A 72089-nucleotide genomic window follows, 5' to 3' on the forward strand; every position below is an offset into this window, starting at 1 on the left:
ATGTTGTGTGTCACAAAAACACAAAATTTTAATGTCAATTGCATTATAATGAACTCCAATAAGATCTTTAATCATTGCCGTTTTAAGTTTTTTGTCATCCACAGAGAGCTTATCGTTTTACTCTGATGCATTTTTGAGAGATTTTGGAAGCCGCTATGACACAAATTTCAACAAATTCATGAAAAAGACACTGACAGGTAGAAATTTCTGATAATTTTAATATCACAGCAATGGACTAGATTTAAAGAAACTTTATCAGCAATTTGGTCAAGTATATTTTTTGTAAACAATATGGAAATGTTTTCCTTTTTCTCCCTAGCTGATCTCTCCAGGATTCGGAAATTATTACTGAGTATTCTTATTTCCATGGCCTTGTAGTTATTTGCAAATGTTTAATAAGGGCAGACAAGAAGTCTTAGAGATCCATACTCTTTCTTGACTCCATGCCCTGGATCCTGGGAACACTGGTGTGGGGGTGGGCTCCTGAGGCCATGGGCTTCACAGCCCCCATGGCTTTTCTGGGCTGCTCTCATGGGTTGTAGTTGAATGTTAGAGACTTTTCCTTGCTGAGGTTTTATGCTTTAAGTCACTCTATCATTCTGGAGTCTCAAGGACAGTGGCCTTGCTCCCACAGCTCCACTAGGCAGCACTCAGTAGGGACACTCGGCAGGGGCTCCAACCCCATATATTCATTCCACATCATCTTAGAAGAGTCCCTGTAGGAGCTCTGCCCTGTGGGTTTTCTGCCCGGACACCTAGACTTTCAGAAACATCATCTAAGATCAAGGTAAAAGCCAAACCTCAACCGCTCTTGTATCTGGGCACCTGCAGGCTTAATCACTTGTGGAAGCCCATAAAGGTTTATGAATTTCCCTCTCTTGAGTGGCAGCCCGAGCAGTACCTAGAACCCTGTGAACCATGGCTGGAGCCGCAGCAGCAGGATGCAGGGAGCAGCATTCCAAGGTGGTATAGGGCTTCAGCAGCCTGGGCCTGTTCCTCCAAATTTTTTGTCCTTTTAGGTCTCCAGACCTGTAATGGAAGGAGTGGCCTCAAAGATTTCTGAAATGCCTTCAGGGTTTCTTCCCTTTGTTCTGACTATTACCACCTGGCTCCCTTTTTTACTATCTGGCCTATCCAGGTAGTGGTTGCTCCACAGTCCCCTTGGATTACTCTCCTATAAGTGCTCTTTCTTTCTCTACTACTTGAACATGCTGCAAATATTTACAATTTTTATGTGCTGCTTCTCTTTCAGTTATAAATTCCACCTTTAGTTCATTTATTTGATGCTGCATCGGATTGTAAGCTGTTAGAAACGGCCATTCCACTTCTTGAAAGCTTTTCTGCTTTGAAATTTTTCCATCTGATGCCTTAGGTCATCACTCTTAAGTTGGCGTTCCAAACTAAGTCATGGGAATAGTGTATCAAAATTCTTAGTTACAGTGCAAAGGGTGACCTTTGCTCCTGTTCCCAATAAGTTCCTAATTTCCATTGGAGACCTTGTAAGTCTGGCCTCTACTGTCTATATTTCTATCAGCATTTTGGTCACAAACATTTAGCCAATCTCTGAGAAGTTCCACACTTTCCTTCATTTTTTCATCCCCTTCTGAGGCTTCCAATTCTTCCAACCTTTGCCCACTAGCCAGCTCCAAAGCTGCTTCCACGTTTTCAAGCATTTTTATAGCAACACCCCACTCATCGGTACCAATTTTCTGTCTTAGTCCATTTTTGTTGCTATAATGGTATACTCAGGGCTGGGTAATTTATAAGGAAAAGCAGTTTATTTGGCTTGCAGGTCTGCAGCCTGTAAAGCATGGTGCCAGCATCTGCTTCAGGTGATGGCATCAGCCTGCTTCTGGCATGGCAGAAGGCAAAGCAAAGTTAGCAAGTGCAGAAATCACACGATGAGAGATTGAGAGATGAAGAATTGTGGATGGGGAGGCTTTATTGAACAATGAACTCTCATGGGAACTAATAAAGTGAGAACTCATTACTGAAAGGACAGCACCATGTCATTCATGAGGAATCCAGCCCCATGACCCAAATATCCCTTATGCAGCCTCACTTTCAACGTTGGCTGTCAAAATTCAATGTAAGATTTAGAGGGTGCAAGCAGACCAAATTATACAAAGCCCCTTGGCAAAAACTGGCCTTGATCTACTCACAGTGTTATTTACAGGTTAAGAGAAAGATCACTTTCTGAAAGACACAGAAAACTTAACAATAGCCGGGCTTGGTGGCTCAGCCTGTACTCCCGCGCCTTTGAGAGGCTGAGGTGAGTGGATTGCCTGAGCCCGCGGGGTTCGAGACCCGCCTGGGCAGCGAGACCTCTTTTCTACAATAAATAAAAAAATCAGCCGGGTGTGGTAGCGCATGCCTGTAATTCCAGCTACTTGAAAGGTTGAGGAGTAAAGATTGCCGGAGCCCAGCAGGTCTAGGCTGCAGTGGCCGGGAGCGGCCACCGCACTCCAGTCTGGGCGACAGAATGAGACTCCAACTCAAAAACAAAACAAAACAAAAAAAACTTAAAAATATTTTGAGGACCTCAAATAGAGGAGAATTTACGTGCAGATGAAGGCTCAGGGCAAGTCCGTGGCATGACTCCTTAGCCCAAAGAGATGTTTAGAAGTATAATTTTGAATTGCGTACTAAAGGTCCAAGCAAAGTAGACTTAAAAGAGATCATCAAGAACTATTCTTACTGTACTTATGCAAATAATCAGGTGAAGTTTAATGATAGCAGAATTATTTTATAAAAAACTTAGTCTTACTTGATTATATTTGGTAGAAATGGGTGTGATTGCAGGGAGAAAACGTTATGTTTTAATAGAAAGCTCTAAGCAACCATAATTAGATTCCAGCTCTGTTCACCGTCTTCAGCTTTTCTTATCTACCTATAAACTACCCTATTCCTGAAACTCTACAAGCTAGAGCTGGACCACTTGATGTAAACTTCGGGAGACACATTTCATGCATCCTGCTAAATGGGCTACTCAGGAAGTTCATCAAAGTAACATTAACAGAGATATTCTGACTAAAAACTAGAAGAATCATCGCCTTGGAACTCGCCATTTTATTTCATCACCTAAAAATGCTTTGAGCTTAAATCAAGAAACCTCCACAACTAATTGCCTTCTGGAATCAGAGACTGAGTTTATAGATTGTTCTAACCATTAAACTTGGTTTTTATTTTGTTTATTTTAATGGGGTTGGCTCATAGGTACCTTGACTATGGAACATATCCCAATCTCTGGGTATTAGTCATCATTGTAATCTTCCTGGTGTGCTGTATTTTCTTAAGAGTCTTACGTGCAAGTTCATAGCCATCACAGTATGCCAAATTTTTTCACTGTGATTAGAATTACAAAAACAAGATGAACAACAAATGAAATTCATCTTCAAGACACCAAACATTGTGATTTATGAGTTCCATGTTGAGAAAAAATCAAATCAGCAGTGATGGTGACAGAAAGTGGCAGACGTGCCAGAGTTTGGGTCAATATCCCATAATTGACAGACTGACTAAAAGGGAGGAAATATTTAAAATAATTAAAGTACATGAGGCTGAGGTGGCTCCAGCAAAGAGGGTTCCTACCTTAGCATACAGAAACACATCTCAGTGTAAATGGCAAAACAAAAGTTAAATTTAGTCAACCAGAAGCCACCAATATCTAGGGACTTTCCAAAGGAATGGTCTAAATAATGCCATTGCTCCCTTTAATGCATAAAGCATTTGCTTTGCCTTGCTTCCATATCCACCATATAAAAACCTTCTTTTGTCCCTTCAGGAAAGCCCCAAACCACATGCAATACAGAACTGTCCAATAAAGCATTATCTCTTTAAAAACATCTATCTCTCTTTTTTTTTTTTTTTTTGAGTTGGAGTCTCACTCTGTCACCCAGACTGGAGTGCAGTGGCATGCTCCCGGCCACCACAGCGTCAAACTGCAGGGTTCCGGCAATCCTTCCGCCTCAGCCTTCCAAGTAGCCGGAATTACAGGCATGCACTACCACGCCCGGCTGATTTTTTTAATTTATTGTAGAGATGAGGTCTCACTGCCCAGACGGGTCACGAACCCATGGGCTCAGGTTCAGGCAATCCACTCACCTCAGCCTCCCAAAGGCGCAGGATTACAGGCTGAGCCACCGAACCTGGCTTAAATTTATCTTTTTTCAGAGTCTAGGTCTCACTCTGTCACCTGTAGTGAAGTGAAGTGGCATGATCACAGCTTACCACAGTCTCAATTTCCTGGGTTAAGGCAATACTTTCTACCTCAGCCTCCCAAGTAACTGAGACTACCAGCATGTGCCACCATGACTAGCTAATTTTTTTTACTTTTATTTTTTTTTGTAGAGGAAAGGTCTTGCTATGTTGCCTAGGCTGGTCTCATACCTTTAGGTTCAAATGATCCTCTGGCATTGACCTCCAAAGTACTGGGAATATAGATGTGAGACACCATGCCTGGTATACTCTAAATGTTTAATGCTGCTACACTTATATTTTAACTATTTATATGTACATATACTTTATAACTATACATACACATGAAGAAATAATTGCATGCATGTGTATATATGCAGATCTAAAGATCTATAACATACATGCATATAATCTGTTAGCTATGATAATCCAATAGAAGAAAACAAAGAGGAATATAATTAATTGGAGTTCTGTTTCAAAAAAGACTCTAACAGCATTGTTGGTGAATGAATTGAGTGCTAGACGGATGGAAGAGATAAGTACCTAGAGGTTTGTAAAATTACAGATAAGTAGTTTTCAGGGTAAGGACCTCAGTGATATCAGTGAGGATATAAAAGGAAATTTAGTGTCAAAATAGAAAGGACAGGGTGGTGGACTAGTGAATTAATGACTCACATACAAAAAAAACTTGAAGTGTGAAATTTTTGAGGAAGAAAATATCCAAACTTCCTCATTTTCATGTTTTCCCTTCCATTCACTGTGTACTATGATGACAGATCATCTTAACGTTATTTGAACTTTTGTGATATACATTTAAAGCTCCTAGTTGCTCAACAGTGTGTTCCAATAACCTTATAATACTAATTTCTTTATATTAGTAGCTTTATTTTTTAATTCGGAAGAGTAAGACCAATTTCTTCCTATTATGTGCCTATCTTTCTTCTATAACCCTATACCAATTCAGTTATTTTATTTTATCTGTCAATATTGTGAATTAGTGAATCTTTCCAGAATGCCTAAAAACATACATGCCTAGCTGTAAAGGGACTTAAAAGTCATTATAGACAGTCTGAAGCAGCTTACCTCTTCTTATACATATAATCACAGCGGAATTAAGAGCATTCACATTGGACCTACCTCAATGTCTTAACTCCCTTCTCATTTTTTTCTCAATGCATTCCCATTTCTATTTATTTCTTTGCTCAATATGTGAGTTGAATCTCTACAAGAAGTGAAATTCACCCTTTCCCAATAAAATGGAATAAGAGATCTTTTGATGGTGAGCAGAAGTCTTGGGATTTGCCCCTGTTCACCCAAAAATAAGTCTGCCTCCACTGAGGAGTTAAATGTGATGGTAGTTTCAGGCAATATTCAAGTCCATATCAGATGAACTACACTATTTAAACATTTAATGGATTTATAAAGCCACATTGAATAAAATACAACACTATAAAACACTTTTATTTACTTTCTGCTATAATTATTCTACTGCAATATGAACTCTTGATTAAAATTTTTGAAGGCTATTGAATAACATATGAGAAATAATAGTTTATTAACTACCAACACCTTAAGTCATTAAAATTCTAGGACAGTTATAATTGTAAAAAAAAATACTCAATACTAATAAAAACACAGATATCTCTAACTTGTACAATGTTGCAACTATTTTTTTTACTAAACAGACAACAGAGATTAGTATGAGATCTAAACATTTCTTTTTAACACTTTTGTAAGTGAATCTATTACTTGCTTATTCCTCAGGCTATAGATAATGGGATTTAACAGAGGAATTATCCAATGTAAAAGAGAGAGTCCATCATGTCTTGATCATCTGCTTGGGGTGATCGAGGGCGTACATACATGAAGAGAAGGGGGCCAAAGTATAAAGAGACAGACAAGAGATGGGCGCCACAGGTGGAGAAGGCTTTCCTTATGCCTTTGACAGACTTCTTTTTTAGGATAGTGAAGAGAACAAAAGTATAAGAGACAAGAACAGTCATAATGGTGAATACCTGAATCGAACCTGAGAAAATAAAAATCATTAGAAAATTAACAGAAGAATCAGTACAGGAAATCTTTAACAATGGGACAATGTCACAGTAAAAGTGATGTATTATGTTAGAATCACCGAAGGTTAATCTGAGTAAAAAATTTTCATGAATTACAGCATGAAGAAAGCCAGCAACAAATGACAAGACTAATAGCTGAATGCATCGTGCATTGGTCATAATCACCGGATAAAGTAGAGGTTTGCATATGGCTATATAGCGATCATATGCCATTGATGCTAAGAGAAAACATTCTGTTGTTACACTGATTGCAAAGGAAAAAAATTGTATCTTACATTCAGAGAGAGATATCATAGTACTCTTGGCAAAAAAGTTGACCAGCATTTTTGGAGTCACTGTGGATGATATCCAAGCATCCACAAAGGCTAAACTTCCAAGGAATAAGTACATGGGGATGTGAAGGTAAGAATCATTCCAGATGAGAACAATCAGACCAAGGTTCCCCAAGATAGTGATGAGGTATATTACCAAAAACACCAGGAACAGGGGGATTTTCCACTCTGGTTGATACATAAATCCTGTGAGAGCAAATTCTGTGAGCAATGTTGCATTTTTCTCTTCCATGTCCTCACTACATGTCCTCTAAAATCAAATGCAATAAATGTCAAAGAACATTTGCAATGGAATCATGACTGAAATTGAGAAGAAGTGTTGAAATAAATTATACATATCAGTTTACTTTATTTATCAGTATTATAATTGATGAACACTATGTTTGAGGAATTAAAGTAATGAGATATTATTGTTCAAAATAATACAGGAATGAACAGATTTAGACAAAAGTGGAGGCACTGTATACATTTACTAAACTTATGTGGACATTATTAAATGCAGTAGAAAAATTCTTAGTGTAGGTCATGGGAAAAGGTTTTTGAAGGGTCTGGATTAACAATAAATCAATTGAATGCCATGTGAGAGATCTTACACTTTTTTTCATGAAATATGCATGAATCAATAATTTTAAGATGGAGAATGCCATCATAATACACTTTTAAAATTAAAGAGAGATTGGAGTTAGGGATACTGATTAGGAACCTGTTACTAAAGTTGAGAGGATCCCAAATCAGATTACACATTATAATCATCTGGAAGGGTTTTTTTTGTGAAAAATATAGATTGTGAGATTTTAGTATAGAAATAAATTAGGTAGTTCAGAAATGAGGTCTGGGAATCTGCGTTTGAAAATACCCTCTAGGTCATTGGTCCCCAATCTTTTTGACATCAGGGACCCATTCCATGGAAGATAGTTCTTCCACAGATGGGGTAGGAATGCGAGGGAAAGAGGAGATCCCCATGCATTCGATTCTCATAAGGAGGACGCAACCTAGATCCCTCACATGCACAGTTCACAGTAGGATTTGCCACTGGGTTGATCTGACAGCAAACCTCCGACCTATCACTCACATCCTGTTGTGTGGCCTGGTTGCTAACAGGTCATGAACCAGAGCAGCCCATGGCCTGAGGGTTGGGGCCTCTGCTCTAGGTGATTAAAGTACATGTGAAGTGTCCAGTTTGTGTCTGATATGATATCGGAAGAGATGATGAGACAAAGAGAAAGAATCAAAAGAATTCTAGTCTCTAGAATTCTGTCACATATCTGATGTGAGGGAAGTGGTCAGTGAAAGAAAGAGGAGTTCTTTGGCAACTGTGAAAATGGACATCAAAAATTGACAATGAGAACTCAGATGTGCTGACAAGTTTGTGAAGTGAGTCTCATCTAAATAACTAGGTGAGATCTAATCAGGAATATGAGCCTGCTACAGCTTCACAGAAATAATGACGGAATAACTGTGGTACCCAAAGGCATATTCATCGGAAAGTAGACCAAGAAAAGAAAAGAAGGTCAAGAAAAGAAATAGAGGAAGCCATACTAAATAGGAAACAAAATAGATATGTCACTTATAAGATGGTAAGGGATCTGACCCTCTTTTTTTCCACCCAAGTGGCAAGTCTTTGTGGCTGTCAGAGGTTACCGTTCTAGAAAACAAATGAACTAGAAACTCATTTTCCCATTCCTTTTGCATCTAGAGTGAAGGGACATGATCTAGGATGTCCAGTGAAACGCAGATACCCTACATTTAAAATTTGGAAAGAGCCAGAAAAAGGTACAGAAACAAAAATATATATGGGTTGCAAAGGCAGCCAAGGCAACAATACCAAGTTTCAACCTAATGCATTCTGCAATGACATCAATGGCATTTACAGGGTAAGCTGTCAAGTTGTCAGAAGTGGGTGAAAGGACACAGGAGTTAATATTAATATGTAAGTGACTGATTTTTAAAATTTTAATCAGAGAATGTGATTACTTAAAAGGAATGGGTATTTATATAATCAAAGTAATCAGAAATGATTCTAATATACAGATTATTATGACCTAAGTCTTTAAATTCAGTTGTAATTGTTTAATGCCTTAGTTCACCACAAATTTTCATACAAAGTCACTTTTAAAAGTTAAAAATAATGAAGTATCATTAAAGGAATAATTAAGTCTTACCACTATTTTACTTATCCATATTTTAGTCATGAAAATAAAATATGATGGTAACCCAGTTACAGTTATCAAATTTCAATTTGGCTAGTTTGATAGCTTGTATACTCAATCTAAAATTATAATAAATTAAATAGCATTTTAAACTTTTCTGTAATGCATAAGGAAGATTATAGAAGTTGTTTCTCTCTTACCCATATCTTTAAAAAAATTGTGTCAATCCTATGAAAGTGTTAGGCTTTCTAAAGCAGAAGAAATATACAATAGCACAAGAATGCCAGCAATAAAAGTAGCAATTCATGGCACACTCACTCATTTTGGAGGCTTTATTTCCTAACCTTGTGAGAATATTGTTTATATAAACTTTTGTTAAGCACAAGAGTCGTCTGATTTTAACTGTATGCTTTCGCAAAAGAGGAAGGCATGGAAAACAAGAATTCTCTTAAGAGTGTTGGAGGAATTTCTGTAGGACATATTGAAGCCATTCTACTGGGCATTGTGTATTTGGACGTGCATGAGAAATTCAGATTGTCCCAGAGGGCATTACAGACTTCTGGAATTATAAACATCATTTCATTGTAGACATTTCTACTTTTAACAAAGTAACATCTATGCCACTATTTCTCATCACAGGTGACACTTTTGGCATGTTTATGCTAACTTCAGTTTATAGATGAAATCTACTCTTAGCACTTTGATTAATATGGTCTTGTCTGAGGTAATAAAACATAATTAATAAGAGAAAAGTTCTAGATTCTCTTCAGAAGCCAACTCTAAGTACAGTCGTCTTCCTCATACAAACTGAGCCTGAAATTTTAGACATATACCTAGTTTCCCCCATTTTAAGCTGAAATCTGATGGGGATATTTACTAGGCAAAGGTCAGAGGGAGGAGCAAATCAAAATCAAAGAAAAAGACAGCAGCAGAAGGAAGCCTAGCTCTGTGCTTCTGAAATTCCAATCCCTAAGACTTTTCTAGAGATTATGTCAGAATGCAGATTCTGTTTTAGTAGCTGTTGGGTGAGTCTTTCAGACATCTTCATTTCCAACAAAGTGATGCCTGTGGACATTTGTCACTCACTGGGACTTCACTATTGAAGGACCTAGATTATCAGAGAGTCTTGATCTTTGGCGAAACAACAAATGGCAAATGTGTCTGGTATGCAAAGGGAGAAGCAGGGAAGAGCCAGATGTGTCCAGGTGGGCCAGCATAGTTATGTTCTCAAGGAACCTTAAAGAGTAATTCAGGGATTTGTTCCTTACCTCAACTTATAGAAAAACCATTGAAGCATTATTGAATGATTTTGAAAATAGTGGTTCCATGTTCAGAATTTTCTTTAGAGTATTAACAGAAAAACATGTTGATGAACATTAGTTCAGAAAATAAAATCTAATTTATCTAATTTGCTTAATAACAATATTTATATTTATTAAATAGTGGCATGTAACTTTCCTGGTAGTAAAAAGATTCTTTAAAGAAAAAAAAAAAACTTCCACTGTGATCATGGATGATAAGTTAGTTGAAAATCAAAGGGTGTATTTTTGGTAGGTTTATTAATCAATGATCTCATTTTCATAACATTTTTTAGAGAAAGACAAGAAAATAGGGAAAATATGCCATAGATAACACAGGAGTCACTGTGGAGTATGCAGTATGATATGCAGAGGTAGATAATAACTTGACACAAAATTAAATTAAATTGACTACCCACTCACATTTTGTGCAATTGTCTCCTATCTTGCTTATTGTCTACCTTTGAGCACAAAATGTCTGCACTACTGCATCCAGTATAGATAGTCTTTTCAATTTTAGCCATTTTTATAAGTGAGTTCTGGAACATCATTGTGGTTTTAATTTGAATTTCTCTGATGTCTAATAATGTCCAGCATCCTATCCCTTTTTGACATTTGTATGTCTTCTTTTGTGAAGGGTTGTTTAGTTTGTTGACTCATTTTTAATTGGATTATAAGTTTCTTTTATAATTGAACTTTAAGCATTTTTAAAAATATGCTGGAGATGAATCTTTTATCAGATATATGATTTGCAAACATTCTCTGAGGGATCCTGATTGCGTTTCCCTTCCGCAAGATATGACATGGATCTGTTAAACTTATAACTTTATGCTGATTGAATTTAGTGAGCAGGAAATAGCTACTACTCTAGACTTATTGGTAAGACATTTTTGTGCCAGAAGTTGAGAAATAAATCTAACAGAAATTTGGGGGACTTCTATCTCAGTGAAATTTCTAGGTGTCCAGTGATGTTAGACATGTTGAATAACCAATTGTAAGGCAAAGGATAAGCTGTTGCTTCTGGATTCTCCTAAAAACAAAAAAAGTGGCATAACACCTAGGTGGCCTCTTTGGATTATGGAGACAACATAATTTGGGGGAAGGGGATTTCTCTGGCTCATTTACCGAGTAACTCAATAAGCTACTAGGTTTTTTGTGGAACTCAAAACTCAAGAAGGCTCCACACTAGGTCTAGGCTGCTGTGCAAACTGCTCTGCATAGGATCCAGCAGAACTGCTGATGCTTGATTGGCAGTGGCAGATAGAAAGGTTTTGGGGCATTTGGCAGGTATATATAGTAGAGCTCAGAAAAAAAGATCTGTTGGGAAAGCCTCATTCTTCTTAGAGATTACTTAAGTAATTATGAATAGAATATTGGTAGAAATATGAATGTTAAAGACTCTCTTGACAATGTCTTAGATGGAAATGAGAAATGTCTTATTGGAAATTGGAGGAAAGGCCATTATATAAACTGGTAAAGAAGTGATAAAGAACTGGAGGAAAGGCCATTATTATAAACTGATAAAGAACTTGACTGAATTATTTCCATATCCTAGAACTTTGTGGAAGGCAGAACTTAAGAGCAATGAGCTAAACTACAAGGGCAGAAGAAATATCTAAATAGCAGTGTTGAGGGTGCTGCATGACTTCTCTTAACTGCTTATAATTTTAAAAAGCAAGAAAAGATTAATAATTCAATGACAGAAATTGTAGTTAAAAAAGGAAGCAGAACAAAAAAGGATTGGAAAATTCTAAACCTTGCCATGTAAAAAATTAAAAAGGATGTTTATGAGAGAAAGTCAATGGTATGGACAAGTGACCATTTAAGGAAATGAATAAGGATAAAAGGACTCCAGGTGCTTCATTAAGACAATAGGAGAATAATCCCAAACGCATTGTAGAGATCTTCAAGGCTTCTATGCCTATAACAGACCCAGAGTAGCAGGGCTTTCAGGGCAGAAATATTTCAAAGGACAGTGCAAAGTATGTCAGTCTTTGCTCCCTTCATTCTAACACAGTGCTCCTTGACCATCCAAGCTATGGCTTGGCAGGTCCAGATGCAGCTTGGACTATTGCCCCAGAGAGCAGAAGCAGTGAGCCTTGACAATGTCCACATGGTGCTAATTCTTCAGGCATGCAGAGTGCAAGAACTTTGAAAGCATGGTTTCCTCTACCCAGATCAAAAACAATGCCTTGGAGAAACTCAGGGTTCAAGCAGAGACCTGTTACAGGGGTAGAGCCACCACAGAGAGCCCCCAATAGGGCAATTCCAGCCAATTTGTGGGAGCAAGATGTTAAACCTGTACAGCACCTAGCATACAATGCCAACCTGGGAGAACTGCAAGCTCCTGTGAGAGCTGTGTTGTGGGCTGTACCCAGCAAAGCCATGGGGGTAGTCTCCCCTGGAACCTTGGCAACCCAACCTCTACCATGGTGTATTTGGAAAGTAGAACATGACAACATGATTGTATACCTTGGAAACCCAAGAAAATCTGTCAAAAACCTCCTAGCACTGATAAAAGACTTTGGCAAAGTCTCAGGGTATAAAATAAATGTGTAAAAGATAATGGCATTTCTTTACACCAATAATAAACAAACAGAAACCCAAATAAAATGCACAATCCCATTCACAATAGCCACAAAAAAAAAAAAAGAAATACCTTGGCATCTTCCTAACCAGAGACATAAAAAACCTTTGCCATGAAAACTACAAAACACTACTCAAAGATATCAAAGATGACACAAACAAGTGGGAAAAAATCCCATGCTCATGGATTGAAAGAATCAACATTGTTAAGATATTCATCTTACCTAAGGCAATCCACTCAATGTATTTTAGAAGCAGGTAACTTGTTTGATTTCACAGGTTTACAGTTGGGGAGCAATTTGCTTCAAAATAAAACATACCTTTGGTCTTACACATGTGATTTAGGTGATATTCAGATGAGATTCCAAACTTTTGACTTTTGAGTTAATACTAAAATGAGTCAAAATGTTTAGGGGTACTAAAATGAAATGAATGTATTCTGCATGTGAGACGGATATGAATTTGGGAGGGTCATGGATATAATGCTATGTCTTGTGTTCCCCCAAAATTCAGGTATTGAAATTTAACAACCAATATGACCATATTAATATATGGGACCTTTAAGAGGTGATTAGGCCATAAGGGTTCCTTCCCTTTTGGATGGGATTAAGGCCAATATAAAATAGGCTTCACACAGCATTCAGTTCACTTGTCTCGCTTGTCTTTCCACCATGTGAGGACACAGCATTCAACCCCTCCAAAGGATGCAGCAACAGGGCACCACCTTAAAAGCAAACAGTGTCCTCACCTTACAGTGAAATATCCATAAAATTTATAACAGCCTGTAATAGCTTGCTTAATATAAGTAACTCCATTTTGTTAAAAATCTTCCACCTTAGCTGCCAGCTCACCCAGATGCACCCCCACTGCCTGTGACCATTGCAACCTTCCTATACTCACAAGCCCACATCCTTGTCTACTCCCTTGTCCCACGGATGTTTGGAAGCTCCTTAACTACAAGTTCCTTGTTCTAATTGTACTTTTGTTTACCTGAAATCAAGTGTTGCACCAAGCAATTGTTTCCTTTTTGTTTTTAGTTCCCTGTTGCTATGTAGCCCACTTGCAGTTTTTGCCCTTATAAACCCCTGGCTTGCTGCATTTGGAGTAGAGAGCTTTTGGAGGAATGAGCCCCCTCTCAACTGCCGGCTATTAAAGACTCTAAATTAAACTCTCAGTGTCTGGAGACCCATTCTTGCACTCCAGCTATAACATTTGGAGGCCCCAGCAAGACTTTGCCACAAGCTCAGGAGGCAGCCTAGCTCCAACTATCCCCAGCTTGGTGGAGACATTATAGGGGATGTGCCCCCTGACACTTTCCTGGGCCCCATAACCTCTCATCTAGTTTGGAGGGAATTGGAATGACTGCTGACTTCCCACCACCTCAAAATTATCTGAGTCCATCTGCATCTCCTAGGAGGTAAGATTTTGTTCTCTCTGTTTCATTCAGTTTGTGGTCACTCTGTTAAGGGAGTTAGGGACTGACAAGGTCACTCCTTAAACACTGTTCATTAAGCCAAGACATTGACTGAACAGAGTCAACTTGGGTACCCTCTCTAGTTTCTGACAGTATATGCTATTGTTAAACCTCTGTCACCTTTGGCCCCTCTCCTTGCTTTGCATTCTTACTGTGCTCTTCACCACAGGGCTTGCTTCTGCTACACCCCAAGACTGGCATTAAGGCCATAAATCTCTACTAGCCATTGCTTACCTCCTCATAATTGGAGGCCACTGGTTTTGATAATGTGGGGTCATGGGTTTCTAAGCCCTCCAGTCCCCTGAACTGCATAATAAGAAATTTCTCTATTGGGTTCACTGAGGACAACGGTGTCCATCTTTCTAAAGGCAGACCCTGAACCCTCTGTGAAAATGACTGACCTGCATTTATTGTTAAATAATCCTCCACTGGGTCTCTGGAAGTTTGCATAATTCTGTCTGGAAGGTCATCACGGGGACTCCTGGTTGCCTTAACCAATTTCCTTATAGCCGACCAATAGTTGAATTTAGTCCAAAACTCCCCTCCATGGTTAAAGTTTTGTTCTAAGCCTATCCCTAAACTCTACCCTGTCTTGCTTATAATTTGTGAGATTACTTTCACTTTTCTAGCACTGTTTCTGGGGCAATAGCCTTTTTTATCATTGTTTGCTTAATAATTTCTGCCTGTGCTCTCACTCAGTGGTTTATTAAATTCAAATAGTATTCGATTGAAGTCCCACTGTTTCCTATTCATGCCCTTGGAAATAAATAGGTAAGGGACATCTCTATGGCCCACCTCAACAGGAAACAGTTACAGAAAATTAATCTCTGCCCCATTTCCCAGGATCATAAAAATGTTTCCAAGAGCAGGAATGGGGAATAAAAAGACAGACCAAGAGCAGGAATCCATTTTTTATTTTGTTTCTAAGCCCTAACACAATAATAAGAAAGTAGAGGCTGTGTCCTGGAGAAATGCATACTCTAGGTAAAGATTAACTTTGCTGACTTTGTCTTTTCAGAAACACAGACTCCTTAAGCATGACCAGTACCAGCCTATTGTAATTTGTCTTCTTAAAACTCAAATTTCTCATGCTGACCAGTAAAACCTGGTCATCTCTCATTCTCATTCTGACTCAGGCTCTCACCTCTTCCAACTCCCCTCTGTCCTCTCTGCCTCTGGTTTCTTGCCTCCAATCCCGAATGAATCCAGTCCCTCTCCTTCCCCTTCAGGAAGTGCTTCCTTGGTAGGGGACAGATTGGACTGAGTAGGCTTCCCTGGTTTATGCTCCTTTTTTCCACCTCTGATTTATACAATTGGAAATACCAAAATCCCATGTTTTCAGATAAACTGCAGGCTCTGACCCCCTTAATGGGGTCAGTCATGTGGACCTATCGCCCCACCTGGGATGATTACCAGCAGCTCCTCCTGATTCTTTTTACCTCTGAGGAGCAGGAATGTATCAGGGTCAAGGCTAGGAAATTTGTTCTGGCTTTGACTGCTGGTATGGAGAAGGAAAACCAAGAAATGCTGAATGAAATTTTTCCCTTCTCTTATTCAGATTGGGACCCTAACACTTTGGCAGGGCCCAGAGCCTTAGACACCTATCACTGGACTCTATTAGCTGGCTTAAAAGAAGCAACCCAGAAACCTATCAATCTTTCCAAGACTACCAAGATTGCTCAGGGTCCCGAGGAGTCACCAGGGACATTTCTTAAACATCTTCAGGAAGTGTTCTGTACCTATACCCCGTTTGACCCCTTGGCACCCGAAAATGCTCAGGCTATCAATTTGGATTTTGTAGCTCAGGCAGCTCCTGACACCTGGAAAAAGTTACAAAAGCTTGAGTGTTTCACAGGAGTGAACACTTCTCAGCTGCTTGAGGTAGCCCAAAAGGTTTTTAATAACTGAGATGCTGAGAAATAGAAACAGGAAGACAAGGAAATGGACAGAACAACAAACCAGCAGATAAAAGTATTAGTTGTTGCCATTCAGGTCTTCAAACCTGGCTCAAGGCCAGCATGTAAAACAAAGGGAGAAACTAAAAAGGGACAAAAGGAAACTGGATGCATTCAGCTAGCCAAGACTCAATGTGCATATTGTAAAGAGCTGGGTCACTGGGTAAAATATTGTCCTTGCTGCCCAAAGACAGAGGACCTTAAGTCAGTTCTGGTCCTGCCCTCTACTGATGAAGCCAAAAATGACTCAGACTGAGGAGGCAGGGCTCTTCTTCTTTAGGCTCCCAAGAGCCCATGGTAACCACTGCTGTCAGGGGCCATCCAGTCCAACTCTTAGTGGACACTGAGGCAGAACTGTTGGTCCTGAAGTCACCATTAGGACCTATGTCTGACAAACAAATTTCTGTTCAAGGGACAACAGGAGCAATAACAAACTGCAAGTTCACCTCCAACCAGATGGTTGATTTAGGTCAGAAATGGGTCACCCACTCATTTCTCATAGCCCCTGACTGCCCATACCCTCTCATGGGCCAAGATTTGCTCCAGATACTAAGAGCAACTATCATGTTCTTACCTGATGAAACTAAAATGTATATTCCTACTGATAATCTATCGAATGCTAGTCACTGTTCTGCTTTCTGAAAAATACCTCTCAGCTTCTCCTGATTCTCCCACTAAAAATGTCTCATCAGATTTGCTTCTATAGTTACAGCAGGAATTTCCTTCAGTCTGGGTGGAGACCAATCTGCTGGGATTGGCAAAGCATCACCCTCCAGTTGTGGTGAGTCTGTTGGCATCAGCCACTCCTTTTGTGTTTTTCAATATCCCATGAGTTTACAGGTCCGCAAAGGAATTGCTCCTCACATTAAAAGACTTTTAGCAGCTAGCATTCTGACATCTTGTCAATCTGCCTGGAACACTCCATTCTTACCAGTTAAAAAGCCAGGAACTTCTGATTATCGACCAGTCCAGGACTTGAGGGAAGTTAAGCTAAAAGGTTACAACAATCCATCCTGTTTCCAACAGTATACACTGCTCAGTCTACTTCCCCCTCATCACCAGGTGTACACTGTGCTAGATTTAAAATATGCCTTCTTTTCCACTCCCTGGTCCCCTGCTAGCTAACCTATCTTTGCCTTTGAATGGACAGATCCTGACTTGGGAGACACCAGTCAGTTAACTTGGACCTGATTGCCACAGGGTTTCAAGAATTCACCAACACTTTTCAAGCCTTACAACAGGATTTATCAGGGTTTCGTGCCATGCACCCTGGATGTACTCTGCTCCAGTACATGGATAATCTCTTGCTTGTGGCAGCAGATTTGGACACTTGCTTAAAAGGTATCAAAGATCTATTACAGTTTCTCCAGGACCTGGGCTACTGGGTATCAGCTAAAAAGCTACAGCTATGCTTAACTGAGGTCTCCTATCTGGGATACCAGCTCACAAAGGGTAAGCAAACCCTGACCCTAGCCAGAAAGGAAATCATCCTCTGAATTCCCACACCAATGATGAAGAAACAGGTATGGGAATTCCTGGGGGTGGCAGGGTGTTGCCGGTTATGGGTCCCCAGTTTTGCTGGAATTGCCAAACCTCTATACACTGCCATGGCAGGGGACCTGCCCTTGCAATGCACTGCTACTGAAAAACAACCATTTCAGCAGTTCAAGACGGCTCTCACTCAAGCCCTGGCTTTAGCCCTCCCAGATGTTACCAAGTCTTTTCACTTGTTCATTCATGAACAATGAGGAATTGCAAAAGGGGTCCTCACTCAAACCTTAGGACCCTGGAGGCAACTGGTGGCTTACTTGTCAAAAAGACTGGACCCAGTGACCTCTGGCTTCCCTCTTGTCTCTGGGCCATTGCAGCCATGGCCATACTAGTTAAGGAAGCAGATAAATTGACTTTTGGCCAAAACCTGGCTTTAACTGTTCCCCATGTTGTTGAAATTCTGCTTTGGGGAGCATCTGGCCATTGGGTGTCAAACTCACATATCATCCAGTATCAAAGCCTCCTACTTGACCTACCTAGACTAACTTTCTCTCCTACTCAGTGCCTCAATCCAGCCACCTTGCTGCCCAATGATAATCCAGAAATGCCAGTTCATGACTGTGAAGACATGTTGGACATCTCTCAGGTTAGCCGACCTGCTCTTCAGGACACTCCCCTAAGTCAGACTGATGCTGACCTAGTCATTGATGGTAGCAGTCTGGTGATAGGGGAAGTCCGCAAGACTGGTACAGCTGTAACCACAGTTCTGGATGTAATCTGGTCACAGTCTTTGCCCCAAGGTACTTCGGCTCAAAAAGCTGAGTTAATTGCTTTAACTCAGGCCCTGCACTGGGGAGCAGGAAAATGAGTAAACATCTCCACTGACAGCCAGTATGCCTTTGCTACACTTCATGTCCATGCCATGATCTACAAGGAATGAAGACTTCTTACTGCAGTGGACAAGACTATTTTTAAAAAGGAAAAAGTCTTAGCTCTTTAGAGGCTATATGGCTTCCCAAAGAGGTAGCTGTCATTCACTGCAGGGGACATCAAAAATCAAACACTCCAGAGGCAACCGGAAATCGCCTGGCAGATCAAGAAGCCCGAGAGGCAGCAGAACTTCCAGTTGAGCCCCTGACTAACCTACTAACTAAAACCTTTCCAGTTCCTTCTCTTCCAAGACAGCCTACCTACACCCAGGAAAAAGAACTAGAGCATCAGGCAGGACCCACAAGAATCCTACCGGATGGTAAGTCAAAGACTCTAAAATTATTTTGTCTGAAGCTCTCGGACATACTTTGGTAAGACAACTACATTCTACCACCCATTTGGAAATCACCAAAATGACTGAGCTGTTAAGCCATTTTTATCATATTAATGACTTAAAATGTGTAGCAACCAAAATAGCAGCAAGATGTCCTGCTTGCACCCAAATCAATGCAAAACAAGGACCAAGGAATCAGGGCCTGAGGATCAAGCACTGGAGAAAACTTGGAAGTAAACTTTACAGAAACAAAGCCCCTTTAAGTAGGGTACAACTATCTACTAGTGTTTGTAGAAACTTTTTTGGGTTGGACGGAAACTTTTGCCATGAAAAATAAAACCACACTTATGGTTACAAAGTTTTTTGTTTTTTGTTTTGAGTTGGAGTCTCACTCTGTCATCCAGACTGGAGTACAGTGGCTGCTCCCGGCCACCGCAGCCTCAACCTGCTGGGCTCCGGTGATCCTTCCGCCTCAGCCTTCCAAGTAGCCGGAATTACAGGCATGTGCTACCACGCCCGGCTGATTTTTTGATTTACTGTAGAGATGAGATCTCGCTGCCCAGGCGGGTCTCAAACCTGTGGGCTCAGGCAATCCACTCACCTCAGCCTCCCAAAGGCGCGGGATTACAGGCTGAGCCACCGAGCCCGGCTATAAAGTTTTTATTACATAAAATTATTCCTAGATCTGGGCTTGCTCTCTCCATTGGCTCTGATAACAGTCCTGCCGTTACCTCTGCCATAGCCCAACTGGTCAGCAAGGCACTGGGTATAACTCAAAAATTACATTGTGCCTGCCGGTCACAAAGTTCTGGACAGGTAGAATGCATGAATCAAACTTTTAAAACAACTTTAACCAAATTAATAATAAAGACTGGTAAAAATGGGTAAGTCTTTTACCTTTAGCCCTTCTTTGGACCAGATACACCCCATACAAGCCTGGGTTAACCCCATATAAAATCATGTTTGGGAGACCCTCTCCTTTGTTACCCTGGTTACGAAATCCCATTCTTGAAAAAATTACTAATCAATCTCTGTTAAAGTATCTCCAGTTCCTCCAACAGGTCCAGGTCACTGTGCATTCCAATGTCTGTACTGTCCTGCCAACCCCATCCTCCATGCCATGCCATCAGTTCCAGCCCGGAAACCTGGTCTATGTCAAAAAGTTCCAGAAAGAACTCAACCCTGCCTGGAAGGAACCTTACATTGTCATCCTTACCACCCCAACGGCACTCAAAGTGGATGGGTTGTCAGCCTGGATTCACCACTCATGAGTCAAGAGAACCAGATTTGACCACATTGTTCCACCCAGCTCAGGCCATTGGACTACAGAACAGGACTCTAAAAATAACCCTCTTGGCCTGTTATCAAATTCCATCCAAAGAGAGGCAGTCATAATTGAAGTCCAACATCTCAAGCTAAGACTCTTTTGTTCTGGTGTTTCTTAACCTGTATAATTCTAAATAGGACCCTGTATATTAAATTAAATTATTAGCTTTGTCAAACAGCAAATTTCCTCTGTCAGGCTCATGAATATGAGAACCTGCTAAAATAGTATACTTATGACAAAAGAGTCAATGCATTGACTCATGAACAAATAAAAGGGGGGAATAAAATATCTATAAAATTTATAACAGCCTGTAATAGCTTGTCTAATATAAGTAACTCCATTTTGTTAAAAATCTTCCATATTAGCTGCCAGTTCACCCAGATGCAACCCCCGCCCCCTGGCCCCGTGTGTGACCATTGCAACCTTCCTGTACTAACAAGTCCACATTCTTGTTCCACTCCCTCGTTCCCCTGGTGTTTGGAAACTCCTTAACTACAAGTTCCTTGTTCTAATTGTACTTTTGTTTAACTGAAATCAAATGTTGTGCCAAGTAATTGTTTCCTTTTTGTTTTTAGTTCCCTATTGCTATGTAGCCCACTTGTGGTTTTTGTCTTTATAAACCCCTGGTTTGCTGTATTCCGGGTTAAGAGTTTTTGGAGACATGAGCCACCTCTCAACCACCATCTATTAAAGGACTCAAATTCGGTTCTCAGTGTGTGGCAACCCCCTTCTCACACTCCACCTATAACAACAGTCAAACCTGCCACCACCTTTGATCAATGTCCCAGTCCCATCTGTCAGGAGGAGAGTAAATTTAAACTTCCTTGCCTTTGGATCTTAATAGATTGAATGATTCATTCAGGATCTTAATAGATTGAATGATTCCTACTCACACTAACATCGGAGAGTGTTGTCTGCTTTACTCAGTCCACCAATTCAAATGTTAATATCTTCCTAAAACACCATCACAGACACAGCCAGAAATAATGTTTAACCAGATACCTGGGCATCCCCTGTTCAAGTCAAAATGACACATAAAAATATCCATCACAAATCTCCCCATTGTCAATTTGGCACCCACAGCAATTTTTTCTCTTTTTTTTTTTTTTTTTTTTTTGAGTTGGAGTCTCACTCTGTTGCCCAGGCTGGAGTGCAGTGGTATGCTTGCAACCACTGCAACCTCAATTTTCTGGTCTCAGGTGATCCTTCCGCCTTAGGCATGCACCACCATGCCCGTCTCGTTTTTTGATTTATTGTACAGATGAGGTGTCATCATGTTACTCAGGCTCGTCTTGAACCCCTGAGCTCAAGCAATCCTCTCACCTCGGCCCACAGCATCTTCTTAAATCACAGTTAATGACTGAACAAAGACAAAAGAAAGTTATAATCTTGCATATAACTGTAACTGAGATAGATGGATGGATAGGTAGGTAGGTAGGTAGGTAGATAGGTTATATTAATTCTGTCTCTCTTGAGAACCCTGACTAATACAGATACTGGAAGCACATTTTTTTTTAATCAGAGGGAAACACCTTGAAGCTACTGTTAGCTATTGCCTTCAAATAAATCTTACTTAAAGGGTTTCTTTCAAGATGATGCAAACATTACATTATCACAGCACTTGGAACATCTTTAACACAAAATTCTGAAAGAATAGTGGTCCAAATGTCGATTCATCTTGACAACTTTTTTCTAAAGAACAAAAAGTTCTTCCCATTGACCTTGCTGCTATGTGACTATGGAGCTTTGATTGGCGTCATTACTGTCTACCTTCCCTCCCAAGAAAGGTAATTTTTAAAAATCACAGTATTTCAGCCTTTGAAACAAATGCCCTATTGAATTCTACACCCATCTGTTCCAACCAGGAGAAAAGTACAAAGCAGAGGGTGGAAACATGTAGAATATTTGCTTGGTGCTGTTTGAGTAATGAATGTAGAATGTGTTAGAAATTCCAGTTTGACTGGTTGCTAAATATCTTGAGTTAGAAAAATTTTGCTTCAGTGGTTATTTTAAAACATTTGTTCTCTTCTCAATTTAAGAGCATTAATACTTTTGCATCAGAAACTTTAGTGTTGAGGCCTAAGTTTTCACATGCTCTCCAGGTGATGCCAATGCCCAGTAGAGTTTGAGAAATATTGTTTTAACAGAAACAAACAAAAAAGATTCTAGACTAAACAGGTTTGATAGATAACTAATATACATACTAGATAAGATTCTTCTATAGCTAGTTCACAACCCAGACCCTGAAATACACTGTTCTAGTTTTGATTGGTGCTTGTTATTTTTTCGAAAATTCTTAATTATTTCTTTCAACGCAGTCTAGGACAATTATGTGAGCAATCTCTTGAATATCAGAAGGTATTGTAAAATGATAAGTTGTAAATTATGTATTTGCATATATATAAAATCAGGAAACTATAAATGATTTTAAATCTCCAGATTAAGAAATAAATATACATTATTTCTTAATACTCAATAATTAAGAGTATTTCTAACATGTTATTAGTGTTTCAATGGAGTGGTTTTAATTCCATCAGCAGTGTACTAGACAACTAGGCAAAAGTATCAATATCATATTATATTATCATTACATAGAACTCAGAAACTGCTGAAGACACTAGCCTTCTGTTAAAATTATAAAGCCAAGGTTAAGGTGCATAACTCAAGGTCCCCCATTTTTGCAAAGTTTGGAAAGAAAAAGTTTGAAATTTTCCTTAAGAACTGTTTATTGATGTATTACTCTCCTCAAGGCACCTGTGACTTCTCTGTTCCTCAGGCTGTAAATAAAAGGATTTAGCAGAGGAATTATTATCATGTGAAATAAAGAATACATTTTGTCCTGATCTTCTGCTGGTCCAGATCCTGGACGCACATACATGAAGAAGAGTGTGCCATAGAACAAAGACACAGAGAGCAGGTGGGCACTGCACATGGACAAGGCTTTGCTTCTGCTCTTCTCTGACTTCTTTTTCAAGATGGCAAAGAGGACATAGGAGTAAGAGATGAGGATAGTCATAAAAGTGAAAGATTGTATAAAGACTGAGAATACAAAAATCAGGAGCATATTAATTCCAGGGTCAGTACAGGAAATCTTAAACAGTTGTAAAATTTCACAATAGAAATAACGTATAACATTTGACTTGCAGAAAGTTAATCTAAATAACAAACCCACATGCATTATAGGATGAAGAAACCCCATAATATATGAAACACCTAATAATTGAATGCAGAAGATATTGGACATCACCACTGGATAAAGCACTTTATCACCACTGGATAAAGCAAAGGGTTACAAATGGCTACACCACCAGGAGGAAACATTCCGTGTTAGCACTAGAAGCAAAAACATAAAATTGGGTGATGCACTCAACCAGGGATATCATGTGATTCTTAGATAAGAAATTCACAAGCATCTTGGGAGTCACAGAAGATGATGAACAAGCATCTACAAAGGCTAAACTGCTGAGGAATAAGTACATGGGGGTGTGAAGGTGAGAATCCTTCCAGATGAGAGCAATTAGACCAAGATTGCCCACCATGGTGATGAGGTAAATCCCCAAGAACACCAGGAACAGGGGTGCTTGCAGCTCTGGACGATCTGTGAGTCCTCTGAGGACAAACTCTATCACCTGTGTCTTGTTTGTCTCCATTGTATCCACTCAGGGTAATCACTGCAATGAAAGAATAAGTGAAGAACACCATCATAAAAGACCAGGAAAATAATCACTCTTTATTTGAAAAAAAAAAATACATCTTTCTTTCCTTGTTTATGAATTCTCTTAATCAGGAGATTCATCTTCTATTTAAGTATTCTTTCCAAATTATAAGTATTCAGAAAACTGATTCTAAAAATTAGAAATATATGTATAATAAAGATTGCATTGCCTGTATAAGAGAAGTGGACTTATTTTCTAATTTAGAAAATTTGTTTGTTGTATACTCAATCCTGAATTGTATCCCACATCTTTAAAATCTAAAAAAGGAAAAGAAAGAAAGAAAACTTGTTTGCAATTTAATAATTATCTTCTTTTTTTTTTTTTTTTTTGAGTTGGAGTCTCACTCTGTCGCCCAGACTGGCGTGCAGTGGCCGCTCCCGGCCACCACAACCTCGACCTGCTGGGCTCCGGCGATCCTTCCGCCTCAGCCTTCCAAGTAGCCGGAATTACAGGCATGCGCTACCACGCCCAGCTGATTTTTTGATTTATTGTAGAGATGAGGTCTCGCTGTCCAGGCAGGTCTCGAACCTGCGGGCTCAGGCACTCCACTCACCTCAGCCTCCTAAAGGCGCGGGATTACAGGCTGAGCCACTGAGCCCGGCTTAATAATTATCTTCTAATTTAAAATTTTAGTAGAAATAGAATAAGCCATTGAAATATGCTGAAGATTAGTTACAAAACTAATGCTCTAAGTAATATGGCATCTCCTTTCAAATTAAGGACAGATTGAAATCTCACTATGACCATTATTATGCAGTATTATCTTGAAAATTCTCACACAACCAAGATGTAAAAGTTAAATGAAATAATGTTGTAAAGATAAATGAAATATCATAAAAATTACAGAAGATAAATTCATATTATTTGCTGATATTATGTTGTTATAGTTAAACAAATAGCACTATCACTTTAACAAATACTGGATGCCAAATGTATATACAATGACTAGATTTTTTCCTATGTAGACAATAACAAGAAAAAGAAGTATTTTAATTATAGTAGCCATACCACTTTAAAATACATTGAAATTTTTTTATATGTAAAACCTACGTAAGGAAAATTACAAAAATTTATAAAGACCATTATATAACTTCTAAAAAAATAGCCAAAATATGCTCTTGCTAAGAAAACAGTGTTTTAAATGTGTCAGTAGAATTGAAATGAATTTCAATTAGAAAAATTCTAATTACTTTTTTATGTGACATTATAAACATAAATTTTGTATACAATGAAATTGTTTTGAAGAGACAAGACAAATGTGAACAGTAAGAATGGTTCAGTATGTAGCAGTGTTACAAACATAAAGTCATTTCATAGACCATGATATGGTATTGAAATAGAAAAATATAGTGAAACCAAATAAAGACACTGAAGACAGCTTCAAGAATATATAAAAATTTAAAATATTGCATGGGTAATGAATCCATTGAGAAAAAGTGATTATTCAATAAATAGTATAGATCTCTCTCTCATGCCCAATTTTAAAATTTTCATTGGATTTAAGTACTCAAAAGTTAAAATAAATTCTAAGGAAATTCATGAAATAAATATAATTTAAATACAGTATAGAAATGTTTAACCAAGGTAAGAAACCCATAAATTCTAAGAAAGATATAGGCATATTTAATCTAATTTTTAATTTATTTTTTAAACTCTTTATGAGATAACTTTTATTATTTATTTATGTATTTATTTATTTAGACATGGGGTCTCTCTCTGTTGTCCAGGCTGGTCTTGAACTCCTGGGCTCAAGCAATTCTCCCACCTCAGCCTACCAAAGTGCTGGGATTATAGGCATGAGCCACCATGCCCGGCTTAATTTTTAATTTCATCAAAATGTTATGTATGACAAATCTATTACTAGGTGAAAGATAAACAAAATTTTGGAAAAATATTTACAATAAACATGATAGCTAAAATACTTGTACGTATTTCATACAAAGACATGTTACAAGCTGATAAAAAAATTAAATAATTCTATAGAAAAATTAAAAAGGGATTGAAATGATGATATTCAATACATGTGAGGAAAAAAATGCTCAACTTTCCAACACAGAAGATTTGTAAACAAAACAAGAAGATATCACTTTTTTACTCCTCAAATTAGCAAACTTTGCTGCTTGCAGGAATTTGGAAAAGGTCCCTCTCACTGGTAAAAATGTAAATTATTAGGGCTTTTAAGCACAATTTGACAACATCTTTTAAAAAATACACTTACCCTTGAACTCAGCAATCCATGCCTGCAATCCACCCTATAGCAGGAACATCACTTCATCGGAGAGAGCTACCAACGCATCTTTCATGGTGGCAAAAGGCTAGAAGCAATACAAAAAACAATCAGAATGAAGCAACAGGTCAACAAATCCTGGCATAAGCATCTTATCAATTTTAGGTCAGTCACTTAAAAATGAGTTATAGCTCTACCAGCTGACTCGAACATTTCCACAATTGTTAGCCAAGTAAGAAAAGCAATATGTAGAGAAATGTAAATGTTTTGATCAAATTAAACAAAATAAATTCTTAAAATTACTACTGTATGTATATCCATGAATACACACACATATATTTGCATATAACCATATGAACATAAAGATAGAATAGAACTAGTGGGTTATTTTTACTGCTAGGCAATTCACTATACACCTACATTCACTATAAACCTCATAGGAATTCTGACATAAAGGTTTAAAAATATAGTTTCTCACATAAGTAAAAAGAGACATGACAACCACTTCACATAAAGCCTGTTCAAATATATCACACTTTCACTTTAACTCTACCAAACCCTTATAACCACAGCCTCCATTAGGACTTTATCAAAAAGTTTTGGTTTTACAAAATCCTCAAGGAGACGAATTTGAGGTATTTGTCTTGTCTTGTTTGGGGCCTTATGATTAAACCTCTTTCTCTGCTACAAAAAAAAGATAGAATAAAATTATAGACCCAAGTTGTTAATATGTATTGCCTGGATGTAGGTGAGAGAATAAAGGAAAGAAGAGAGTTAAACAGCCTCCCCTTCCCCTAACATTTTTTGTATGGTAAAAAAAATATGTTATCATTCTATTTATTCAATTTTATATATTTTATATGTACCAATATTTATATTAAAGAATAGGCATAAGCTTGTTGACAGTCAGGAAGAGAAATGGAATAAAACAAGAATAACAATACTATTACTGCACTTAGTAAGCAGCAACACAAATTTTAATAAAAATTAAAATTCATTATAATTTTTTTATAAAACCTTATTTTAAGAAATTTCTGTACATATTGAATATTTGTATACCTAACCCTGAACTGTACCCCACATATTTAAAATAAAACATATATAAAAAAAGAAATTTCTGGATTATGTAACATAATATTTTAAATATTCTCAGTGGTAACTGACTCCAACCATTGAGATTATTTTTTTTTTAGGATAGTTGAAAAGTTTGTAAATGAGTAGTTAGTTAAACTACTATAATAAGTTTTAATAATTTTCTTCATATCCAAGTACTTTTCTTATCAGAAATATTGCTAGCTATTGTAAAATTTTTTCAATATTATATTGGAATATTTGATGTGCTTTTTAAGTAATTTGTTTGATTTTGTTCTATCACATATAAAGTTTTTTACAAGAAAAGCCAAAAGAAATCTGAAAATATTTGGAGGTGAATGTCCCTTAGATTACATACAAGGAAAAAATGCACCTATAATTTGGTGAGTAGGTTTAGTTGTTTCTCAAAATAAAGGGAGTAACACAATTTTACTCAAACACTTCTTGTTGATAAAAATGTATTTAAAAATTTACCTATTGACCAAGATTGGATTTTTTTTAACCCTAAAATAGATCCAAAGGCAATTTTTCCATAACAAATTCGACACTAAGGAAAAGGGTGAGTTGTTATTTCCCAACTTCACTGAGAACAAAACAAGAGAATATTTATTTTTTAAAATCATTTTAATATATATTTCCCAAAGGAACCCTGAAAACACAACACAAGTGGCAAGAACATTGACTGACGTGTCTCAGCTAAAAATTGGTCACTTGCCATTTAGTTTCCAAAGTGGAGGTTTGTGCTGAGTGAGCCTAACTATGTTTCTTTTCAACCCTAAACTCATCACTGATAGTCCCAATTTGCATAGTTAGGTCAAGCGTGCCAATTGTTTGGGTTCTTAAATATATATATACATATATATATACGAAATCTCCAATAGTTTAGAATTAAAGGACCTAAGAAATTATCATTGATGACTTTACCCCATCTTCTCATGATTCCATGTAAAAAATAAAGAGGTTTGAACAGTATAACTTAATTGTCCATATTTTGACAAAGAAAATTTCTACAATATGAAATAACCTCTGAAATTTTTGAGTCATCATCAGTTTTTTCCACTTCTCTCTTCTATTATTCCAAGTTACTATTAAAAAGAAATCTTAATATGTATATCTCAGCAGCAAAACATGGTATTTTTAGTAGACATCAAAAACTGAAGAGAAACAGAAAATCTCATAGTTAACAGGATTTTCATTTCTTACCTGGATATTTTATTTTTAAATAGGCAAATAGAAAGACAACAAATAGTGAAAATTAGATCCCGGTGTTCTCACTGGACTAAGTTCCTCTAAGTCTTTGGAAGATTGAGAAAGCAGTGGTTTTCCTGAAGGAAAGCTGGTGTTTTCTGGATAAAAGAAAAAAAAGTATATGTTTCCCTCGACCATACTCTATATCAGGGCCAGAATCATCTTTATAAATTGTCAAACTGATGAGGTCACCACTGCTCTCACATCTACTACAGCACCCTTACTTAAAATCCTTAAGTGAGGAACAATGGAAGGTGTTGGACGAAGTGGAGGTTACTTAAGCAAAGATTTTCCTTGGAAATATCAACTGCAGGGAGGTAAATGGTTTTGTGCTGTTTTTCAAATTTATTCGTGGAAATAAAAAGAGAATCATGGAATTCCCTCAATGAAGTTTACCAATGCATTCCCCGTAGGATAAAGGCAAAGTTGTCCTACGGGGCATTATAAGCTAATCAGTGAACCAACTCAGATGCACCCAAGTGTAACAATTAGACCCACTTTTTGTGTCATTAGTGTTCACTGTTGTGGAAGCTTGACAAACTGGCCTTGAACAGTTTTTAGGACATATTAATTTCCCTTCTCTTATTACTCTTGATGGTGCCACATTCCATTCACCTAATAGTCTCTTCTGAAGTTTCAAAGACCATCCAATCAACATGTCCAAATCCAGACTTCGGGTCCTTATCACCTTAGTGGCTCTCACCAATCTTCCCATTCTCAATTAATGGCATCACCATCTAAACCATTTTTAAAGAAAAAACCTTCCTCACGCTAATGTCAAGTCTTTGTTAGACCCATTATTTTATCTCTTTAATGTCTGTTGGAAGCTATAGAATTTTCTCTAAATTCAGGTAAACTACATCTCCTGTCTAGAATACTGAAATGACCTTTTAATAAGCTACATGTCTTTTCCTAGCATTTCCCCCCGCTTTTCTCTACATTTGGGCCAATCTCATCTTGAAAAAACATCAAATTGCTTAGGTCCTCATCACTACATCTCCACTTAAACACTTAAATAGCTTCCAAAGGTTCTTATAAGAAACATCAAAATCTTAAGCACACGTATCCGTTCCATCATCCTAAAACATAACTAGCCTTATTATCGTAACAGTCTCAGATTTTCCTAACAAAACATCGTATTCATGGCGATATAAAACCATATTCATATGGCCTGGCCCCATGTATCATTAGGCATAGGACATATATACAAAAAGATGGTATTTATAGAAACAAACAATAGAGAAAAGACGGAAGGCTCATGGATAGGAAGGCCCTGGATCATGTGACCTCTCATCCAATCAGCTGTGGCCAAGGTGGTAACCTCCTGTAATAAAAACTACACCTAAGTGCACAAATCTGCCTTAGGTTCAGTGGGTGTATTAGATATAGAGGGCAGCTAACGTTTAGTAGACGACTGTCTGGTACGAACTTATATATGGAATTTTTTGCAAAAAAAATTAAGATTATTATAGAGAGGCTAGAGATTGTCATCTAATAAGCATATATCAGGAAAGAAAGATAATATAAACAAATAAACGTTATTCATTTATGTAGAAAAGAATTTTTTTATTCATCACTACAACACAATAACACAAGAAAACCAAAAGGCATGCTATGGATATTGGTGGAAGAAAAGAAAAAAAGAAGACACAAGAAAATTTTATTTACTTAATCCCTCTGAAATGAGACACCAGTATTAGGAGAATAATAAGAAACATTGAAAATTTTTAGGTGATTTGTTATTACTAAAAAAAAAAGTTTGAGTTTATGGAATTTCTAATAATTTTCTTATTGTTATATCAGAATAAAAATGAAAATTTGTACATAGAAATTTTTATCTCTGCTTATGAAAATTAATTGCTAAGTGTTTGTTTACATACATATTTTAAGTTCAGCAGAGACTAATCACTTAAAGTTATTTTAAAATAATTATAATTACCTTAAAATTCTGTGCAACGTATATAGTACTTTTATTTTAAAACTTGTGAACTTAATATTGTTTAATGACAATTTTGTGTACAAAGGTCTTGCAAAGCAATTTGATTAAGAATAGTGTAAGTTTAAAATTATTTGTTTTTTGTGACAGGTTTTTAAGAAACTTCCATAAGCCTCTTTCTCTACGTGTGCTTCAAACTGTTTCCAAAAAAGGCTATTACTGTAGTGAGCATTCTCATGCATTTACTCATTCTGTGATCATCTACTGAGGTGATGATGAAGTATTGAATGCAACCAAAGCATTGCTTCAGACTTGACTGTACATGAAAAGCAAAATCACATCTGACATATTATCTGTGTGTTTAAAAGAGTTAATAATTGCTTTTAAACAGTTTTAATCATGAACCATATTTTATGATTCAGTACTATAATGTTTGCAACCTTTTCCATTTTTTAATAAAGTATTGATTACCATCTAAGTGCAAGACATCCTATTAGGTGTTGTGATTTATTTAAATAGAATTTGAAAAAAATAGTAAAGGCATTTTATAAAAAAAATTTATGTATCATGTTGTTTATCATGTCCATCTAAAATGTTATCTGTTTATTTGTTTTTGTGGTATAAAAAGAGATTCAGCAGGAAACTGCAACAATGCATGACAAAGAATACAGATTGCCCAGTTCTTCAAATGGACAAGATTCAGGACTCACACACCTGAAGAAAAGTGTTATACAGAACAAGAGAAAACTAAAAATAAAAGCACTGCCTGTAGAGAAGACATTTTCTACCTTTTTCTTAAGTGTTTTCCATATAAGAAGACATAGGTGTAAGAGATAATGTTGCTCAGAGGAGTGAAGTTTGAGTGAAGAATCAGTGCATTGATAGACACATCTGTTTGGAAATTTTATATGGCAATAACATTTTAAAATATAACTGATGTTTAGCACAGAGTTATGAGAAATAGAAATCTCACATGACAATGGGAAGCTGAAAGCCAAAAACAGGTAAAACACTCAAAGCTAAACTCTCAAGTCAGAAGAAAATCCGCAGTGTCACAAAATATCAATATGCATATCATCAATAACAAGTGTAAGCTGAAAATAAATAAGCTGAGGTTTTAATATAAAAAGAAAATATGGCCAGGCACAGTGACTCAAGCCTGTAATCCCAGCATTTTGGGAGACCAAGGTGAGAGGATAGCCTGAGCCCAGGGATTCAAGACCAGCCTGGGCAACTTGGTGAGACCACATCTCTACAATATATCAAAAAATTAGCGGGGCATGATGGTTCATGTCTGTATTTCCAGCTACTTGGAAGACTGAGGCAAAAGGATCATCTGAAACCGGCAGGTTGAGGCTGGGGTGACCAAGAGCAACAGAGTAAGTCTCTGACTCAAAAAAAAAAAAAAAAAAAAGTTACAAGACCAAAAGCAAAACACCTACAAAATAGAAAAATTACAAACTTATCTAAATTTTAAAGTGACAAAATTAAAAATAAAATAACATAAGATGTAAGAGAAAAATGACTTTCCAAGTATAAGAAATTTCAAAGCCATTATAAAAGTATTTGTCCATCTTCTGCAAAGTCAAAGAAACCATCAAGAGAGCAGGGAGACAGTCCACGAACTGGGAAAAAATATTTGCCAACTGTATGTCTGACAAAGGCCTAACATCTTGGATCTACAAGGAACTCAAATGTGCCGAAAAGAAAAAACAAACAACCCCATTACAAAGTGGACAAAAGACATGAATAGACACTTCTCAAAAGAAGACATACAAGCAGCCAACCGATACATAAAAAAATGCTCAGCCTCACTAGTCATCAAAGAAATGCAAGTTAAAATCACACTGAGATACCACCTAACTCCAGTCAGGACAGCCATCAACAATAATTCAAAAAACAATAGACGCTAAGAGAATGCGGGGAAAAGGGAGCACTTCTACACTATTGGTCAGAGTGTAAATTAATACAACCTCCATGGAAAACAGTCTGGCGATTCCTAAAAGATCTAAAAATCGACCTTCCATACAACCCTACAATCCTTCTACTAGGAATATACCCAGAGGAACTCAAATTACTCTGTGAAAAAGATACCTGCACACATATGTTTATTGCAGCATTATTCACAATAGCAAAAGCATGGAAGCACCCGTGCTGCCCATCAAAAGAGGACTGGATAAAAAAAAATGTGGTATATATACACCATGTAATATTATGCAGTCATAAATAAGGACAAAATTATGGACTTCATAGCAACCTGAATGGACTTGGAGTCTATAATACTGAGTGATCTGTCACAGAAACAAAGAACTGAGTATCACATGTTCTCACTCATAAGCAGACCTTGAACAATTATTGTAATACTATAAGAAAAGGATTGGCGGTAGTGGGAAACTGCCAGTCGGGATGTGGGGGGAAGGCAGTAGGGGGAATCTGCCAGGGATGGAGGGATACAGCTTGTCAACAAGGGTGCCTGCATAATGAACATTTGTAGACCTACACTGAATTGTACCCCACATCTCTAAAATAAAAAATTTAAAGTTAAAAAAATATATTTGTCCAACTCTAAGCGGATAAATTAAACCCAGATAAAACAATATGAGCAAACTATACCCTGCTAAAAACAAATATTAACAAACTTATTTTGATAGAAAAATAGAGAAATCTTTCAAGTCCTTATCCCCAAAATAAATCACCAAGCCTAGACGATGATATGGAAATGCCACCAAAATGTTAACAACAAGATCATTTTAATGTTATTATTTAAGAGCGTAAAGAAGCAATGACGTTTTTCAAATAATTTTAAGAAAATAATACCAAATCTGACAATGTATAAGTCATATTTGTGAATATTGCAACATAAATTTTAGAATATTATCAAACAGAAATCAAAATCACCTTCAAAAATTACACTTTCTGCTTACAGCAATGGCAGTTTATGTTGTTTCAGATCACCTCTCTTCCTGTAAAAAACGGAGAAACTGGACAAAATATAATGAAATAATTGGTCTGTAGACATCAGTAGTCAGCAAAGCAGGGAGGAATTGTGGGGCCAAGATCCAGAAGAGAAGAGACTGAAGAGGTAAGCCTGCTTCCTTCCCCCAGAGAATCAGATATTAAAAGTGACAGGTAGGAAGTTAAGATAGTAAGCCCAGATCTTTACAAATAATGTAGATCTCCTAAAGCTGAACATATACGTATTTTTTATATTTAAATTTTATATCTAGATATATTATCAACAAAATTATGTACACCTGTGCACCAAAAGGCATTTACTAGAATGTCCATAAAGAGCATTATTTGAAATCACCTAATATTGGACACAATTGAAAGTAGTTCATACCACATGATTTCCATAATTCTAAAGTAAAAAAAAAAAGGAAAGCCAATCTATGGTAGAAGAAGAGGTCAAAAAAGACCTAGGAGCTAACTTAAAGTGATCTCTTTAGTTAAATATGGAATAACTCAAGCTTTAAAAGTACAATTATTGCAACTGATTGAACCACATCAAATATATTAAAATTCTTGAGTTTATAGTCATACTGCCTGCAAACAAACAAACAAAAATAAACCTTATTGGTCACCTTGGGAAGTCACAAGGCCTCCAGCTTATTTTTCTGAAAATAAGTAAAGGTCAAGAATCAGAAATGTATTCTGTCTCTCCTTAATGGATCATATCTCAGAAATCCAAATTTAATGAGAGAAAGTTAGTCTTTCTAGAAGTAATACATGCAAAAGAATGGTAGACTTGGGCGATTTCCATTTTGTAAACTCTAATAAAAATAACAGATCTTGCCAATTATCATTAAAGTCATCTTTTGTAAAGAACTCAACCATGAATGGCTCAAACTAAAATCACCTGAGCAGTCAGCAATTAATATCACTAAATGTGGTGGCTTCGGAAATGTGTTCTTGATCTCACACAGCAGGAAGTCCACAGGTCACAAACTAAAATAAAAATATCCTGAATTTAATCAAGTTTCTAGATCTAATTATATCCAGTATACAGGGAATATATTACCTGCATAACAAAGATGTTATAGCCAGAATCAGAATGTGAACAATTTTACAGGACAAATAAACCAATTTATTCACCAAATAAGAGAGGTAAAAGAGGAAACTATTACAATCAAAATAAATATACCTATCTTGTTCAAACTCTGCTTCAAACAAAGAACCAAAATTTCTTAAACAGATTAGAAATATTGAACTGAAATTAACATTAATAATATTAAACTATTAATTTTGCTGCATAGAACAATAATATTGCAGTTAGTTTAAAACAAACCATTTGTTAACACTACATCCACTAAAAGATTAATTAAAATGTAGCTTTAACAATTCAATTATAAAATATTATTTCAGAAATTAGAAACAATATGTAGTGCCATACACTCAAACTAAGAGTGAAAAAGGTGGAGACATGTATTCATAGAAATATATTTATTTTGTTAAAATAATAACAAGTCTAAGAGATTATAACAGAAATCATAAGAGATTATAACAGAGATTATCAACAGTAAATCACAGAAACAACCCTAATCCAAAGTAAAAATAAATGTGGTAGTAAAATCAATCCTAATTTATAAAGTCCTTGTTAAATTAGCCACCAACATAGAAAAATTAATCAGAATCTTCTGGATGTCAACAGTATTTCTCAAGAAGTTACATTCAGTTACATTATTTTTAAAAATCCATTTGTTAGTATGGATTTATAGGAATAAAACTATAAACCTATGCAAATAAATTGAATTTTTATTTATATTCATAAATTAAATAATCAATAAATGTATCAGACAATACATCTACATTTTAGATTAATATTTTGGTGTATCTGTTGAAATCAAAGAAAATAAACCAAACTAAAAGTAACTTTCAAAATTCTTCAAGAGATATGTACATATTGACTTCTATGGCAACAACTTCAATTTAAATTTTCTTTTCTGTTCTTTTTTCCTAAACACAGTGCTTGAATAGACTTATTGCTCAAGGAATATAATTCACACTTTGCAAAAGGGAATCTGTGTCAGTTCTGTTATACTAAAATGAGCTGTTATTTATGTTTCCACAGTTGTGTCATTGATTTGGAAGTAAATTGGTAGCTGAGATCAAGAGAACTCAGTCTCACCTTTAAAAGAATTCACTAGCTCAAATTTGCACCACATCCATATACACCTAGCCTTCTGCCTCTGGGTGTATAGCAATGTAGTTTCTATGCAAATGTTTGATCATGCTTACAACTGCAAGTTTCATGCAAATGAAGTGTGAGAAATCTGTAAAGTTTGATAAAGTTTTATTCTTTTTTTTTTTGAGTTGGAGTCTCACTCTGTTGCCCAGGCTGGAGTGCAGTGGCCACTCCCGGCCACTGCAGCCTCGACCTGCTGGGCTCCGGCGATCCTTCCGCCTCAGCCTTCCAAGGAGCTGGAACTACAGGCACGCGCTACCACGCCCAGCTAATTTTTTGAATTATTGTAGAGATGAGGTCTTGCCAAGTTGCCCAGGTGGGTCTCGAACTCGCGGGCTCAGGCAATCCACTCACGTCAGTCTCCCAAGGCGCGGGATTACAGGCTGAGCCACTGAGCCCGGCTGATAAAGTTATATTCTGAGATATTTTTCTAATCTGCTGATTCCTAAATACAACTATATTATATAGTGCCCTCTTATATATATTATGTAGTTTCCTATAAGGAAGAGATGATGTATACACTTTAGATATGGAAAGTTTAAAATTTTTATTCTCTATTATTTAATTCAAACTAATCACTTTTTAAAAAAAAAAAGAACTATTGTAAGTTATGAAAAATTTTAAAATATTCCTATTTTTTTAATTTGTCATTATTTTTAATATTTCTCATTTGTATTTTAGGAACACTTTTTCTGTAAAAATCAGAGTTTTTATCATTGTATTTTTATATGGTAGAGTATCACAGAGCCTTATATATATAGGCCTACCACAGTGAGCTAGAATCAAGAAATAAATAACTGGCACTTATATACAAGTCTCAGTTGTTGTCAATTATTAATGGAATTTGGCTGAGGGCTTCCCTGTTGATCATAAGTTGTCAAAGTTTAAATGTTCTGATAACAAAGAGGTAAAATTTTTAAGTAAATCAACTGTAGGTGATGTGAAGACACCAACTGGACCCACATCCAAGTAAACATTGTACAGAACTGGGTTCTTTCACACAGTGCTCAGTGACCACTCTGACCACTAACCCTCTGATGAAAAATCAAGGCCATGGCTAGTCCACAAGAATTGATGACTTCTTTGTGCAAAGGGTGAACAAAGAGAAGATTTGAAATTTCCCTTGAGAACTGTTTACTTCTTAGTAACTCTTCTCAAGGCGTCTATAACTTCTTTATTGCTCAACCTGTAGATAAACGGGTTTAGTAGGGGAATTGTAACAGTGTAAAACAGAGAATACATTTTGTCCTGATCTTCAGCTAGGCCACAGGCAGGACGCACGTACATGAAGATAAGAGTTCCATAGTACAATGAGACAGAAAGCAGATAGGCACTGCATGAGGAGAAGGCTTTGCTACTGCCTTTTTCAGACTTTTTTTCAGATATTAAAGAGCACACGAGTGTAAGAGATTACGATAGTCAGTAAAGTGGATATTTGTATAAACGCTGCAAAGATAAATATCATTAATGCATTAATAGAGAGTCATGATCCACAGAAAATTAACTTTAATAACAAACTCACGTGAACCAGGGGATGCAGAAAACCAATCGCATATGAAATAATTATCAACTGAGTACAGAGTTTGTTGGACATCATCACTGGATAAAGCAAGGGGTTGCATATGGCAACGTAGTGGTCATAAGCCATGACTACCAAGAGGAAGCATTCTGTCGTTGCACTGGAAGCAAAAAAGTAAAATTAGGTGATGCACTCAAATAATGATATCATTGCAGTCTTGTCTAAGAAATTTATCAGCATCCTGGGGGTCACAGAAGTTGAAGTGCATGCATCTGCAAAGGCTAAACCACCAAGGAATAAGTACATGGGCGTGTGAAGATGGGGTTCCTTCCAAATTAGAGCCATCAGCCCAAGATTGCCCACCACAGTGATGAGGTAGATAACTAAGAACACGACAAAGAGCAGGACCTGTAGTCATGGACGATCTGTAAGTCCTGTGAAAACAAACTCTGTCAAAAGAGTTGTATTTGCTTCTGACATATCCACACTTGTCACTGTAATGAAAAAATATGTGACAAAGACAGTAACTGAAAATAATACAAAGCAATGGCATTTTATTTGTGAATTAAATTATATCTTTGAGTTTTCCATTTAATCAGTTTTAAAAGTTTAACTTCTATCCCTTATTAAGATTTGTTTTTATTTATTTATTTATTTATTTGTTTATTTATTTATTTAGAGTTGGAGTCTCACTCTGTCACCCAGACTGGAATGCAGTGGCCGCTCCCGGCCACCGCAGCCTCGACCTGCTGGGTTCCGGCAATCCTTCTGCCTCAGTCTTCTGAGTAGCCAGAACTACAGACGCGCACTACCACGCCCGGCTAGTTTTTTGATTTATTGTAGAGATGAGGTTTCACCAAGTTGGCCAGGAGAGTCTCGAACCCACGGGCTCAGGCAATCCACTCACCTCAGCCTTCCAAAGCACGGGATTACAGGTTGAGCCACCAAGCCCAGCAAAATTTGTTTTCAAAGTCTGTGTTTATATATCTGACCCTAAAATCAGGGCTTACTGAAATGAATGCAAATATTTGAAGTGTAGAGGAAGCAAATCTTTGCTTTTACCCTCTTACGGTTTTCAGCTGGCCTGAAAATTAGATGAACATAAAGCAGATTAATAGGAGAATAGTATACAAATTTATATAAATGTTACATGACATTAAAGCCCTCATAAGTAAAGGAAGATCCAAAGAAGTGGTAAAACCTAACTGTTTTTATACTAGGTTGAACAAAAAGAGGCAATGGTAGGAAAAAGCTAAACTATGTGGGGTGGCAAAAAGAAAGATAAGAATTGTTTTAACAAGCTCTGTTTGTACAGAATTGTATTGAATATAACTCTTCAAAAAAAGAAAAGAATTTCCTTTCTTCAAGTACGAGAAAGGCATCTTATGGGAGTTTTAATCTTTCATTTTCAGGAAGAAAGGACATTAGAATGCCTTTCTTGCACCATTGCTTTTTATATGCCTTTAGCTCAAATAATCCATATGCCAAAGTGGCATATTTTGGAGTGGCATCTTCTGCCACCCTTCAGTGGCAATATTAAAACCATGTGGAAGACGTTTACATGGGAAAGATATGCAAATTCAAAACCATTATATAGGAAAAGAAACAGAGTACTCATTGAATATAGGCATAGCTACATAATTTTTATTGTATGCAAAAGAATCCATAAACAATAATAAAGGACAAAAATATATTGGGAAAGTATCTGTAACATAATTCACATATATGGGGTTAATACTTATAAAATATACAGATACAACATATGTGCTCTCTTATAACTTAGTGAAACCAAGTTAGACAACCCAGTGAAAAAAACTGGGAGAAAAATATGAACAGACATGTTTATGAAAGAGCAAGTCAACATAACCAATAAATATGTAAAACAATACCAATAAGTATATGAAACAATGTTCAACTTCTTTAATAATTAAGGATATTTTAAAAATCGATGTGTCATTTTTATTTGTCAGATAAGCAAAAAGTAAAATGAGAAATTATATCTGCTGATAATAGGAAAGTGACAGAGAATCACTCTCTAGTATAACTGGTGAGAATGTAAATTTTAACAGGTTTTTGAATCTGACATGATCTAACAAAATTAGTAATTTATATAACTTTTGACCTAACTATATTACTTCTGGATATATATTCTGGAAATAATATCACCTATATGCAAGTGAAACACAAGGATGTCTAACAAAGCATTGGTCATAAAGGCAAAGCCTGAGAAAAAAGAACACTCATCACCTATAGGACGATTAAATACATTAGGCTACAGTCTCACTGTGGAATATTATTTAGATATAAAGGAAATGAATTTGAACGGTACCACTGAACAACAGGAGAGTTTTCTCAAAGTATTATTAAGTGAAAATATCAAAACACACAAAAAAATTAAGTTACCTGGTCCCATTTGTATAATCTGTTATTTGGGTTTACAAATATAAATAAATGTGATGATATGAGCATGGATGAAAAATTGATTCTCTTATGATATATAAGCTATCTTTGAATGAACTTCTAGAATATAATTTTTCAAATATTTTGAAGTAAATGTATACAAAAGAATGGTTACCTGCATATTAATAAAATACTATTTTTACTTTTAGCTTAAAGTATTTGACATTGATGATTCTAATGTAAAATTAGGAATAATCTGTAAATATTTCTTAGAAAATATCTATTAATGATATTTTATGTTTCATGAAACTGTCCATTTAAATATTTGGTAATAGACTTGACTATTAAGAGCAGGGATAATTTATTGAAATAGCAAAAAAAATTCAAAACTATATATGGTAGTGTCCAAGTATACTTACCATTTTCATAGTTTTTTTCACATACTTTCAATACCTTTCTTATTAAATTTTATTTCTGAGGGTTTTACTGCTATTAGAAATACAATATCTGATATTTTCATGAAGTAATCAGATTGATTTTCTTCTATGACTTACAAATGGTCTCAGCAAAAAATATCCAAAGTATAATTTCTCAAATGTTTTGAGGTAAATATATAGTCTCCTATATTCCTTGAAAGAGAGACAAAGGTATATTTAACACAAATAATAAAGTTGAAATAAATCATAACTTATTAATTTAAAATAGTAATTTTATAACATACTCTTGGCACTTAATAATACATATAAATGTAACATGAGTATTAATTAGAAGAACTGAATTTATTTAACCAGTGGAAAGAGTGATGAGTTGATACTCTCCATCTCTGCTAAACAGAAAAAAATATTTAATAAGTATTTTTAAAAACATACTCAAAGGGATCATATTATAATACACACACCTAAAAACAAATTACTGGAGTATATTTGCTGAAAACAGGCTGTATGAATAATAAGGAAATTTAATTTTCTTTCCAAAGTGAAAATGTTCTCTTAGAAAAAATGGCTTGGATTTCTTTGCAATCCAAATCATCAAAAAATAGATATTTCTAGTCTCACATCATGAATTTGGTATAATTACACCAAGAAGTAGTTCGATTTATGAAATTCTTTTCTTGAGTAATATGAAAGAAATACCTTCAGTGTGGAATAAAGGAGACAATTCTAGATGCATTTATTGTCTTTAGCCCTTATTCTCATGAATTTCTTCCATGAAATTTTAAAATCTATGTTGTTATAGAAAGCCACCAACTCAAAGACTAGGATTATTTAAATTTTGCAAAATCACAAATAATGTTGATATAAGCTATGTGGCTTGTGCCTCAATTCTAAACTCTATATTATTAAAATATTGTAAAACTATCAAATCATTCTTATTATGATAACTTAATTTTTTATTTACTTTCTTCTATTAAAATGTATTATTTATAAAGCATCCTCTACAGTAAAACATTCGCTTCCATCTGTCTAGATTTTGTGACTGGTGGAGAAAAATCTCAATGCCTCACTGGAATTTTAATTTCTTGCACAGATATCTTGTTATCATCTAAAGACAAACTGTAAAACTCTAAAAAAAAAAAAAAGAAGAGAAAAGAAAAGAAAAAGAAATTGTAGAAATCAATTAACTCCCCAACTTCCACAAAAACATTGGGAAAATGGAAAGCGATACATTTCTTGAAGCAACATAAAAAATACAGAAACAAGGCAGTAATTACTTACACACTGATTTTTCCCAGTAACTTCAAAATAAATGGAGATAATATGTGTTACTGTTATTTCCAAACTTGTTCTTTAAAAAACAAAGAAAAAGGAATGAAAAATATTCCCTCTGTGCTTCCAAAGGATTCCCTGTAGAATGAAGTCAGATTTGTTCTACTGGGCATTGTGAGTTAATCACCATTTAACTTCCATAACTAACTGTAACAATTAAAAATTGTATTTGTAATCCAAAGAGATTATTGTGGGGACATCTATACAAAGCATCAATTAATAAACTTAGGATATGTTTGTTTTCCATTCTCTTGTTTCCATTTACAATCCCATTATCCAAATACCTCCTTGACATGTTTCTTTGGAAGTTAAAATGTACATTTGAGTTACCATGTCCAAATTCCAAATAAGGATATGTTAGGACATTAGGACATGTTGTCTATCACCCTACCCCAGCCCTAGTCATCTTCCAATGTTCTTTATCTTGAGAGATAACACAACTAAACAATTTGTTTATTCAAAGCCATAAACCAAAAGATATCCCTGACACTGAACTCTTCTTCAAGCTCCATGGATCAACCATTGTCAAGTCATACATTTCATCTCTTTCAGTCTCTCCTCTCTAACCACTTCTTACTCCCTTCGTAAGCACAACCAAATTCGAGCTACACTCATCTTCTGAATGGACAAGTAAAATAACCTAATCCATCTGCATCCATTAACACTCCCTTCAAATTCATTCTCAACCAGTTGCGGTAGCTCAAGACGGCAATCCCAGCACTTTGGGAGGCCAAGGAGAAAGGATTGCCTGAGACCAGGAGTTCAAGACCAGTCTGGGCAACATGGCGAGACCTCATCTCTACAATAAATCAAAAAATTAGCCGGGCGTAGTGATGTGCACCTGTAGTTCCAATATTTGCAAGGCTGAGGCAGAAGGATGACCTGAGCCCAGCAGGCTGACTGGGTAACAGAGTGAGACTCTAACTAAAAAAACAAAAAAATTCATTCTCCACTCTGGCTCAAGACTGATCTTCTAAAATGTCAAATTTGTTATATCACTACCCCATTGCAGACAGTTCCTACTCACTGAATTATGTCCCCCTGCCAAAATTCATATTCTAAGACCCTAACCAGTCAGTAGCTTAGCATGTGACAGTATTTGGAGATGGAGTATTTCTAGGAATGATTTAGTTCAAACAAGGCAGTTAATGTGGGCCCTAATCCAACTGGACTGATAGCCTTATAAAAATAGAAAATTGGGACACATAAATAGACACCAGCTATGTGCAGGTAGAGGAAAGACCATGTGAAGAAGCAATGAGAAGGAAGACATGACCAGGCCAGGGAAAGAGGCCCCAGAAGAAACCAATCCTGCCAACACTGATTTTGGACTTCCAGCCTACAGGACCATGAGAAAACAAATTTCCGTTATTTAAGCCACCCAGTCTGTGGTACAGTAGTCCCCCTTATCTGCAGAAGATACATTCCAAGACTCCCATTTGATGCCTGAAACTGCAGATAGTACCAGATCCTATACACACTGTGCTTATATTTTTTTCCTTCTTTACAATTTCATAGATAGAAGATTTGTTTTTACTGTAGATCTTAGCAAGCTCAGCATGTGGCTTTTTTCTTTTCTTTTCTTTTTTCTTTTCTTATTAAGTCTAGAAGCTTTTCACTTAAAGGAAGAATTTTACGGCTTCTCTTTGGCATACCTGGATTGCCAGCATTTGTTTTCTTGCGTTTGGGGGTCATTATTAAGTAAGATAATAGTAGCTTGAACACAAACACTGTTAATGCCTAGACAGTAATCTGAAAACCAAGATGACTACTGAGTGACTAAGGGGTGGGTAATATAGACAGCAAGGATACACTGGACAAAAGGATGATTCGAGTTCCAGGCAGGAAATACCTCACCAAACTACTCAGAATCATGTGCAATTTAAAATTTGTAAATTGTTTCTTTCTGGAATTTTTCATCTGATATTTGTTATCCTCAATTGACTGCAGTTTTCCAGGGATAACTGAAGCTGTGAAAAGCAAAACTGAAGCGACAGGGAAGCTACTGTATGCTCACAACCATATTAACCTTTCAATCTGATTTTTTCTCATTTAGTACATTTTTTTGAAGCTCCCAAACACCACCCAAAGGGTTTTTTAAGAGTCTGCCTTTTGATTATTTCTGAGCTTTTTCTGATGAGTAAAAGCATCATCATCATGGGTTACATTTTGTAATGTTTTTCAAATAACTTTCATTAAAGAATCATTTATCTAACAATCTTAATTTCTCATAAGGATAAAAGCACCCAAGTTCTTTCACTTCTTCTTAGTGTAATGAGAAGAACACAACAGGAACCAGACAATCTGAGTTATTCTATTCACTCTGCCATCTTCTAACTACACGACGTTTAGAATGTTCGACCCTCTCCCCACTTTAGTTGCCCTGTAATGGATAAGCTTGCATTTGTATAGAAACCTATACTTAATAATGTAATTCTGAACTTCCAGGCAAGATGGCAATGGAACAGGTTGGACTGTGAAAGTCTCTGCAAAAGCGAGTGTCCATAAAGTCTCTCTGTGTGAGTGGGTGTATGCCAGTGGGTGAGTGAAAGTCCATCTGAGGGGATACTCAGGTTCATGCACCTGAGGCTATCCTCAGGAGGTCACTGCAACCCCCCACTACCTTGAGATTGGAGATTCGGGTGCACAAGATCATCTGCTATTCTTGGGGCTCTCTTAAGAGGAGACAGTAGAGAACAGCTACCCCTCAGCATTGGCACCTGACCCACGCCATCACCTGTAGCAGCATAACTGGCACGAGAAGGCAGGTAGTGGAAATCTGGAGTAAATCTCCAATGCTAATGATGGGATGCTGATGGACCAGGTAGAGACTTGCATTGCCCTGCTCAGCTCTGCCCAGCCTCCATCTGGGGACCCAGAGACTATTATCTCATCAGACTCAGAGAGACAGATGCCCCTTCCCCATGCTGGAACAGTCACAGACACATCAGATCTGAGTAGGAGACTTGACAGCAGCAGCAGCAAGTAGGGTGAGTACGGATCTGATCTATTCTCCTCCCACTATAGTCCATGGGGCATCTTACATATGCTGAGAGCAACCCTATCACCCTGTGCTGAGAGCAGAGGGGAGGGACCGGAGACCAGAAAGGAACCTGGACTCAGAGAAACAGCCAGAGAGCAAGTTTTTATTTTCTTGTTTTAGTTTTAGCTTTCTTTTCTTCTCTCTTTCTGTTTTTGTTTACATTTTTATACTTGCTTTGTTCCTGTTATTTCAATTTCTTTTTAGATATTCTGTTTATGTATGGGTATTTTTTAGGAAGAGTATACTAACAGGGGGACTTTTGTTTGTTTGTATGATTGTCTGTATGTTTTTGGTTTTTGTTTTTTCTGTCTTTGTTTGTCTCTGTTTATTCATTAGTTGGTATGCCTGTCTGTTTTCCCTCTTCTTCTTCTCTCTCTCTTTTCCCTTTTCTTATCTCATTTTGCTTTCAGGGGGCAAACAGACACCCCCACTTCATGGACAGATTGTAAGCCAGTGGGAAATGTGTTTGAGGAGGCCCACACACCTGTCAGCAGACACGGGGATCTGCAAGTCATTTCTGAATCTCAGCTTCCTCATCGTTAAATCTCAAAACTGAAAAAAGCACAGGCCCCCACCCCTAGTCAAGCTTCAGAATTGAGCAAAACCAGAGAATCTACATAAGTAAAAATAGGAGATTGAGAAAACAGAAATAAAAGCTATCCCCCCATCACTGAATAGCAGAATTAAAGAAGTAAAAAAAAAAAGAGGGAGAATGAGGAAAACCTACACAAATGAAGAAAAACCTAAGGAAGAATATGAGTCTCACATAGAACACATGGGAAGTCAGCCACAGAGAATACAGACTCTGAAACTCAAACAATGAAGAGGCCCCAGACTAACTGGTCTCAAACCACAAGCCGAGATATCAAGATTTTAATATAGAGCATAACTAGAAGTGAGGAGAGACAAGAAGAAAGAATGGAGATGATAAGTGAGATAGCAGCAATAAATAATACAGTGAATGAAATAAACAACAAACTGATAAGCACGGAAAGCAGAATTAACCAAGCAGAAGAAAGACTCTCAGAGCTTGAGGATCAAAATATGGAGCTAACCTAATCTGCTAAAAGCACAGAAAAGCTTAAAAAGACAGAACAAAACCTCCAAGAGATGAGTGATTATTTCAAGAGGATGAACCTAAGATTAATTGGCATTCCTGAGCCAGATAGAGAGACAGAGGCCACTCTGGAACAAACGTTCCATGAAATTATCCAAGAAAACTTCCCTCATCTCGTCAATAATGCAGCCATTCAAACAGAAGAGATTCAGAGAACCTCTGCAAGACAACAAATGAGAAGACCAACTCCCAGACACATAGTAATTCACCTACACAAAATAGAATAAAAGAAAAAATTCTAAAGACAGCAAGAGAGAAAGGTCAGACTACCTACTGGGGAAGAACAACTAGAATAGCAGCAGACTTATCTACAGAAATATTTCAGGCAAGGAGACCTTGGAGCCCAATCTTCAAAGTTCTCAAAGATAAACTATTTCAACCAAAAATTATCTATCCAACTAAGCTAAGCTTCATCAGTGATGGAGAATTAAAACCCTTCCCATACCTTCAATCCCTAAGAGTGTACGCTGCCTCCAGAGCAGTTCTATAAGAAACACTTAAGAAAGTATTCAACACAGAAGAAAGGAAAAAAAGAATGACAATGCCCTTCACAAGAATTCAGGAAAAAGATTGAAAATGCACATGAATAAACCCCAAAATCAAAAGAAAGACAAAAACCAAATAACCAAACAAAGAGCAGCAACAACAAACTCCATAAGAACCTTATGATAGGAATAAACTCTCACATCTCAATAATTAGCCTGAATGTAAATGGACTAAATGCACCACTGAAAAGACATAGAATGCCAAACTGGATAAAATATTATGAGGCTACAATATATTGTCTCCAAGAGACTCATCTCACCAGAAAGGACACTCACAGACTCAAAGTAACAGGATGGGAAACAAAACTTCAGATGAACAAAACACAAAAGAAAGCAGGAGTCATGATCTTAATATCAGAAAAAACCCTTTAAGCTATCAAAAATTTAAAAATATACTAACGGTTACTACATAATGATAAAGGGTTCAATCCATCAACAAGAAATAACCATTCTAAACATATATGCACCCAACACAGGAGAACCAACTTTCATAAAGTAGCTTCTAGGTAAACTAAAAAAAATATTGTCTCTAACACTATCATAACTTGGGACTTAAAACTCCCCACTAACAATCCTAGACAGATCAGCAAGAAAAAAGTCAATAAGGAGATTCAAAACCTCAATGTGATGCTTGACCAATGGATTTAATTGATACCTACAGAACACTCCACCCAAAAACCACAGAATATACATCTACTAATCACCACATGGAACATACTATAGATCAACCACTTCCTTGGCCATAAATCAAACATAAACAAATTCTGTAAAATTGAAATACTGCCATGCACCTTCTCAGATCACAGTGAAATAAAAATAAATATCAACACCAACAAAGTTCCCCCAAAACCCACACAGACATGGACACTAAAGAGCATGATGTTAGACAATTCCTGGGTCAACATGGAAATCAAAACAGAAATGTAAAGATACCTGAAAACAAATGAAAATGAAGAAACATCTTAACAAAATCTCTGGGATGAGAGCAATAATAAGAGGGAAATTAATATTTCTACAAATACACATGAAGAAAATGAATAGGTCACAAGTTAACATCCTAACAAATCACCTAAGGAAGCTGGAAAAGCAAGACCACAAAAACCTTAACTTCAGCAGAAGAATCCAGATCACCAAAATAAAAGCCCAAATTTGGGACATAGAAGACAAAAATATAATAAGAAAAAATCATAAAACCAAAAGCTGGTTTTTTGAAAGGATAAACAAATTTGATGGACCCCTAGCTAGACTGACCAAGAAAAAGAGAGAAAAAGCCCAAATAAACACAATCAGAAATGCAAAAGAACAAGTCACAACTGACCCTGAAGAAATACAAAAGATTATCAAAGATTACTTTGTACACCTGTATGGAAACAAACTCAAAAACCTAAATGAAATGGAGGAATTTCTGACATCACACAACCTCCCCAGATTGAAACAAGAAGAAATTAAAACCCTAAATAGACCAATAACAACCCAGGAAATCGACCATGTCATAAGAAAACTGCCTACAAAAAAATAGGCCTGGACCAGATGGCTATCCAGTTGAATTCTACAAAACATACAAGGAGGAGCTGATACCAATCCTATTGAAATATTACAATCTAGAAAGATGGAACTCTCCCTCAATCATTTTATGAAGCTAACAACACATTGATACTCCAACTAGGTAAAGATTCAACAAAGAAAGAGAACTACAGGCCAATATCATTGATGAACATAGATACTCAAATTCTCAACAAGATTCTAGCAAACTGGATCAAACAACACATCTCAAAAATCATCCCCCATGACCAAGTAAACTTCATCCCCAGGATGCAAGGCTGGTTCAACATCCACAAGACCATAAACATAAGTAACTATATCAACAGATGAAAAGACAAAAACCACATAATTATACCATTAGACATGAAAAAACCTTTTGATAAAATCCAATACCTCTTCTTGATTAAAAACCTTGAACATCTAGACATAGATGGAACATGCCTCAAAATAGTAAGAACCATCTATGAAAACCCACAGCCAATATACCACTAAACAGAAATTGGAACCTCTTCCCCTGAAATCAGAACAAGACGAGGGTGTCCACTCTCACCCCTCCTGCTCAACACAGTATTGGAAGTCTTAGCTAGAGCAATCAGACAAGAGAAGGAAATCAGGAGTATCCAAAAAGAGGAAGTTATGTTATGCCTCCTTACAGAAATGATTCTATACCTCAAAAATCAAGAGAATCTGTCAAAAACCTCCTTGCACTACTAAAGGACTTTGGCAAAGTCTCAGGGTATGAAATAAATGTGCAAAAGACAGCCGCAGTTCTAAACACTGACAAACTGAAACCCAAGGAAAAAGTACAATTCCATTCACAATAGCCACACACACACACAAAAAAGAAAGAAATACCTTGGCATCTTCCTAACCAGAGATGTGAAAGACCTTTACAATGAAAACTACTAGCCCGACTCGGTGGCTCAGCCTGTAATCCTGCGCCTTTGGGAGGCTGAGGTAAGTGGATTGCCTGAACCCGCAGGTTCGAGACCCACCTGGGCAGGCGAGACCTCATCTCTACAATAAATCAAAAAATCAGCTGGGCGTGGTAGCACATGCCTGTAATTCCGGCTACTTGGAAGGTTGAGGCAGAAGGATCACCTGAGCCCAGCTGGTCGAGGCTGTGGTGGCCGGGAGCGGCCACAGCACTCCAGTCTGGGCGACAGAGTGAGACTCCAACTCAGAAAAAAAAAAAAAAGAAAACTACAAAACGCTGCTCAAAGAAAACAAAGACGACACAAACAAATGGAAAAATATTCCAAGCTCATGGATTGGAAAAATCAACATTGTTAAGATGTCCATTCTACTCAAGGAAATGTACAGATATAATGCAGCACCCATTAAATTACCAGCAACATTCTTCTCAGACCTGGAAACAACAGTACAAGAATTCATATGGAAACATAAACGTCCATGAATAGCCAAAAACAAACAAACAAACAAATTGGGAGCTATCACACTCCCAGACTTTAAACTTTATTATAAAGTTACAATAATCAAAACAGCCTGGGCCGGGCTTGGTGGCTCACTCTATAATCCCAGCACTTTGGGAAGCCAAGAAGCGTGAACTGCCTGAGCCTGCAGGTTAAAGACCAGCCTGGGCGACTTGGTAAGACCTCATATCTACAATATATTTTTAAAATTAGCCCAGCGAGATAGCACGTGCCTGTAGTTCCGGCTATTTGGAAGGCTGAGGTCGAAAGATCACTGGAGCCCAGCCGGTCAAACCTGGGTGGCCCTGAGTGTGTCACTGCACCCCAGTCTGGGCAACAGAGTGAGATTCCAACTCAAAAACAAACAAATAAAAAACTGGTATTGGTACAAGAACAGGCATATAGACCAATAGAACAGGATAGAGATTCCAGAAGCAAAACCTCAATATCTCAACAATAGCTTTGACAAAGCTCCACCACCTACCACTGGGGAGAGGAGAACCTATTCAGTAAATGGTGCTGGGAGAACTGGCTGGTCACATGCAGAAGATTAAAACGAGGTCCATACCTATTACCATACACAAAAGTCAACTCTAAATGGATCAAAGACCTCAAACTATAAGAACCTTAGAAAATGCAGGAGACACCCTTATGAAAATTGGAACTGGCAACCAATTTCTGATTAAAACCCCAAGTGCCCATGCCATAAGAGAAGATGGACAAGTGAGATCTCATCAAACTGACAAGGCTGCTGTAATAGTTCGTCTGCAACACAAACGTGTGGGAAGATGAGGGAAGTACCTAGGTCAAAAGTAATACATCTAAAACTGAATTGTTGGGGATGTACTGTGTACAAATGTAATATATTTGACAATAAGAGCTCAAAAATGCATGTAGAAATAAAACTTACTTCAATGAGAAGTAAGAAAATGACACCATATGGTAAAATGAAGATAATCAGAAATGATAATTAAAAAATAACGCAGCAAATTCTATAAGCACATATTTTCTCTTTTTATCTCTCAGATAATTAAAAAGACATAAGAATAATTATAGAAAGCATATTTTGTTAAATAGATGCTTCTCAATTTGTTATAAGCCCATTGGTCATCTCCAGCAACTTTGAATGATTGCCTTGTTAATGTAACTAAGTTTCTCACACCATTCTGGAAGTCTTGCCCCAGGGAAGGTTTTTTTTGTTTTTTTTTTGAGTTGGAGTCTCACTCTGTTGCCCAGGCTGGTCTCGAATCCCCCGACTCATGCAATCCTCTTGCCTCAGCCTCCCAAAGTGCCGGGATTACAGGCTGAGCCATCACACCCAGTCAGACTTTTTTAAAAATCATGCACATTTACTTATTACATTTACATTATATCACATAGTCAAAGAAATTGAGCTTTTGCCCAGTTGGATAGACAATAGATACTACTTTTATTCCTTATATCTATGCATATAAAGACCTGGCTAAGATTAGTGTGATCTACAATGCTTGTGGAATTCTATGTTCATAATTATCTAAGACTCGGTAAAAATAACAGATTTTATAATTTAAATCTGTTATTCTTTCTACTACAGCATACTGCCTTCTACAAATGGAATAAACACAAGCTGCCTTTCCTATTCCAAAGACTACTGAATGAATACATTTCAGTGCCATTTAATCTTATTTAGATGTGATTTAAGAAAAAATGTATAATTTATACTTGTAATTGCTTAAACAGCACAGTATTTCTCAAAGCATATTCCAAGGCCTGTCAGAATCATAATCAACCAAATGTTTATTACAATACAAAAACTTTGTCCCTATGAAAAATATGATTAATCAGATAATTTAGAGCATGTGCACATTAACTAGGAGAACAGCCAACAATCTCAAAGGAGTTACCGATTATTAGCATCTGATTTTATTTTTAATTAAGTTGATAGATGTTAATGTTACATGGAATAGTTAGTTGCAAATGTTACTTAGGTATATATAAATAGAATAGATACTAGACACATTTTAAGAGCTCAAAAGATACTCAATGAATTAATTATATTGCATTGTAATATACACAAAAATGGAGAACAATCTACCATAAAATAGCTGCTACATTATGGAACTCTGAGATGGCCCAAGAAGTAATCATTCTAAAAGGAACTACACTAACTTTATACAAGTAGTCTGTAAATATCTGACTGTTCTAAAGAAATTAGTGTCAGCCTTTTTTTATGAATGCAGATTCTGACAAGTTCATATACTTACCACCATGTGTTTACATTGGCAGTACTACACAAACAACTCAGTAAGGTTTCATAACCTTGGTATATCAGTATCTTACAGCTGTGTTTGTGTTGACATGTGGCATTATCTTGTTGAGTGGCATTCATTACTATTGTAGCATGTTTTTGTATGCCATCACGAGAATATCAGAGCTTGAATTAGAGCAACAAGCAAATATCAAATTTCTTGTTAAACTTGGCAAGAGTGGAAGTGAAATCAGGGACATGTTATTCCAAGTTTTTATGGTGATAAAGCCATGAGGAAGACAACAGTTTACAAATGGATGAAACATATTTATGAAGGGAGAGAAAGCATCGCTGATGAAGAGCTGTCAAGATGGTCAGTAACAAGCAGAACTGACAACAACATTGCAAAAAATTCATCAAATTATTTGTCAAAATTGTGGACTGTGAGAAGCATAGTAGACCAAATAAACATCAATAGAGAAACAGCTAAGGAGATCCTAGCTGAAAATCTTGGCATGAGAAAGGTGTGTGCAATCATGGTCCGAGAGGAGCTCTTGCATCACAATAATGCACTGTATAGGAGTTTTTAGTCAGTAAACAAACCACTGTATTGGAATACCCTCTCTACTCCCCTGATCTGGCCCCCCAGTGACTTTTTTCTTTACACAAAGATAAAGGAAATATTGAAAGGAAGCTATTTTGATGACCTTTAGGATATTAAGGGTAATAGGATGACAGTTCTGAAGGTCATTCCAGAAAGAGTTCCAAAATGCTTTCATAGGTGGACTAGGCACTGGAGTCAGTGCATAGCTTCACAGGGAGAGTACTTCAAAGGTGACCAGAGTGATATTCAGCAATGAGGTATGTAACACTTTCTAGGATGAATTTGTGAACTTAATTGTCAGATCCAGTATTTCTTTCCAAAGCACCAAATTTTGTGTAAATGTTTACTATCAGGATGTATTTGAATTAATCATAATTATCTAATTTTTAGCAGGTAATTTGTCAAACCCTAAGAAGTCATTATTGTCAAGAACTGAGGTCTGAGATTTTTGTCCTATGTGCAAGCTAATAAGTTAGCGTGTCACAGTTTCATTGTTGTTGCTTGAAGATAGGAGAATTCTGGATCAGAGACAAAGGATTTTATTACTCATCCTAGTAGTGGTATCCAGAGTGTCAGTATCTGCACCAGTTTTTCGAGCCTCAATTCTCACCTAGCCAGGGGCTGACCTTCACTTCCTCGGCTCCCCTGTTAGATGAGAGACATAGGCAGGTGTGTGGTTGACCACATCTTCACTTCTATACCTCTTCATCCTTTCTCTCTCTTTTTTTTTTTAGATTGGAAAATATAGTTTATTTAGAAAGTATAGCTTATTTAGATTGGAGAGAGAGGGGGGAAAGGGGGAATCTACCTCCCCTAGATTGGAAAGTGGGGCCAGAGCTCAAAGGCTAAAGCTTAACAAAAGGCATGGCCCATTCTCTTTTTCCTCTAATATTTCCCCTCACTTTTCTGTATAGTCTTTGGCTCTTGTACATACTCTGCTTATTTTTATTTGCTTATTTTCTTTTTCCCACACCATGAGTCTTCTCAAATACCTATTAGCACATAGTGTGGTGATTAGGAACAAAGACTCTGAAGTCAGATTACCTGGATTTAAACTTATTTTCTTAACACTAATTATATTGAGTAATTTATTTAATCTCTTTGTGCTTCTGTTTTCACAAATATAAAATAAAAACAATATACTGCAGTTCCTACTACATAGGGCACTATGCAAATCACAATACAATATTTATAAGATACTTAAAACTCTTCCTTTTCACAATAAATGCCATATATTTTTCTAAACAAATACATCTTTACAGAATATATCTTGTATGATAAAAATTTATAAATTGTATATTTCTATTTTAAAATCAAATAAGACCATGTATATTCTTCACCAAACATATATGCATGAATCTTTTTTTTTCAATTTTAGTGAACCTTCTATATTCAGGGATTTTTGTGAAATTGTGCTGTTTGAGAGTACCAAACCCAGTTTCATTAGTGATTACTGAAAAAAGAAATAGCCTAGTAAATTTTTATAAAGGAATTCCCCAGAAACTCATTTTAGCACTATGTTCTTCCAAGTAATCATTGTATTTAGTCAATGAAAAAAAGAAAGGAATAGAAAAATAATTCATAAATAATTTTACAAGACTTCATTGACTTGTTTTATATCCCATTATTAATTCTGCTAGTAACCTAGGCAATGCAATATTAATAACCATAATAGAGAAACAAAGTGCATATATGATTAATAAAATCAATACTCACTTCATAAATAATTTGGAGTGAATCTTTCACTCTACTTTTTTTCAATGTCACAATATTTATACTCTTTAGGGAAGGAAGAAACTTAAAATGCTGGGTATCAGGAGAACTTAAAAAAAGTTAAGGATTTCTAGACTGATGAATGGCACTAGATGTGCTGCTACTTAAATAAATTTAATATTTATGTGAAGAACAAATAATAGTAACTTGACTAGAATGAAGTCCATTTGAATTGAAAAAAATTATAAAATGCTGAGGACTAAAATGTAAACAAAAAATTATTATGGAAAGCAAAAAAAAAAAATAGAAAATCAAATGAAAGACTGGTGACAGTAACATTGATAAGGAAAGACAGGAAGCCACTAGCAAAATAATTGAAATTGTATGAAAGAGTAAGTTAGGCAGATATCTCTTGAGACAGAATGGTGGATGTAGAATGCTAAGTAAAAGAAATTAGGCAACCGTTTACCTAGGCATGAGATGAGAAGAGCTTGAAATAGGTATTTTGCTTTTTCCTTCTACCTAGTTGAAAGGAAATCTGTGAAAAATATGAGATGTGCATAAAAATATTAGACAGTCCACTTGATCTTAGCCAAAAGGCCAAGAAGCCATGCATAAAAATATTAGAAAGTAAACAATATTTATCAAGATCAAAGAAAGCAACATCACAGAAGATTTTTGTTAATGTGCAATGGTCTAGTACGCATGTACTATGTTATTTTATTATGTTATTTTTATTCTCTGTTCTTGTGTTGAAAGTTGCAAAAATACAGATAAACGTTATAATAATTGTATTCTGAGCTAGACAGAACAAATTACAGCTATATCCATTTTAAACATTGTTTGACTTTCTTATTTCTTGGAAATACCTTCTGAAGAGGTTCATTTTTTAAACTTTGGAGGAAATCACAGTAGTGAGTCAAGGGATTGAAATGATTTTTAAAGTCAATAAAAATTTGACAGTGCAAATACTAAAAATTGAGAACTGGTCATTTCCGAGTATATTTTGGAAGTCGGTGAACTAATGCAATCCATTCACATTGCAATTGATGAGAGTCTGACACTGATATTCCAACTGAGTGAGGAGTCCTGCCATTGATGGAGCTCGGGAAGAAAGAAGTAACCGGGAATCTCCAGATGGCAAGAACTTGATTTGAATCAGAATTAATAAGGGCTGAAAGTATTCTCTACATGAATTATCAGTATCCTATGTAATTTGAATCTTGACTTAGTCTCTCATTATCAGCCCAGCACTCATTTAGGGAAGATGTTTTGAGGATTGATGGAAAAGTCTATGTACTAATAATACCCATTGCTCCTCATAACATATTTGGAACGTTATTCATGAAGCTATTCATGAATATTCATGAATAGCTAAAGTTCTTCATGAAGGTATTATCTAAGTCTCTTTCACCAAACTTTTACAAATTTCCCTTGGGTCATTTCGCATAATCTCAAATGATTGCCATTCTCAAGGCAACTTGCTAAGTTTTTTTCTATAGGAACAAACATGATAACTTTCAAGTGATACAGCTTGAACACAGGCTGCATTTCAGGCATCATGATCGGCTTCACCCTTGGTTTCTAAAAGTTTTAAATGAGTTTACATTGAAGGAAGAGCTCCCTTGTGCCAGCATTTCTTCAGGTCAAGAATCATATAACTTCCCTGACCCAATCTCTTCTCACTTGTTTACCCACTTGGATATTGACTCAAGTCTGTCTCATCAGAGAGATTCTAGCTGTCCCAAAAAGTTTGTTTCAGTATTCTCTGAGGCATGTAAAAACATACTATAAAATCCAGTTTTATTGTTTCTAGGTCCAATGAAATGTGGCCTATGGAACCAAGGTGATATGCATCCTTTGATCCAAATCCCAAGACTTTGTTGACTTTCTTCTGAAACTGGAATAAAAATAAAAATCCTTGGCCAGCTCTATAGTAGCATGCCAGTTACCCTTAGTTTGCTATGCTTCTTGAACAGCTTTTACCATACCTGGCACAGAGAAGACTATCAGTAGAACTACCTTATTTAGTTATCAGTAGTCTATGATCTGATCTCTATGAACTGCCTTTTTTCTGAGACCTGACAGGGACAGGACTTCTATATAATTAGTTGTTGTAGACTAATATCCCTGTTTCTACCATTTCTTCAATCAAAGCAGAAATTTATTGTCATACTCTCAGGATTTGATTTTGCTTAATTCTCACTACAGAGGACAGTTTGCAGAAATCTAAAGGTTCTCATTTTATTTCAAATTAGAAATGGGTAGAAGCATACTCAACTAACACCTGATTAGAAATCAGCTGGCAATGTCAAATCCCTCTATTTTTATAACATATCAAATCCAGTAAGACATTTGGATACAGATGACATATCTACAGGGCTTCCCTAGTTTCACATTTTGCGATTTTAATATTACTCTAGTACTCATTACCACAGGATCACATTATCCTCAAATTATCTTGGTCCTCTCAAGCCTCTTGTTGGCATCTCCATGTATTGTGTTCCAGATTTTGGTAATACCAGAAAGCTGTGTTTACCACCTCAAAGCTATTCAATTTAAACCAAGCTTACATCTTTGGATTTCTCTGCTGAAATTTTACGAGTAGATTCTGATCTTCTTTTATCCTACTGTATTAACAGAATTATCCTTTGTACGTTGCTTACCCACTTTATTTTTTCAATACCCTTTTACATATCACAAACAGCAGTAAATAGAACAAATTTGTCGGGTCTTTTCAGTGAGACAATTGTCATTGCCTGAACTACCAAGAGTTTTCAACCTCCTTACTAGGAGCAATTCACATCTTATATGGCACCTTCACCAATTTCTTTCTTTCTCCTTCAACTTGCATTAGCCATAAAAATAATCCCATGAGGCTGGGGCATTTGCAGTTATTTCTTTTCTTTGGAATAGCACTAACCTTTCTTCCATCAATGAGATCCAGGAGTAGCAGTTTGCTAACAAGTTTGTTGTGGCTGTCGGGATAGTACTCTACTCTCCTAAAGCAAAGATTATGCAAGGGCACCAACCATGATGAACCATCCTTATCACTGAATGTACCATAGTTTGTGTTAGAGGTATTTTCCTTTGAGAGTAATTCTGTTGTTTATCTACATTCACTCCAAGGCACCTGCATAGAACTTTCCTACACTCTCTTCAGGTATCTTTCATTTACCACTAGGTGAAAGAATTGTGTGAGTACCCTTTTAGGGTAACGTGTTGAATTCGTTAAGCATGGTATACTATTGTTTTGAGTGAGAAATATATTCTGAAGTTCATAATAGTAAGGTCATGTAATTCCCTCCATTCAGACTGAATGGATTCCCTATCACTAAAAGCATTACTCCCTTGAGTATGGATTCTGAGTATCCAGGTCAACAAAATCTCATCAGGTTCCTGTTGGCAAGATACTTCAATTATTTATCAGTACCCTCTAGTTTCTGTGGTCATCTGGCTTTGTCTTCCCATCTCTTGGATAGTCAGTGGTCACAGTCAGTGACGTCTAGTCGACCAGTAAATATAATATCTTCCAAGTTCCCAGCAAAACTTCTCATGAGTCAACTTCAATTTTACATATTTGCCTCACCTCTTATAAGTCAAGTCTATTTCTTTGTGCTCCCCTGATGAAATTTCTATTTTGCCAATACCATTAATAATAATCAAATCCGGGCACAGTGGCTCAAGTTTGTAATCCCAGCACATTGGGAAGCCAAGGCCAGAGAATTGCCTGAGCCCACATGTTCATGACCACCCTGGGCAATGTAGTAAGACCTTATCTCTACAATAAATCAAAAAGTTAGCTGGGCATGGTAGCACACACCTGTAATTCTGGCTACTTAGAAGACTGAGGCAGGAAGATCCCTGGAGGCCAGCAGGTAGACACTGGGGTGGCCATGAGCATGCCACTGCACTTCAGCCTGAGCAACGGAGTGAGGCTCCAGCTCAAAATAATAATAATAATAATAATAATAAAGCAGTGTTTTTAGCCATTTTTTCCTTATCTCATTTTAGTCCATTAATCCACTTTTCTTAATCCTAGAGATTTGAAAATATATCTTCCAAATTGATAAGATTTGTTCACAATAACTTGCCCCCAAAAAACTTTCACTACGTCAAGCCAAGGATGATTTAGCAGCCATCCCAGCACCAAAGTTTCCAAGGATTCTCCCTATCTATCTTTGTGCATGAGGGTCATTTAATCATAAGACCACTGTAGGAAATTTCAAGCATACAATGAAAACCCAACTCACCCAGTCTTTATTTAGCCACACTAATTACCCAAATTTATTTAGCTTTAAGTGAGAATAGCAAATGAAGCACAACAGCAACATTGCAGAGGTCTTTGGATACTCAAATATAGCTGCCAAGTCTCAGCCACTGATAAAAACTGATATATCAATAAGTACAGGTTAATCTAGCACAGGAAAAGTGCAGGGTCTAAGGTCTCTCCGCTTAAGTAACTGTTGTCACCTAGCATCCAGGGGGGATATTAACCTTGTCTACATTTTTCAGGATAGCTGCATTCCATAAAATGCAGGTTATATAATAAACAATCCTGACAACTGTTACAATATACTTGGGAACATTTAAGAACAGCAATAATTTCAGACCAATCCCAGAAATTTATCCTGAATTCATGCATACTTCAGTTGACATTGCAAGATTGTCTAAATGTGAATTGCTCAGGGAACTTGTAAACTGGAAGAAAAGACTACAGCTCAACTGTTATCCCTTTATATTCAAGGTAATATGACATCGTTGCTGAGATTTTGTTGAAAATAATCCTAATAAAATCATGTATTACTTGTGCAATTATAAAGAGAGCAAGACTGTAAAAATAACAGTTTCTTTTAAAGTTACTCCAAATAAAATATGTTGTACCATGTTCATGAAGAAATAAATTTGTGTACACTTACATAAATAATCAAAGGTATTTGGGTGACTACTTTAAAAAGACTGCCCTTGTAAATTATAGAAAAAATATTTTACTGAAAAATTTTTTTAAATGTTAGGAAACTAAGATTTAGTTTACTGTGTTTGCAAAATGAGTCTCAAGGGCTATATAATATTGTGAAATGTATCTGGAAATACAGAGTTTTTTTATAAGACAGTACATTTAATTATGTGGGATTTTAAAAAATAAATGTTGGTATTGGGGACCTTTTGGAATTAATTTTAAGATCATACAAACAAGTTGACCTTTTACAATAATTCTGCATTTAGCAAACAGAATTAAGTGATAAAAATATTTGTCATATGCCTAAATCTTTAAATAATATTTTAGTCTATTTGTTGAGACTATTAACTTCAGAAAAACTAACATGTTTTACAAATATTAGAAAAACTAGTATGTTTTCATCTTCAACAACTTAGAATTAATTTTTATTATTATTTTTCTAAAGTGTGCTGAGAAAAGATTGCTCAAATAATATAACTGTTTTATGAAGTGTTGAATTACCTATGTCTATATAATAGATATAAAATTGTGCCAGTGAATTATTAGCCACTAACTTACAATTCAGGAACATGATCACTATATATATTTCTACTTATATTTAGAATTCACTGGCACAATTTTTCACTTATATATTTATATATGTAACTAGTTTCTTCTCTCTGATCCAGTCTCCTCCTCCTTCTGCCTGGTCAGCTCCTACTGAAACTGATAGGAATAGTAATGCAATCAATCAAAAAACTGGTCTCTGCGGATGCTTTTTATTAAATTGAAATATTCCTAACATTATAAATTTTGGGGATATCATTCTATGTACAATATCTCTGATAAAAAATAGTTTGTGGTCTTATAAATATAGACTGATTAATTTTGATACCACTCTTTAATTCATGCCAGCTTCCAATTTTCTTCAAAAGATCCACAGATTTTTTTCTGAACTTTTTACTTTTTTTCCAATTTTCATTGCTAAACAGTAAGTTTCTGCTCAGAAATATATTCTATCAATAATTGTAGTTTTATTTTTATCAATCTACCAGAGTACTGTTAATGGTAGAGAACCACAAAGACTTATTAACTCACAGGCCCAGAGCGGTGGACTGGGCTCACTCATTTAAATAACTAAATATACATGCCAGCTTCAATTAGAGCTGTGTCTCAGTAAATATATCTCAGTATGTCTCAGTAAACTTGTCAATTTCTACCTACAGTTTTGGAAGTCCCTAGCAAACAGCTAAATGCTCAGATAAAGCTGGAACACAGGTACCAGGGGCAGAGTCTCAGTTCTGTAATCCCAGCACTTTGGGAGGCTTGAGTCCAGAAGTTCAAGATCAGCATGGGCAAAATAATGAGACCACCACCTCTATAATAAATAAATAAATAAACAAGTAAATAAATAGATACATAAAATAAAATAAATAGCCAGGTGCGGTGGCATACTCTTATAGTCCCAGCTGCTCGAGAAGCTGAGACAAGAGGATCTCTTGAACTTAGGAGTTTGAGGCTGCAATGAGCCGTGATCACGCCACTGTACTACAGTCTGGGTAACAGAGTAAGACCCTGTCTCTTTAAAAAAAAAAAAAAAAAAAAAGAGCACAATATTTCTAAATAAGTTATTTGTGGGTAATATTATTGAACTTCCACTGGACCCATATTCAAGTAAACATAATTCGAAGTTGGTTTTCTTTTACTTTTTTTTCTTTTCCCACAGAGCTCACAGACCATCCTGACCACTAAAACTGATGTATAGGACTTGGAGTTTTTCCAGCAGAAAATAAAGAAGGGAGGAAGGGAGGGGGAACAAGGGATGCAAAGACACCTATTGTACCTTGCTCACCACGGCAGTGGAGGGGCCGGCTAGTGAGAAGCCAGCCCAGACCTCACCTTCGCATGATATACCTATGTAACAAATCTTCGCATGTACTCCTGACTCTAAAATTAAATTAGATTTTTTTTAAGAAAGAAGAAACAGTTTGAAAGTTGTCTGACATCTATTTATTTCTTCATTATTCTCTTCAAAGTACCTATGACTTCTCTGTTCCTCAGGCTGTAAATAAAAGGATTTAGCAGAGGAATTATTATCGTGTAAAATAAAGAATACATTTTGTCCTGATCTTCAGCTGGTCCAGATCCTGGACGCACATACATGAAGAAGAGTGTGCCATAGAACAAAGACACAGAGAGCAGGTGGGCACTGCACGTGGACAAGGCTTTGCTTCTGCCCTTCTCTGACTTCTTTTTCAAGATGGCAAAGAGGACATAGGAGTAAGAGATGAGGATAGTCATAAAAGTAAAGACTTGTATAAAGGCTGAAAAGATTAAGACCAAAAGTGTATTAACTATAGGATCAGTGCAAGAAATTTTGAACAGCTGTAAAAGTTCACAGTAGAAATAATGTATGATATTGGACCTGCAGAAAGTTAGCCTAACTAACAAACTCACATGAATCGCTGAATGCAGAAAACCAATAAAATATGAAACACTTATCAACTGAGTGCAGCGTCTGTTGGACATCACCATTGGGTAAACCAAGGGGTTACATACGGCAACATAGCGGTCATAGGCCATCACTACCAGGAGGAAACATTCTGTAGTTGCACTAGAACCAAAAAAATAAAACTGGATCATACAGTCAAAGAGGGATATCACATGATTCTTCGATAAAAAGTTGATAAGCATCTTAGGAGTCACAGAGGATGAAGTGCATGTATCTGCAAAGGCTAAACTGCCAAGGAATAAGTACATGGGGGTGTGAAGGTGAGCATCCTTCCAGATGAGAGCCATCAGGCCAAGGTTGCCCACCATAGTAATGAGATAGATCAGCAAGAACACCAGGAACAGGGGCACCTGCAGCCCTTGACAATCTGTAAGTCCTGTAAGGACAAACTCCATCACCAGAGTCTTATTTTCTTCTGCCATATGTGACCTGGCCAATCACTACAATGAAAGAATAAGTAAGGAAACCATCAAAAAAGTCATAAAAATGGTGACATCATTACATGACTCACATATTCCCAGGAGGTACATCTTATTTTATTAGTAGTTTTAAATGTCTGCCTTATTTGTCTAAGTGTATAAACACTCGAAATTCTCCATAATAACAAGTCTTAAGATGTTAACTCTCCTAAAGTGACATGTAAATTTAATACAAATTATTTCCAACCTAGCAGAATTTTTTAGCACTGAATACACTTATCTTAAAGTTCATATGAAAAAAATAGCTTCCATGTTTACCCAAGAAAAATATAAAAACTGATAGTTCAATACTTTAATTACTATTGAACTATAATAGAAAGCCATAATCATCAAAACATTAAGATATTGTCATAAGAGTAGACAAGAGGATCTGTGCAAGAGAAAAGAGAGCTCAGACATAAACTCTAATACACACGAGAAGTGGCATAAGACAAATATGATATTTCAATCCAGTAAGAAAAGGATGATTGATTTAATGAATAGTGCTGGCGCTGTTGGCTATATGTCCTAAAGTAAATTAGGTTAGATTCCTACCTCATAACATAAATATTTTCTAAGAAGTTTAGAAGGTAATAATGTAGCATAGAATTAGATAAATCCTTATCCAAAAAAAGCCAGTATAAAAGCGTAGCTACTGCATAATTTTAATACATAGCAAAAGATTATCTAACAGAATCAAAAGGCATATAACAGATTGGGAAATGTATTTTATCATGCGTATGAAAACATAGATTTATGTCTATAATATTAAAAACAGTTTAAAATAGATAAGAATATGAAAGATATAGATTTATGTCTATAATATTAAAAACTTTAAAATAGATAAGAAAAAGCAAACAATCTAAATGAAGAATGAGCAAAGGCTATGAATAAGCAAGTTTACAATGAACAAAGTAAAATGGCCAATAAATGAAAAAATGCCCAAATTTCTATGCCATAGATAGAGACAGAGAGAGAGAGAGAGAAAGAGAGAGATTTTCATTAGCAAAGATTAGCAGAAATTAAAATGAATAAAAATACCCATTGCTGACTGAGATGTAAAAAGTGAAAAACCTTTTTGAAAAGCAATTTTATATAAGCCTATTAATTTTTAAAAATGCATATACCCAGCCGGGTTCGGTGGCTCAATCTGTAATCCCGCGCCTTTGGGAGGCTGAGGTGAATGGATTACTTGAGACGGGTTCGAGACCCGCCTGGGCAGCGAGACCTCATCTCTACAATAAATCAAAAAAATCAGCCAGGCGTTTTAGCGCATATCTGTAATTCCAGCTACTTGGAAGGCTGAGGCGAAAGGATCGCCGGAGCCCAGCAGGTCGAGACTGCGGTGGCCTGGAGCGGCCACTGCACTCCAATCTGGGTGACAGAGTGAGACTCCAACTCAAAAAAAAAAAAAAATACGTATACCCTTCAATCCACTCTTTGGTCATACATATATATATCCTAGAAATAAAAGCACCACCACTCAAATATAAATATACAAATAATATCCAATGCATTGTTGTTCAAGGTGTCAAAAACCAGGCATATCCACAGTGAAATAACTGGATAATCACAGTACATTCATACTATGGGACAAAATTCAGTTATGAAAAAAAGAGCTATATCAATTGAGTTGAGAATGGCCACAATGTATAGTTAGTTATCTGAAAAGAGTAAAATACAGTAAGAAATAAATAATATGATCTCATTATTGTAGAACAAGCAATGCATTTTTTATTTCTCTTTTGCATGGAGAAAAACATGGATAATACAGATTTTATTTTGAATACACTCCTACCTCTTTAAGATGCTATTCATTATGAAGTTTTCTTTATAGAGGTTAATTTAAGTGACTTTTTATGAAGCCTGTGCATCTAGGTATGTTGAAGCTAGGAGGATTTTCTTTAGAATACTCTTTTGCATGTAAAGCACAAACTATATCAGTTTAAGTGTACCTCCTTTTAATTTTCTTGAGGAAGATCAGCCACAAATATTTTGTTGAAGGGAAACTAGTAGTTGCTTTAAAGAGCACAGCCCAAATAAAACAAGGACTAGATGTAAAGAAATAACTTTATGATTTAAAAGAAGAGCTGTTGCTTTGGCAGTATTTAAAAGAAATACTGCTGGAAAATTTCCAATTTCTACTACATTCACCATCTCTAGTGAGATTAGACATATGTTGACGTTATGTTTTGATTTGGCACACAGCATGATCAATGATGGTTACTCGCCTAGTACAAGACATGGAGAAGAAACCTTTGGACACAGAGCAGATGACACCTCCTGTTTTTGTAATGTATCCTGGCGTCATTTTCTGTGAATGAGGTCAGGTAGAGTTGTTTTGGTTGTTGTTGTTGTTATTGTGCTTTTTTTTTTTTTTTTTTTTGGTCTCTTTTGGTGGAAAATGAAAAAAGATTTTGGATAATAGACACTAAGTTTATAACACTATTTTTTCTGGTACTGGAGTAGGGATAGGCATGGAGGAAGTGGAGACAAGGGCAAGAGGGATAAGTCAAAATACATAATTTGCATCAGAAAAGCAGTACATACATTACTATCTCTTTTACAGAAAATTGTGTAACATAATAATGCAGCTGTATTGGTGCCTATATCCATATATAAAAGATGTGAGAAAGAGTGGTCTTAACATGTAATCATGGAGAAAAGAAACAGGAACTGTGAAATCCTGTGGTGGCCTTTTTATGGAGATGCTTTAGCACTGAAAATTATAGTGTTAAATTAGGAGGTAATAATCTTTAAATTTTTCTACCTAAATATCAGTTAAATGAAGAGATAGCATTCAGGTAAATTAACATAATGTTGTGGATATTATCAGTGGAGAAGATTTTTGAGCATTGAGAGTAGATGTGATTTTTAAGACTCCAAAGTTACTGTAATTGTATAAGATAGGAATTCAAATAGAGCAATAGGGTTTTTTAGAGATTTTTAAAAATAATTTCAATATTATTGATATTAAATTTATTCCTGTATACTTTATTTCTTGTCACTGCTATGATCATAATATTTAGTGTTTGCACGAAGTAAGGAGTGGTTTTCTCATGATTTATAGCATCTATGAGAATTCTATAAAAATTACCTTGAGAAGAAAAATAAATAAATTGAGGCAGCCATACAGATTTTAATAGCATTGTCATGTATAAAAAACATTTTTCATAACTTTGTAGTCATACTTCTCAATATATGGGGAACATGAAAATCTTTATGATGAGAAATATTAGAGAAACTTGATTTGTCTGATTTTAAATATAAATAAAGGCTATTGTTTTAAAAATTCAGTATCTGCATAAGTAATAACTGTGAGATGTTATTCTATATTCACTAAAAATAAATGAAGAATAAATGGGATTTTGAATTTTTACTTTTAAAAATATACCCAAGAAAAAAAAATATATATATACCCACAGAGAGCCCTGGAATTACAACAGGACCCAAAATATAAATTATAAACTAAGAATGCCGCCTATTTTTGCCTAGGATAAACTGGACCAATTTTCTTTATAATTTCAAATAACTGAATTGTTGATATTTCTAGTTTTCATTTCTACAATGTATAATTTAGCCAAGAATTAGTAAGATTTATGAATTTCTTTCTCAAGTTATGTGAGACACAATGAGCCTATTGAAATTACCTTCAGCGACTTTAGCCCATACTCCCATGATTCCACGAAATTAAAAAAAAAATTATTACATTTGGTCAAAACTTAGGCCAGAATTTTCCATTCTGAAAATTACAAATAAGTGAAATTTGAGCAGCATAACTTATACCTCAATTAAGAAAACTTTTCACGTTATAAAATAAGCTCAATGTTGGATTTTTATATCACGAATATTTAAATGTTCCATTTTTCATTCTTCTATTAATCAAAGTTTATTTTAAAGCTTCTCAAAAATAAAACAAAAACTTCCCAACAATTGTGTTACCTCCACTGTAAAAATTCTAACTGCATGTTCAGAAGGTCGTTTACTTCTGTCCAGATTTTCATTGCAGAGCTTTTTAAAATTTTGGCTAGGATTTCAAAATCTTCTTTAAATATTTTGTTATTTTACAGACAAATTGCAAAGCTGTAACAATAAAAATTATGAAAATCCCTGCACTCTCACCCAGTTCCTATAAAACACTGAGAAATTAGAAATGTGCTCATTGTTTGGAAGTAACATAAAAGGAACAGAAATAAAGCAATATTAATGTATACCAATTTTCCTTGAAAATCTTAGACTGGAGGGAGATAGCATTTCTCTCTTCTATTTTCAAATCCTTTCTTTAAAAAAAAGTTTTAAATCCCCTCAATGTTTCCAAGGGATTCCCAGTAGGATGAAGTCAAAGTTGCTCTATTGGGCATTGTGAGTTAATCATCAAATCATCCATACACCCCTAGTCATAACAATTAAAACTACACATGGTGTCCTCAGGGTTCACTGTAGGGGTATGTTTATAAAATATTTCCAAACAGAGTTTATAATAAGCTTGTTTTTCTTCCCCCTATTTCTCTTAGTGATGTCATAACTCAACTATCTAATTAAGTTGACTTTCATTTGGAAATCCCAAAGGTACCTTAGAGCTAACATGTCCAGATCTTAGACTGAGATCTTCCCCAATTCCATCCCAAAACCTGATATTCTTCCAGTGTTCCCTGTCTTAGGGTCAGGGTCACCAAACAAGCATTTATGCAAGTCATATACACATCTTTAACACTAATCTTAGCCTCAACTTTATTGTTTTGACCACTGCCAAGTCCTCTAGATTTTATCCTCTGACAATGTCTTAAATTCAGCTACTTCTTTCCATCTCCACATTTACCCCCCAAAACCAAGATGCATTCACCTCTTGAGCCTGGACTCATTCAAAGCCTCCTAACTACATTATCTGCATCTTCTGATGCAGTCATCCAATTCATTTTCCATGCTGACTCCAGACAGTGCACAATTCCACCACCACTGCAAAACATACTCTCCCCACTTAAAATGTATAAATAACTTCTCACTGCACATAAGATAACAGCTACAGTTCTTAAGCCTAAATGTCCATGTCCTATACTGAAAAGTAAACCCAATAATTAACTGCACACAATTGAAAGGTTTTTTTTGTTTGTTTGTTTTTGGCATTCTCCATGTGCTCTGTGTACTGCAGCACTAACTAAATATACAGATAATCCCCAGGATCTCAGTGGATTGATGCACATTTAGTTCTCCTTCATGTAAAGTATCAAGCACATGTTCCTAATTGAAAGCTGATTCTTCTACACTGTTAGCGGGAGTGTAAACTAGCACAACCTCTGTGAAAAACAGTGTGGCAATTCCTAAAAGATCTAAAAATTGACCTTCCATATGACCCAGCAATCTTCCTTCTGGTAATTTTCCCAGAGAAACTCAAATCATTCTTCAAAAGAGATACCTGCACATGCATGTTTATTTCAATACTATTCACAATAATAAAAACATGGAACCAACTGTGTTGCCCATCAAAAGATGACTGGATTTTTAAAATGTGGTACATATACACAATGGAACATTACACAGTCATAAAGAATGACAAAATTATGAGCTCCACAGCAACTTGGATGGACTTAGAATCTATAATACTGAGTGATCTATCACAGAAGCAAAGAACTGAGTACCACATGTTCTCACTCTTAAGCATACCTTGAACAACTATCATAATAAGAAAGGGATTGGCAGTAGTGGGAAACTGCCAGGAGAGGGGAGGCTCGACTCATTAACAAGGGTACCTGCATAGTGAACATTTATATACCCAACCCTGAATTGTACCCCACATATTTAAAATTTAAAATTTTTTTTAAAAAGAAAGATGATTCTACTCCACTTGGTAGTTCAGAGTCCTACACTGCTTCCATCTTGGCTCTCAAGCATTCTCCACACATGCCTTCCTACATTGTCTGTCTTCTCATCTGGGTCAACCTGGAGGGAAAATGTTCACCTAAAATTCAAAATATGAGGTGCTTATAAGCCACAAATGTAAGGGATAGATACATCACCCTCAACCCTAAACTCAAATCAACTACAGTTAACTGCAGAGGGAAGCTAAGGGTGTAGGGTGGAAAAAATCGATTTTGGTGATTAGGCTAACCATTTCTTTTTGTTTTGTTTTTTGTTTTTGAATTTTTAATGAAGTCCTTTTTTTTTTTATTTTAAATCTGTGGGTACAATTCAAGATTAGATAGATATATGGTCATCGTACAGGTCAAATGTGGGCCTCCCTTTGGTCCACACTTCACCTGGTTTGAGATCAGGTACTCTCACTGATATTATGTGCCCCTCCCCTCCTCTGGCAGTGTCCCACTACTGCCAGTCCCCAGTGATAAATGCTCATGGTCCACTTATGAGTGGGAACATGTGGGACTCAGTTTTTTGCTTTTGTGATAGATCACTGAGTATTACAGGCTCTAAATTCATCCATGTTGCTGTGAAGTCCATTATTTTGTCCTTCTTTATGGTGGTGTAATACTCCATTGTGTACCACATTTTTTTAATCCAGTCTGCTTTCAATGGGCAGCATGGTTGGTTCCATGTTTTTGCTGTTATGAATAATGCTGTGATAAACTTGCATGTGCAGGTGTCATTTTTGTAGAATGATTTGAGTTCCTCTGGGTATATTCCCAGAAGGAAGAACAATTTTTTAGATCTTTTAGGAATCGCCACACTGTTTTCCACAGAGGTTGTAGTAATTTACACTCCCAGCAACAGTGTACAAGTGTTCCCTTTTCTCCACATCCCCACCAGCATTTGTTGTTTTTTGAGTTATTGTTGATGGCCTTCCTGACTAGAGTTAGGTGAAATCTCAGTATGGTTTTGAAATGCGTTACTTTGATGATTAGTGAGGTTGAGCATTTTTTCATGTATCTGCTGGCTGCTCGTATGTCTTCTTTTGAGAAGTGTCTAATCACATCTTTTGCCTACTTTTTAATGAGGCTGCTGGGTTTTGTTTTTGTTTTTGTTTTTGTTTTTTCCTTTTGACATGTTTAGGCCTTTGTCAGATATACAGTTAGCAAGTATTTTTTCCCATTCTGTAGGCTGTCTCCCTGCTCTGATGATTTTTTTCTTTTCAGAAGTTTTTCAGTTTGATGAGGCCCCACTTGTCTATCTTATCTCTTATGGTATAGGCTTTGGAATTTTGATCAGAAATTGACTGCCTATTCCAATTTCCATAAGGGTGTTCCTGCATTTTCTAAGATCATTGTAGTCTGAGGTTTTATGTTTAGGTCTTTCATTCATTTAGAATTGATTTTTGTGTATGGTGATAGGCAGAGGTCCTGTTTTAGTCTTCTGCATGTGGTCAGTCAGTTTTCCCAGCACCATTTACTGAATAGGTTCGCCCCTTACCAGTCGTTGCTTGCGGAGGCTTTGTTGAAGATGAGTTGGTTGAGAAATTGAGGTTTGGCTTTCAGAATCTCTATCCTATTCCTTTTTTCTGTATCCCTTTTTTGTATTGGAATCAGACTGTTTTTATTATTATAGCCTTACAGTAAAGTTTAAAGACTGGAAGTGTGATCCCTCCCATTCTGTTTCTTTTGCTGAGGATTGTTTTGGCTATCCATGATCAATTTTGTTTCCATATGAATTTCTGTATTGATGTATCAAAGTCTGAGAAGAATGATGTTGGTAATTTAATGGGTATTGCATTGAATCTGCAGATTGCCTTGAGTAGGATGGACATCTCAACAATGTTGATTCTTCCAATCTATGAGCATGGAATATTTTTTCATTTGTTTGTGTCATCTTGAATTTCTTTGAGCAGTGTTTTTTAGTTTTCATCGTAAAGGTCCTTCGCTTCTCTGGCTAGGAAAATGCCAAGGTATTTCTTTCTTTTTTTTTCTTCATTGTGGCTATTGTGAACTGGATTGTGCTTTTTATTTGGTTCTGTCTGTTTGTCATTGGTACGTAAGAATATGACTCTGTTTTGCACATTCTTTTTGTGCCCTGAGACTTTGCCAAAGTCCTTTATCAGCAAAAGGAGGTTTAAGACAGATTCTCTTGGGTTTTCAAGTTCTGGAATCATATCATCCACAAAGAGGGATAAATAACTTGACTTCTTCTTTTCCTATTTGCATACCCTTGATTTCCTTCTCTTGTTTGAATGCTCTAGCTAGGACTTCCAACACTATGTTGAATAGGGTGGGTGAGAGTGCACGGTCTTGTCTTGTTCTGGTTTTCAGGGGAAAGGCTTTCAGTTTCTGTACATTTAGCAATACGTTGGCTGCGGTTTTATCATAGATAGCTCTTATTATTTTGAGGTATGTTCCCTCTATGCCTAGGTGTTCAAGGGTTTTTATCAAGAAGGGATGCTGGATGAAAACAAACTTTTATCAAAAGTTTTTCTGCTTCTAGGATATAATCATGTGGTGCTTGTTTTTATATTTGTTGATATATTTAATTACAGTTATGGCCTTGAAGATGTTCCACACCTGCATTCCAGGGATTAAGCCTACTTGGTCATGGTGGATGATTTTTGAGATGTGTTGTTGAATCTGATTTACTACAATCTTGTTGAGAATTTTTGCATCTATGTTCATCAGGGATATTGTTCTCTTTTTCTGATGGCTCTTTCCCCTCAGTATTAGTGTGATGCTAGCTTCATAAAATGATTTGACTGGACTACTTTCTCAATTAACTGGAATACTTTCAATAGGATTGGTATCAACTTCTCGTTGAATGTGCTGTAGAATTCTGCTGGATGGCCATATGGTCCAGGGCTATTTTATTTTTTAGGGAGTTTTCTTATGTTGGAGTCAATTTCCTGGATTGTTATTGGCCTATTTCTCAATTCCTTCTTGTTTCAACCTTGGAAAGTTGTGTAATGTCAGAAAGTCCTCCATTTCATTTAGGTTCTTGAGTTTGTTTTCATACAGTTGTGCACAGCAATCTCTGATTTTTTTTTATTGGGATTAGTCGTGATTTGATCTTTTGCATTTCTGATTGTGTTTATTTGGAATTTTTCTTGGTCAATCTGATTAGGGGTCTTGTTTATCCTTTCAAAGAACTAGTTTTTTGTTTTGTTGACTTTTTATATTTTGTCTTCTATGGGCCATATTAGGTCTTTTATTTTGATGATCTGGATTCTTTTGCTGAAGCTAGGGTTTTGATGGTCTTTTGTTTTCCAGCTCCCTTAGGTGATTTGTTAGACTGTTTATTTACTTGGTGTTCTATTTTCTTGATACGTGTTTGTAGTGATATAAATTCCCCTCTTAGTGCTGATTTTATGACATCCCAGAGGTTTTGGTAAGATGTATCTTTATTTTTATTTGTTTCCAGGAATATTTTAATTTCTGGTTTGATTTCAGTGTTGACCCAGGAGTTATTCAGTAACATGCTGTTTAGTGTGCATTTCCATGTGGGTTTTTGGGGAATTTTGTTGGTGTTAATATTTCTTTTTATTCCATCGTGGTCTGAGAAGATGCATGGCAGTATTTCAATCTTATGAAATTTGTTTATGTTTAATTTATGGCCAAGAATGTGGTCTATCTTGGCGTACATTCCATGTGGTGATGAGTAGAATGTATATTCTGTGGTTGTTGGGTGGAGTATTCTGGTAGGTGTCTATTAAGTCTATTTGGTCAAGCTTCAAGTTAAGGTTCCAAATCTCCTTGTTGATGTTTTGCTTCAGTAATCTTTCTAGGGTTGTTAGTGAAGTATTTAAGCCTCAGCTATGATATTGTTAGAGTCAAATTTTTTTTAGTTTATTTAGTAGCTGCTTATAAAAGCCGGTGCTTCTGTGTTGGGTGCATATATGCTTGGGATGGAAATTTCTTATTGATGGGTTGAACTTTTTATAATTATGTAGTATCCTTCTTATCTTTTTAAATTTTTGATAGCTTAAATGTTGTTTTGTCTGACATTAAGATTGTGACTCCTTTCTTCTTTTGTATTCCATTCACCTGAAAAATTGTTTTCCATCTAATTTTGAGACTGTACATGTTCTTTTTAGTATGATATGTTTCCTGGAGGCAGCATATTGTTGTGATGTGTTTTTTTTAAATCCAGTTTGTCATTCTATGTCTTTTCATTGGTGTATTTAATCTGTTCATGTTCAGGCTGATTACTGAGATATGAGAGTTTAACCCTATCATGAGGCTCTTATAAATTTTGTTGTTGTTGTTGTTGTTGTGTTGGTTTTCCTTTGACTTGGGGGTTGATATATGCATGTGTTTTCAATTTTGAAGTTATGGTGCATGTTGTGTTTTTTATCTGTTTTCCTGAATTCTTGAGAAGAACATGATTATTCTTTTTTTTTTTTTTCTTCTGTGCGTAATATCTTCTGTAGCATCTTGTGTAGAGCTGGTCGGGAGGCAGCATAAACTCTTAGGGATTGAATGTCTGGGAAAGATTTTAATTCTTCATCACTGATGAAGATTAGCTTAACTGGGTAGGAAATTCATGGTTGTAATTGTTATCTTTGAGACCTTTGAAGATTCGATTCCAGTCTCTTCTAGCCTGTAGTATTTCTATGGATAAGTCTGCTGCTATTGTGATTTGTCTTCCCCAGTTGCTAGTCTGATCTTTCTCTGCCTTTAGGATTTTTTCTTTTTTTCTTTTTTTTTTTATAATCAATATTTTTTATTATGATATTGTGGGGTACAATTAAGAGTTGGGTATACAAATGTGCTACATTCAGGCACCCTTGTTGATAAGAGGTGTCTCCACGTCCCCAGAGAGTTATTTACTACCATTAATCCCATCTCCCTCCC

General features: G+C 36.2%; 2 protein-coding genes and 2 pseudogenes across 2 annotated transcripts; all 4 read right to left on the bottom strand.

Annotated features, from left to right (window-relative positions):
• Positions 1-5990: 5990 nt before the first annotated feature.
• Positions 5991-6833, bottom strand: LOC103272436 (olfactory receptor 5H1-like). The gene has a single exon (XM_008069934.2). It carries the CDS (start codon positions 6831-6833, stop codon positions 5991-5993), a length of 843 nt encoding a protein of 280 aa, XP_008068125.2.
• A 16038-nt stretch (positions 6834-22871) lies between these two features.
• Positions 22872-23799, bottom strand: LOC103272441 (annotated as a pseudogene).
• A 12885-nt stretch (positions 23800-36684) lies between these two features.
• Positions 36685-39482, bottom strand: LOC103272437 (annotated as a pseudogene).
• A 20926-nt stretch (positions 39483-60408) lies between these two features.
• Positions 60409-61332, bottom strand: LOC103272438 (olfactory receptor 5AC1-like). The gene has a single exon (XM_008069935.1). The coding sequence runs from the start codon at positions 61330-61332 to the stop codon at positions 60409-60411; it is 924 nt and encodes a 307-aa protein (XP_008068126.1).
• Positions 61333-72089: the final 10757 nt, after the last annotated feature.

The sequence above is a fragment of the Carlito syrichta genome, unplaced genomic scaffold (genome assembly GCF_000164805.1).
Source record: "Carlito syrichta isolate Samal-C Ts95f unplaced genomic scaffold, Tarsius_syrichta-2.0.1 Scaffold312566, whole genome shotgun sequence".
Taxonomy (NCBI): domain Eukaryota; kingdom Metazoa; phylum Chordata; class Mammalia; order Primates; family Tarsiidae; genus Carlito; species Carlito syrichta.

Coding starts and splice junctions, on each gene's coding strand:
- LOC103272438 (XM_008069935.1), bottom strand. CDS start 61,332: ATGGCAGAAGAAAATAAGACTCTGGTGATGGAGTTTGTCCTTACAGGA.
- LOC103272436 (XM_008069934.2), bottom strand. CDS start 6,833: ATGGAAGAGAAAAATGCAACATTGCTCACAGAATTTGCTCTCACAGGA.